Genomic DNA, 72,089 nt, shown 5'->3' with positions numbered 1-72,089 from the left:
TTAAGTGGGGAGTTTGGAGTCTGCTTCTCGTTAGGATAGTCGAGAATGTAACTGGGTTTAAATCTTCAGGTCTACGGACCGAGATCAGGCAGTCTGTCAGCTTAAGATCTCAGAATCAGCTTTGCTCTTCTTTAATAGATCAAATTAATTGGAACTAAGAAACAAATAATTGCTAACAATAAAACTTGTATCGTCGGACGTGGTTCAATCAATCAATCAATCAAAATCTTTATTTCCTCCTAAAAGGAGATATGCATACATATGTACAATTATGTATATCTAATTTCTAAAGCATTTCAAAGAAACATATCAGCAATGTGTAATTACAAATAAGTAATAATAATCATAACTATTACAAATAACGTGTGACCATACATAATCCCAATTAGTGGGCATCGTCATCATACAGCAATACAATATGTTCGTAACAATTTACACACATGACAGACAGTCACTAATAAATTGGAACGATATCAGGAGAAAGTCCTTATTGTCATTATTGTCAAGCAGTGGCGCTAAAGGTGCACCCATCAGTTTCATAGTAAACATGGATTCGTCCAATTGAAGTATTTCTGATACAAACTCAATGCCGAAACACGAAATAGCGCACACATATTTAGTTCGCAATTCAATTGTTGCTGCACATTCGCTGACTAGGTGAACAATTTTGTCCGTGGTTTGGACATTACAGATTTGACCAAGTTGACACAATTGACGGAGCGATAGTTGGTTGTAAAATTCTGAAGCGAGCAAAGTCAGAGTCTGTCATAATTCTGTATCTCCACATTTCAGTCTCGTATCTATACACTAATTGCTTGACAGTTCTTTTCCATACATACTTACTCGGCAATGTTGTCGGATCTACTAAAACATTGTTAATAACAGAATGAAGATCGTATTTACAGAGTGTGTTACAAATATCTGGAATAAAACCATACTTTATGGAAGTGTTACAAGATATGAATGACAAATATCTGCGTATAAAAATATTTCGACATGTACTTTTACAATCAAGGCTTAATATCTTGTGTAAAAACACAAGTTTCCTAATAATCACATCGCAGGTAAGCTTTTGCAGTCCAACCATTGCTTCACACATATCTGATCTTGTCGAAATATGAAAACCCTGTATTTTTTTAACAATGAAATGCTGAAATTTGTCAATAGTATACATGTTATGCGCAGTAAGGTTACACCATAATTCACAACCATAAAGAGCTATAGGCTTGATTATTTTCTTGTAAAGATCGGCGCTTACCAAAGGGTTCACTCCGAAAGGGTGGACACCCTGTGCAGCCATAGAAAAAAATGCATTTTTAGCCTTTTGCAGTCTTTCCTGAATTCTTAACGAAAACTTTAAATTCGAATCCTGTCTAATTCCTAAGTGGTTTACATTGTCTGCTTGATCTATACATATATCTCCATAAAGGATTCCTACAACTGGTATCGTCCTTTTACTTGTAAAGGCCACAACGCTTGATTTGGCTACGCTTATATCCATTTTCCAGTCTTTGCAATAAAAGTACACAATGTCAATTAACTTCTGGAGGTAAAGGGGGGTAACTGCAATCAGTGCTATATCGTCTGCGAATGATGGGTTACCTGCCTTGACTGACATGACACTGCTTCCGTAGTTACTGTTCTCGAGTGTGACGAGTAGTTCATTGATGTATACTAAATAGAAAAAAATTGACAAAACTCCTCCCTGCCGAACTGAGCGTTTAACGTTAATGGCCTTTGATGTACTCCCGTTTGTGCGAACTACGCATTTAAGACTGCTGTATGATTGTATTATTAAGCGCAAGAGTTTTCCACATATTCCCAACTGTCCAAGTTTGTAAAATAGACCACCGTGCCACACCGAATCGAACGCAGCTTTCTGGTCGAGACAAGCGGTGTATGCATTACTGCCACTCTCAATCTGTGTATAAACTGTTTCCTGGAGGTTGAATGCAGTTGTAATGCAGCTAAGTCCTTTCTGGAAGCCTTGTTGCTGTGCCGACGGGAATGGTAAATTAGAGGTGGTCACATGGTTGTTAATTCTTGTCAGCAGTATCCGTTCAAATATTTTACAGGCACACGGAAGTAACGAGACAGGTCTATAGCTGTTAGGGTCGTTTTTAGCTTTACCCTTTCCTTTGTATATGGGAATAATTATGCTCGATTTCCATATATCTGGGACTTTCTCGTTACGTAACACAGAGTTAAAAAGCTTGATAAGCGCATCTCGAATAATCACCCCACCATGTATAATGTGTTCGTTGAGAACATTGTCTATTCCTGGCGATTTCTGTTTCTTAAGAGTATGTATAACGTGGTCTATTTCCTTGATTTCAATGTTTGCTAACAAGTTTGGGTTGTTTAAATTATCATTTGCGGCAAAAATATTTACGCAGTTTAGTGTTTCAATATCGTTTGATGAAAGCGGGTATTCCTGATCAAATACACTTTTTAAGTAATCCTGGAAGCCGTCTACCACTTTATCGTCACTGTACTTGGTGCCATCAATAATTAAATCACTGCAAATATCAGGACGCTTCCCACTTTTACGCTTTAGTGTTTTCCAAAATAACTTGTAGTCAAGTTCAGCGGTTTTGTTAAGCTCATCAAAGTAATTATTTTCGCTCTCATCTTGCTTTTTCCTTTGTATGTTTCGAAAGTTTGCTTTGGCCTGTTTGTACTGTCGGTATGACACATGGTCATTCCCCCTTTGGCGCCCTGCCGCCATCCACATTCTACGCAGGCGCCTCGCGAAGGTATGTGCGACCTTAACCTCCTTGCACCAGTAGGGTTTAGCCCTCTTGTTAAACTTACTGACCGGCAAACGACGCGCAGCACTGTGAAGCGCTTCTGTGATCAGAGTGTTCAAAAAGTTCGGGTCGCATTTTTCACTTGCTGTTTCTAAAACACATTTAAGTTCACATTGTATAGAGTTTTGATAATTTCCAAACTGCTCGCTAGTACACTTGTGCCATGCAATGCATGGCCCCCTAATGTTTAATGTCTGCGTTTTAGGTTTAACATGAAATGTCATGATAAGCGGAAGATGGTCTGACGTAAATATCTCTTCACTTTCAATTATCTTGAATGATTCTATATGATCTCTGAATGTTGGCTCGATAAATATATAATCCAATATAGATCTAGTTGGTACAAATGTATGAGAATTTTTCGGATTACAGGACAGTAAATTGTTTTTCCGGATGAAATGTGTGAGCTTTCGTGATTTCTGACTCCCTTTACCACCATCCTGAAGAAACTGGCCGTTGAAGTCCCCTGCGGCTATAACGCTCCCCATTTTGCCGTAGTGGCATATGAATGATTCTAAATCACTTAATACTGATTGGTAAAAATCTAAGTCGTTACACGCTGGTACGCACAGAATATATATAGAGGCGATGTGTTTAAACACTTAACTTCTATACCTATGATCCTATCTAGAAATATTCTCAATCAACTCTATACAGTTAGCTAATAATTTTTTGTACATAATTGCTACGCCCGATTTGCCACACGTAATCGATCCATATTGGTCTGAACTGTTATCGATAGTAACAAATGAGCTATAGTCTTGATGTATGGACTCGAAAAAGGTCGCAGACCGTTGTAACAACTTATGCTCATTAATCAAGCAAATATCAATGTTATGTTTGGTCAACATTTCAGACAAAGGATATGCTGACGACATGATACCACGACAATTCCAGCTTAACAAACTAAACATCAAAAATAGTAGTATAAAAGTATAGAGTACAGTAATCATTGGTAACATAGTTAGTTCACAATTGTGTTAAATGTTGCAATATTTATAAACACACTAATGTTGCTCAGTATATGTTTCTCCGATCCCTCCACGATGCCCGTGTATTCTTCGTGTAATCGTAGTTGGGGTCATAGTCGCGAAAAGGTCCACCCTCGTCTTCCTGTTCATTGTTTTCACTGCGTCGATCCCAATAACTATGATCCTTTATGTCACAATGGTAGCGATCATCGTATCCGGAATCGCCCCTATAGTCCGTTTCATGTCCATATGCCCGGAACCCTCTATCCTTGTGGTTGGGGCGGTTATGTCGTCTGTCACGGTGACGTGGCGGATTGCGCTGCTCGTCCCACTCTTCCCTCGTCACCCACTTCCGGTACTTGATCCCATTTGGCCAAAACATGACGTCGTTGATGATAGGCTCCAGTTCTTCTGGCACGTTTATTTTAGCTGATGAGCCATTTTTTCCGTAAAACATACGGACGTGAGAAATGTATACGTTGTTAAGTTGAAAGTAGTCGTAAATGTCTTTTTCTACAGTGTGACTATCAATATTTGAGATATAGTAAAAACGTTTCGGCGTCTTCGGACTGCCGTAAAATTAGTGTCCGCTGCATCTTGTCTACTAGTATTTGCATTGTCATTTCTTGGATCTTTTTCTGGAGTGACACTTATTTCCATGGAAAGACTTTCCGGACGTGCGTGCGCAATTCCGGTCGGCGAGCCGTCGTGCGCCATTGGGACGCTCGTCTGCACTTGTCTTTCATCTTCTGCACGTTTTGAAAGCATAGTCTCGCGACGTTTTTCAGTTGACAACATGTTCTTGTTTGGAACCAGCCTTGTCATAGCCGTGTTTCCGGAGACATTTTCTTCCAGAGCTTCCGAGTGGTTGATGTTCTCGGTCATTATAACTTCTGCGTATGACTTCGACTGTGGGCTGTTAATCACTTTGTCCCCATTAGCATCTGGTTTAGAAATTGGGGTGGTTGCGGTAACGCCGCTGTTGTCTAGGAGCCGTTGGTTAACTGTTGCTATTGAGGACCCAAGCCGTTTTACGTCGGTCTGTAGTATGCTCAGTTCAGAGCCTGCGGTAGATTCCGGCATCCTGGATAGAATACTTCTAACCGTTCCGTTCAGTACTCTGTGGTTGACTGCTAGCTGCGCCATATCCGACTGAATTGAAGCTATAAGCAACGAATCCTTCGCCTGCTGTGCAGATATTTTCAATATTTCTGAGTTCATGTTAGAAAGGAGGGCGAATAGATCGGGCTGAGTTAGTATATCTTTTGACGATAAACAGTCGTTGCTTAAAAGTATTGTGTCGTTTGAATTGGCTACGTTTACAAATATGTCTATTATTTCCCTAGTCTGTTCTCCACAAATGAAGGCATTGAGCACATAACAGTCTTGTGCGCTTTTCTTTTCCTTTGTAGCATGAGAAGAGTTCCTACGGTTCACGAGACGAGTGGTCGGGCAATCCGGAAGTACTCGCGCCCGTTCCGCCAGTCTTTTTCTATATTCGTCAAGCCTAGAGTAGTCGATTCTGCAGAGCCGTAGGATCTTCCGTACATAGTTTTCACGCGCCATTCCCGCAAGCTTTTCATCCGTCTCTTGGAAAAACTGTTGCGGGAGAGGGGCCTGTGAAAGCTCCGCATCCGGGTCCTCGAATGATGCGTCCTCGTCGTATATGGTCGAGCACTGGCTCGCAGATCGTTCGCGCTTAATCCTTAAAATGCTTTCATTCACTAACATTTTCGGATCCGTTTCGTCGGGGTCCGACATCTTGAATGTGCACTAATCCCGTTACGTGAAGCTAACTGTATCTTCAATCATTAAATACAGTTAGAGGGCAATCCTGCCCTGCGGCTATTCAGATAACCAAGCGACGTGACCGCTGGGAAGTCAGCCTATTTTCAGCAATTAACTTTACACCCTAGGCAACTGTTCATTCTCCAATGTGTGTTTACATATTTCAAACAAAGAACTTTTTTTCTATTTTCGTAACAGCTTGCAAGTTAAGTTATAGTTTACAAAAATGTATTTTCGACAAGGTGGAAGACACTTATCTCTACAGTTTTATCCAAAATTTAATCACTTATATCCAATATATCCATGAATAAACACTTTTTTTCTATCCCACGGAATTTCGCTCAACTTTAACAACCGGAAGCGGAAATACATCTATACGATTGTACGGCTTAGTGTATAGGAAGCGGTTTAATAGTGAGGGTGCTACACTATCCTTTGATGTATATTTGATGTTTTTGAAATTATTATTTTGTAACCAAATGTTGTCGCTACACAGGTTATACTTGCTTAATAAACTTTTTTAACCAATATTGGCTTTTGGTTTTGACTTTGATACGATATCTATGCAAGGTTGTGACATGGTTTGATCTGTTTGGGATGTTTTAAAATACCTTTTTTTCTTGATACTTTTTCCTTTTCTTTGTACAATATTTTTGTATTTTTTTGCAAAAATATTTTTTTTTATCGAATTATGTGATTTTGCATACGATGCATCACTCATTGATTTAACTGGACTTATTAGTGATTGCGTTTCACAATGTTCGATCTGAGATTAAGACCTCGTTTGTTTTCTGATATGAACTCACGTTGTATGCCAAAAACACACGTGTAAACTATCGTCCTGCATAAGACACCAACATTATAAAAACAGAGCGATTTTTTCATCGGCCATGCTGTGCTGTTGAAAAAAATGAGAAGGAAGTTTAATTTTTTTACACTTTCTCTTTTTTTTTCGTTCTAACATGCCGCTTTAAAATGTAAAAATGGTTGGTGTAAACTACGTGTATTGAAGGGCTTTAAAGTAACAATATTGGATAGTGTAAATTATTATGAAGTGGATTGCAAATTGTAATGGGGTATATATAAGTAAACAATTGAGAATTCGCGTGTAACGGTATAGGGATTTTTTTTAAAGAAGTGTACGTGTGAAAATCCCCAGAAATGACATGTCAATGAATAGGTGGTAGAAGTCAGGTATATTATATATATGTTGATGATGTATTAAAACATGTTGCTCTGTTTGATAAATATTTGGACACAATTTTAGATAGTCGAATTCGTTTGGTAATTTGTCTCTTTGGAGCCGAAGAGGCAGAGTTGAAGTGGGATTGGTCTGAGGATATGTAATTTGTCAAGTGAGCTTGCTCTTTAATCTGGGTAAAGTGGGCAAAGAAAGAAAATTGTTGTGATCATCGATTTCCAACGCACTGGCAACATGCACTATCTACATTATTTTTATAAAACAAGTGCTATTTAAGCGATCCGAGTGCATGCGTAGCCTTACATGGTGCAAACTTGACTTTCGATATCCATCGTAATAATACTGAGGAAAAGTTATGGTTGTTTTGTTCAGATTGTAGATGAAAGTTAGAAAGGATGGGGCTGAGTTTCGTCACGTATGGTAGTTCAGGAAGAGATAGTAGAAGGAAGAAAAGAGCTGAAATATGCATGGGATGTAGCGGATATTTCTCGAGTGACAAAGATGATAGGTGATTGTATCTCGAAACATGGGAGGGCATCATTGAAGACAAGTGTTGCGAAGTCATTACAATAAATAGTATGTTAAATAGGATGAGCTTGTGTTTGCGTCTTCTTTTTTTTAGTCGTTCTAGAAAAAATTCGATACATATATTGTTTAAAGGCACACTACATGTTGCACCGGAAATAAATAAACAGCTTTGTTTTCAATTTTCTAAAACTCTGCTTTTTTCACTGATTCAGAACACATTAGACAGCGATAGATTAAAGATGTTTCATCGTCGACCGTGAACGTATATGGCATACATTCAATATCAAATAAGAGCTATAACGACTTGGATTTTGATATTGTAAGCAAATGCCTTCCCTCACTGTTTCCCTCACTATGTTTAGTTCCATTTCAGATATAAAAGGCACAATTACAATCGTTTTATTTTTTATCAAGAACCAAAGTCACAATTGTTTAATAATTTTAATTGGCATAACATTATGAATCTGTAAAACCATCAGGTTTACCTATTTGTTTGAAGATAATACTACATTTGAATTAATTAAAAACCCAATACCAAAGAAAGCACTCCATAAACATCAGAATATGTCAAAAAAAAATTGTTTTGGCGTATCTAGGTGAATACTACAGATAACAATGGTTAAACGTGAGTTTCATCTTAATTTGTCACATATTCTGTGTTAACTGATAAAATTCGATGGTTGGGGAATACAGGGTTGTTGAATGATATATATAGAGAAAACTTGGTAGTCACAAAACTTTGACTAAATGATGAAAAGTGTTTAATAAGGCATTTAAGACGGTAATCGGTTTAAAGATGTTCATCGATAAAAGTGTCTATTAAATCCAGCGGACTGATCCTTAACAGAAAGGGATGACACTGTAACAAACAAACACTTTACTTTAGACCCTTAGTGTGTTAAACGACAACATTCGATGGTAAAGTTAGATACGTTTATGTCAGTAGCCAATTACAACCAGTAAGTAGTAATTTAAGTAATCTCGGACTCACGAAGGTTCATGTGAGCCTCACTGAATATGATTGTACTGTTCGTGTATAATTCAATAGCTTCATGTTTGGTATTTACTTAAGTCATGCCATAGTCCATGTACATATACTCTTTGAGCCTTCCTGTTTTTTAAAGAGTATTTATTTCAAAAGAGCATTATAAGGATACACACAACTATAGCATAATCGATAAAAAATGGTTTTCTAAGGTTATAATATATGGCAGGTAAACACGAGACATATGCACAAAATAATGATTTCGAAAGAATTGGGAAGGAAGCGTGCTTGCTTTTACTATGTATCGCTTATGCCACTCTGTTAAGCTGCATGTAATAGCATAAATGTTGTAATTATTTTTAGATTTATGTCATCGTTATAATTTGATTGGTAAGGTGAAAGGTGAATTACAAATGCATAAAGTAGTAGGTGATAAAATGCCCTTGAAGTATGAAAGAAGCCAAAAAGAGTATCGCAAAGAGCAGAAAGCGGCGGGGGGGGGGGGTCATAGGTAGGTCAGGTCAGTTGCAGAGTCAAGATTGTTCTAAATTACCTTTAGGAGATCAAAAAGATTTAGTTTGGCAACTGTTGTGCTGAACGTGATTCAATAACGTTGAGTTGGTCGATTCGGTGGCGTTTTCTTTGGATCCGAACAATAGAACATAATGTGACATAGGCCTACTAGCAGACAATTGGTCGAATATGTGATGCTTGTATGCATGACATAGGGGGCAGGGGAAGAAGAAATGGTAGACGTCCTTTAATTACACCACATTGGAAGAATGGAGCTATTGAAAATGTTTTGAAAACAAATAAAGATCACTACAGTGCATCCCCAGCCTTGCATGGGTGGCACTCAATTTGAGTTCACCCTCATAGTAGAAATGATGAACTGATTGTTTATTCCTGTCAAGGTTGAACTTGAAGTGCATTTCATGACGGTATTGTAGTAAGTAGAAATGAAATCCATAACAAATGAGTTTTACAAGAAATATTACGAAGGTTAACAAAATTTTGAAGATTGCAAGAGGTTGTATCTCAAACTCGGGACGGAAAATGTAAAGTGAGATAGGCTGGCGTAATCTTGAAAAAAGGTTGAGTTTATGTTTTTACCTTCTCTCCTTCAGATTTTCAAGTCCTGTTTCAATATCAAGATTTGAAATAAAACAAGTCGTGTTGGACTGGAGATGAATCGCACTGTCTCATGCTGAAACTTCTCTAGGTCGTTTTCGTCAGTTGGCCCAAGATTGTCACAAACCACATCTGCATATTCTTAAATAGGAAGAATAAATGATTTACATATAACTTTTAGCAATTTACAATCAAGGAGGTATTTGAATGATCTCACGAGGTTAGTACGTTGCCAGGCTTTGTTTGTTTTACGGACTGAATATGCTCATGCCATGAACAGTTATTGGAGATTGTGACGCCCAGATGTTTATGAGTAGTAACTTCCAATTATCCATAATGCTAGATGGATGTGCCTGTCTGTTTGGTTTTCGAGATATGTGAAGTGATTTGGTTATTGCTGGGTTAAATGATACAAGCCACCTTTCTGCCCATATATGGATCTTTTTCATGTCAACTTTAGTTGCTGAGCCGCAAAGAAGGGGACATGGACAATATACATGGTAATACCATTTGCAAATAGAAGTATGGGTGAGTTTATTTCACGAACAATATCGTTTATATAGACTAAAACGGGTAAGAGTCTAAGGATTGAACCTTGTGGAACTCCGGCAGATATTGAAACTGTATCTGACATTGTACCAGACGAGACAACGTACAGTTTTCTTTCAATGCGATAATCAGTACGCCATAATAATAGGGAACCGGAAATACCACTTACTTGAAATTTAAATAGAATAGCTTCATGCCATATGCGATCAATTGATTTTAAAATATCGCAAAATACTGCTCTGACTTCTCTACCCTCATCTAAGCATGGCAGAATGATTGTTAAATTGGTACAAGCTGATTACCGATGAACAAAACTTTGGAACAAAGCCTGAATGAAATGGTATTCGGAAGTTGTTATAACATCAGAAGTTGACCATGTTTTTATGCAAAATTTCTAGTACCTTTCTTATAAAAATTAACCGGGATTTTGGACGGTAATTATGGACATCTTGAGAATCTGTCTTCTTAAAAATCGCACGAACATGTGCCAGTTTTCACTCTCTCGCTTAGGTACCTAAACAGAACGAAGAGAGAGTTATTAAGTTCTCGAATGGGCTGTGCAATTTCGGTTGTTATATCCCTTAGAACATAGCTGTTTACAGAGTGAGGTACTGTTATACTCGTTACAAAATAACATTTTAGTCCAGATGTATATGCAAATTGTATCAAATATATAAACATTTCCCCATCTTTTGGTCGTTTTCTCGGATTTTGTGTTTATAAAACAAAAACATGTGCCAATTTGTAATATCTACGGACGTGTTAAATTTTGACCTTTTGTAAATTCGAAATATAATATTTTGTTAAGTGTTTGGATTTGTACATGTTTTATTTCAGCATTTGTGGAGTTTCAGTAAAGGCGTTGCGTACTTATTCGGTAGCATAGTCGTTTCAGAAAGATATTTTTTATTGTATTTATATATTTATGCCCGAAAAGTTTACAATCATTAATATTAAATCTTAAGATAATCGATACCAATATCAGAAAGCGTTTTCATGCAGTCTGATAAACATGGAAAAGTCACAAACATATGGAAAAAAATGTATATTGTGTCGTATCTTAATTAAAAGGGTTGTAGTGTTATTGTACTTTTTATATTTCCCTAAAACACGTCTAAGTTTGACGATCTGTGACAATTTCACGTAAAAAATCCTTTTAATAGAAGTTGCGAATTGCGATATGCGACATTTTACAACGTTCGGAGGAATTCGGCAATTTTTTATAGCACCCCGCTTTGCGCATGCACTTTTGTTATGCGAGGTATTCCGAATACGCTGTATTCGCGGAAATATTGACATTTCGTAAAACGGTTGATTTGTTTGATTCACATGTTGTGAGCATCTTTATTTAATTAATGACGAAGTTGTCGTTGCGGGCTGCAGAAGTAGAACAAGGATAGGTGACAATGTACACAATGTCCCAAGTGTTAGAAAGAAAGCGGACAGAAATACATGGTTGTCGAATGTCAACAGATTGAACTTTTGTGTAAACCACTAAAAATGTTGTGTGTAATAAACATTTCACCGGAAGTGCTACCAGAAAGACGTCCGGATTGAATATAAGGGAAAATCCAATATGATCTTGTACCAGGCTCAGTGCCAACTATTGTACAAAGAGGAGAGGTAAGACATGTATGTTACTTCTTATAGTTATAGTTTTTTTTTAAATATGCGTTGTGTGTTTTAAGTTATAAATATGATTACCTAAATAAAATCCATGTAAAGTTTCATGACATGTACAAAGTAAACAGAACATTGATATGATAAGATTATTGTCACATTCTACTAATTTTATTAAAGAAAATGATGACACTTGTAAATACTTTTTACAACCTTCAAAAAATGCCATGTCTATTCATCGTATGTAGAATTAACATTACACATGTTGATAATTATATATACTAGGATAACTTTGTAACAATTGTTTGCCTGTATGTGTTTATACATAGCACTAGGCTGTGGTAAGTTTTTCGGTTTTTACCATATATGGAATATTAAAATAGTCACGTGGTGTGGGCATGCGCGGTGCTACACTACCGTGATGCTGACTGTAACAAAAATGGCTGCCTAGAAGAAGGAAATGTGTTGCCGGTAACGAGACTTACGCATACTTGGTTGCATGTTTGTATGAAATCATGAGAAGATAAGTGGTGTTAAATGTGTGTAATTTAAATACTTTGTTGAATTGAGTTTAGCGTCGTAGCCAAGGGTGAAAATGGCATCGATCCAATTCCAAAATGATAATTGATGTTTTTCATTTGTTAGTTCTTTTTTGTTTTTACTTTGACTACATACAGGCTAAGGATACAAATCCGTACACTTTTTAAGTGTTTTTTTTCACACTTATCTTTTTAGTTGTAAGTTAAAATTTCGTATGAAACATCTTTGGTTAATGTGACAACAGATTCCCGATCTAATATTTTTTTATGTAAAAAATCGTTCATTTTATGGAAAGAAAATCACCATTAAAATTATGCTATGGAGGGCACATATACTGTATACGTGCATGGTATTACAATTATAAATCATACGTATGCTATTTTGAATAAACACTACTGTAATGCACCAGTCAATTGTAACCACGGCCCCCCTAGGTCCGGGGTGGGTGGGTGGGGTATATACCATGGATAGCTGGGGAAATGGGCCGTGTTTTTACCTTTCAGGTGGCCCCACAGTGCCAGGTGAATTCGGTGGTTTTGTCTTCGCTTTAAATATATCTAGGGTCCCTGGGGGCGGGGGCATTTGGCGGGGATCTTACCATCTGTTCGTGCCCGCAGGGCGGGGATTTTAGCTGGGGTTGGCTGGGCCGAAAGTCAAAGTCCCCGCTATCCCCCAGAAAGGGAGGGGGGCGTGGTTACAATTGACTGGTGCATAAGCCTCACTCAAGTTATTTATTGTTTCAAATGTTTTTTGGAACAATTGCAATTCAAATGTTAAGATTATTTATATTTATAAATATCTTGAAGTTAACATAACCACAAAACCTCAAAAATGCACATGAATCTTCTGAGGTCATTCCCGCGTGTGCTACATTATGATTTTTAAGCGTATTTACATTAAATGGCATTTTTTTTTTTAAAGTACTCAACAAACAAGATGAAATTAATGACCAAGGCAAGCCCTGTATTTCTCAAATAATGCACCAGTCAATTGTAACCTGGGGGTATACCGGGGATAGCCGGGGAAAAGGGCCGTGTTTTTACTTTCCAGGTGACCCCGCAGGGCCAGGTGACCGTGGTGGTTTTGTCATAGGGCCATATTAAGCCGATATTGGGCGTTATATAGAGTCTCTGGGGTGCGGGGGCATTCGGGCGGGGTTTAAACATCAGTTTGTCCCCGCAGGGCGGGGATTTTACCCGGGGTTGGCTGGACCGAAAGTCAGACCGGGGGGGGGGGGGGGCTGGTTACAATTGACTGGTGCATAATAGATCGTGGTAAACAAAGGCCAATGTTTTAGTAGGTGATCAGTATTTGTGCCCTGTTTGGAAATATACCACGTATGGTCAACCAGTAATGTCATAATTATTCTTTAAGCTGCCCTTCTATAACTCCTGTTTGAATTCTTTTCATCTCAGTAAGTTATTGTGGGGCTATTAGAACAGGTTATATGAAAGTTGACGTCACGGTATGTGAATTTCATCACCAACATCAGAATCTTCTATTTAGAAGTTAGAGCCACATTGTTGGTTGCTTGTCATGTAATGGGACAAAATAAAACAATTTATCATGAGGAAATAGTTGTCAAACATTTAAAATGCTCCAAAAAACTGATGTTTACAACCATGTACACAGGAGTTAAAAAATGAAAAAGACATGTTTGTGAATTGTCACAGTAAATAAATACTGCCGGTAGATATCTATAACTGTCTCCGATGCCCAGTTGTAAAGTTGTCCGCCTAAGGAGTTGGAGGTCAGGGTTCAAACTCCCAAGCCACTTCTTACTGAAATACTTTAAAAGTTAATACAAGTACATGTAGCTCCCTTGTCTGGTGCCTGGCAGTGTAGTGCTTGAAAAAGTGGTGTATTCAGTACTGGTTTAGTCTAGGTAAGTTGCACCCTGTGTATCAGTGCTTCACACCTAGCCCGTGAAGGAACTAAGGGGTCTCTTCGTAAAAGAGCTAGGGTATTGCACCTGGACTCTTGTTTCCCACATCTGCCTTTTGCTACATCTTTTTCTATTTTTTTCTATTTTATAAGGTGTTTGTCTAAAGGTGTTAATGTTAAATAAAGCATTCGGGGTTGTTTATCTTCCAAGTCTAATTTCAACATGTAAACATGACGGTATTTTTCATGGTCTCTGCACAATTGCCTCTGAATATGACAATTCTGTCTCATGGAAGTGGCATGCAATGCACCAGTTATTGGTTACCACGCTTTTTCCCCCCATACCTGGGAATTTGTTGTTACAATTGACTGGTGCAATTTAACTTGTGTGATCATCTTTTTCAAAAATTTAATATTGTCACTCTTCAGACAGTTTGAGGGACGAATTTCTCATAGTATACTATACATGACAAACAGAATACTTGAAAAAAATTGTCTGTTTTTCAGCCTGTTTGTGAATTTGTAAAAATTCACAGCCGAAAAATGACAGGCGTGAGCCTTGTATACGAGAAAGGCTAAATACCCTCTAGGGTTATAACATTGAAAAGTCAAAAGTTAGTAATAGTAATCTTTTCTTTTTTTTAAAAAATGTCCACACACACTTCAAACATGAATAATATTGATATCAAGTCATAGGGTACCTATATATTGCTTTTAGTGAAACAATGTTTATACTCCTTTTCACTAGCTAACGACCAAACTAGTTCGTTCAAACAGTAGCAGAAATCCATCAAAACAGACACATATTTAGTAAACAAAAACACTATTTTATACACCTAAATCATACATTTTGGTGTCAGTGGTATTCATTATATGACAGTACTGTTTTATTAACAGCGTTGATACAAATCCAATACCTAAAAGAATTAAGTACTCTTACTGGAGCATGATTTAGATATGAAACTATTAATCTTTTAAAGGGACACCGCATAATACAATTGCACACAATTAAAAATATTGTCTTGAATTTACATACCTTTTATATATTGTTGTGAAAAAAAAATGAATTACAGATCAATACATACCCTGCTGTAAAAGTCAATAAAGTGGTCCAGTGAACTCATGGTTCCAATACTCAATTATGGGAACTATTATTGCTTTGTCTTTGGGTACAATTAGGTTTGGTGTTTCTATACAGTGTCAGCAGGTGCTCTAAAATGGCAGCCAAAGGAATGCTTTTCATCTATATAATTTGCATATATATATAAATATCACAGATTTGGTTAGTATACTGAAAGGCTAGTCATGACAAAGACACAGTGAAGGTCTACTCTGCTGAAAGTCACAGCAAATAGTTGTAGCCCGGAATAATAGCTATTCTGGTTTACCCAACAAAATTAAACCGTTGTAATATATACGCGTTACTTTGGAAACAATAGAGTCATTGGACTGTTACATGCATTTCAATAGCTAGAAATTCACCTTTTATTTGTTCCGGCATGGAAAAACTCAGTTATGTTAATTCCGGGCTATATGTATTGCTACAATGCTTTAAAGTTGAGTTTAAGATATGAAATGATCACAAGACTTGCAATGTCATATCATTCCATGCTTTTTTTTAACTGGGAACCCATTATGTGCTATTTCTAAACAGATAAACTGTGCTGATGTCAGTGATGTGACATAATTGTTGTGTTTATCTTCATTATAAATGATCTGCCTCATGGTAGCTCACAAGGACATTTCTATGCTGTTTTTGGGAAGTTACCGGGTTTTTTTGACCATCTGATGTCTGGACAATTATCGAATAGAATGTGTAACGCTTTGATTTAGAAAAAAATGTGTCGGAGACCGGGTTCAAACCCGCGTGGCCAAATTTGAAACCAAGCATCTTACTTTTCTTTCGTGAGAAAGCCCATTGAAAGCCAATGTTTAAGCCACTTTCACTGATACTCAGTACCTTGATATTTTGTAAATTGACTTAAAGCTGCTGTCTCACAGATTGAACGTTTTGACAACTTTTTTTTATTTTTTGTCTTGGAACGAGCAGTTTTTGGCGTAAATATCAGAAAACCAGTGATAAAAGACTGAAGACAAAAAATCAGGTGGCAGATTTTCATATTTCCCCTCCAAAATTGATGTTTATGCATTTTTTTAAACCGTTTAAGCCATAAAACATTAAATTTGGAATGGAAATATGAAAATCTGCGATCTGACATTTTGCCAACGGTCTTTCAACATTTCGTGTCCGGGCTTTAACTTACTTATGCATTAATGGATTACCATTTTCCTTGGTACAAATGTTGTCCTTATTGAGACGATGTGCAGTGAACTTGATCCGGGTCCATATTTCAAATGCATTGATGGGTACCATATAACTTTTTACAAATGTTGTCATTGAGATGATGTGGAGTGACCTTGACCCAGGTCCAAACTTCAATGTTCAAGGTCACATCTGACATTTAAAGGCCATAGTACACATGCTTGTGTCTGGGGTATAACTTGCAGGAATGGATTACCATATTACCTGGTAGCAATGTGTCCTCATTGGGATGATTTGCAGTGACCTTGACCCGTGTCCATAACTCAATGGTCAAGGTCACATCTAACATTTAAAGGTCCTACACTTAGTACACACAATATGAATAACAAATATCGTTATGTTCAGATATCCGAGAATGTTATTTCAGGTTGTGAGAAAAAAACAAAATATACTTAAAAAACAACAGCAGGGGATATAGCTGTCCTTTGGATTGCCTTGTTGTACATTCAGGCACTGATTTAATTGTGTCTTTGAACAGATCTTGAAATGATGCCCCACCCCAATTTAATATTATAGTTGTAAAATTTTGTTTTGAATTGTTACAGGCCCATTGTCCGCATTTCCAGAATGGTGCAAGCCAAAGTATGTTCAGGATGGAACATCATAGGAAATATCCAGGGATATGCTCACAAAGGCAAGGTTGATTTTTACAGAAGATTACATTTGGAACCAATTATCAATATGAGTTCTTTTCAATGGATTATTTACTAGTTTAGGTACTTACTTTTGTGTTAAGGCAATGACTTATTTGCATCTATGATAACAATAAATATTTGACATGGAAATCCAAAATATTGAAAGCAATTCAATGGTATAGTTTCAAAACTATTTTATCCCATCAAGCCTTAAGTGAAAATGAATGGACACTGCAATTTTGTGAAGAATATGAGTTTCAAAATGACTTTCAAAATACAAACAATTTCTCTATGGTCATATAAATATTATTTATTTTCTCTTAATTGTGCTGAAATTGGCCCGTTTCAAGCCATGTTTCATGAAGTTAGTGATAACAATGATTAATAGACATGTATCATTCCTGTATACAGTGCATCAGAAGGGACAGTACACACCATCTTTCATTCCCACCATTCTTTGTGAAGAGGAATCCAAATGTTCTTTGGCCTGAGTTCTTATGGGTAAGTTAAAGTAAAACCAATTTATCTCACTGATTTCTGAGGTGTATTTTTTATGCCCCCGAGAGTGAAAAAAAATAAAATCGCACTGTCATTACCTGTGTCTAGCTCAACTTCTCGTTTACAGTTATGTTCAAAGCTATCTGAAAGTGAGATTTCTATATTTGATTTGACAAAATCAAAGATGGTTGCTAACTTTATTGAATCACTCCTATGCATTTATATTCCTTGATGAGCATTGTCTCTTGTGAGGATAGTAACTGGCTTACTGCTATCCTAAGAATGCTTATCATTTATGTAAAGTACTTGTATGTTTTTCTCTTAAGTTTGCTTGTAAACTTTGGGAAAAAAATCTGCATGATAAACTAGGCACACTCTTTCTCCCAAATAAGATTTATCACAATTAATACAATTGTTTTTATATACCAAATGTATGAAAAAATGTTTAAATCTATGGTTTTCATGTATAAAGTACCAAGTTTAATTAACAGAAAGGTGCAGAAATCACAGTATTTCAATGAGACCATAGTAGATCACAGTTAATCTTTAGCACTCACCATAAATGCATTATTTAGGAAGAAGATAAAGTTTTATCACTTAGAATTTATTTTTGTTTATACATGCGTTTGTATTGATTTTGAATAACAGTGTTACTTTAAACATTAAAATATATAGTAGTAACAGAATTAATCTCCATAGAATTTGAACTTAAATGGCTTGCATTAATTCAATCTTTATTTTTTTATTTTTTGATGAATTGATCAGATTGTTGGATCAAAGAAGACAAAAATAAAAACCTAAAATTCTGATACAAACAATAATTGCACTCAGATGTAGTGCAAATCAACTTTTATTGACTGACCAACATATTTGCAAAATAGTACTGGTATATTGCCCTCAGTATACGATCAATGTATACAAGAGGATGTTTTCCGATGGGATTTAGATGCATTTGTAAAAACGTGGGAAATACAAGGGATTATGAATGAGATTCATACCACACAAAATTGAAAATGGTTTTACAGTAGGTGAAAATTATAACCTGTCAAAGCTGATAATATATTTGATTATTACTGGTAGCAAAAATGTTACAAGTAAACCACATGTATCTATTTAACAGCTAGAGTAGATGTGTCAAGCTAATTCAAATATTTTGTAATGATGTGTAATGTCCACTTAATTTTATTTTAAACTACTGATACCAACTTTGTTGCATAAAGAAGAAAAGGAAAAAAAAGTTAATGACTGTTCTCAGCTTAAAGTCAAGAAGAGGTACTAGTATATAACTCTGGCTGATCTTTAGGGGATGGGGTATAACTGGAGTTGCTTGAAATATAGCATATATTTCATCATTCTCGTACACTAGTGATAATGCAATGTTTAACCTTGTCTTAGATTTATAATTATCAATCCTCTGATGAAAAAGAAGGTATTTCATTAAACAACAGATTAAGTACTTTGTATTTTTTCACAAGCAACAAGAAAAATCCCACCTGTTGTCTGATTGACAGAGTATTTTTATTCCATACATTTGTTTATTTCAGTAATTGACAATGAGACTCAAACCAATGTGTCGAAATATTGCCAAATTAACTTTGTCTGCTTACAAACTTGAGGATTTCTTATCAAATCCTTAAGTTTCAGGTTGCCTTGTTTATGTGCTTTATATGGATAAATATATATGTTGGAAGAACTTTAAAGATAAACCTAATGTTTATCATAAAACTATGGTATTATATTTGTTCCAAATAGTGAGATAAAACAATGTATAAACCAATGTTTTATCTTTGAATGCATATTCTATCTGACAAGTATTGTTTCTCTGCAGGTGCCTTGAGCCATCCTAGGAGGCATCCCAAGTAACAACATTAAGAACGTATAAATGTTTGAACTGTGCAGACTTCTTGTTGTGAGAATAAAAGGTACACATACATGTAATGACTTGCAAATATTTTTCAATTAGAATTGTGATTATCATTTTTGTCCTTTGAAGAGAACCTTTCATCAAAAGTAATAGAAGAACATTGGATAGTTTACTGTCATAACTGCATATAATAATAACTGAAGTTAATATTAATTCATTCCACCTTCTGCCAAGCGGCTATGATGTGCTAAGCAGACTAAAAAAATTCAGCCTGCAGGCAATGAGATAGAAATGGAGAGAAGGGCAATAGCAGCTTGCACATGTCAAGGATCTGCAGCGCATGAAACCCCTTAAACTGAAGATGATGGTGGGTCCCTGATGCAATGTAAATTATATGGAATGTTTTGTATATAACCAGTTATTCAATCATCATCAGTGCTGTACACAGAGTATTAAGTATATAACATTTCGATTTCTGTATCTTTCTTCTTCTGATTTATATGAACCCGAGCCGATTTCATTGAAGTAGAAGTTACTTATAATTGCAACCTCCTTAAATGTATCGTATATTAGTTTAAAAACAAAAGTTCAGGTCACAGCCTTTTCCCACATGCCTGAAAAATGTGTTGTTTACCAAATGATATGCATTGCGTGATTCTGGGCCTTGCAAAAGAATTACCGGTACTATAAATGAAATAATCATGTTTTTTCTATGTATATAAATTTCTTCCAAACGTCTTTCTTTTAAAGGATTGTCATAGGCACACAGTTTTTTGAATGATTTATGTCCCATTAGTTTTCTCATGTTTTCAATGCAACTACATACTTCAACACTACATAATTTGACTACATTCATTGTAAGAAAGAACACTGGATTAAAAATTCAAAATGTATGAACACTACTTTCTTAATTTATTTTTCATAAAGAACATGAAGAATCTGTGGTAGGAAAACAAGTAGTATTATAAACTTGTTGTAATGTTGATATGATAATTCTGTATGTCATTTCATTCATGTGTTCAATCATTTACTTACAAAAGGATTTTTTTTTTATTCAAAATGCCTTATACATGGCGCCGCTTGTAAACATGTATCTTGAACAAAAATGTGCGATGCAGCTTTTGCATTGATATTGGGTGTGCTCCAAACAAGAACTGAAACAGGAATGTAGGGCATAGTTTTATTTTATTACATGGCATATGTGTTCAGTACATAATCTAGTCAAAATCTGATTACAATTTTTGTAATACAGTTAACTCCACACATAATAACTTCAGAAAGAACAAATATTATGTGCCCAGTTTTCATGATGAATTCTACAAATGTGCAGATTAATGAAATTTGGACAGTCTCTCATATATATGCTTATTTATAGTATTTGTTTTTGCTGTCATGCTTATACTTTAAAAGCAATGACATTATGTTTTTTTTTAAATCATTAATGGGAAAAAAACATAAATATACAAGAATAATTAATTTCAATTAATTTTCTGAATCAGTTCCTGAAGCCTAGAGATGTCAGCACTCGCAGTCAGCCGCTTTATCATCCATTGCTCCATTAACCTCATCCACCTGGTCAACACAATTCAAACATACCAGGTAATGGTAAATTTAGAAATGGGCTGAATTGACCATTTAAACATGTTGCGTCATTTAATTTGAATAACAAACGTTACAGCAATTAAACCCAAAGAATAATATGTTTATTAACTGGATATTTAATTCCTAACAAGTTTAACATGTTAAACAACCATGAGCTTGTGCAATACATTAAATGTTGACTGAACATTACAAATCATAAAATTTAATTATTCAACTAATGGACTGGTATATTGTTTAGTCATTTTGTCTTATGCGATGGTAGTGTGTACGTAGTATGTGCCTCCGTGCATCTGTAAACAATTCCTCGTTAACAGGATGCAGCCTTCAGTTTTGATTGTATCTTGATGAAACTTGTACAGTATCTACATATCCATAAGAGCTCGGTTCCTTTTGAAAACCAGCCAGATCCGCCCATGCATGCCTAGATTATGGGCCTTGATAGTATAAAAAATCAGTGTGTCAGTAAGCAGTTGCTCGTTAACATGATACAGCCTTCAGCTTTGATTGTATCTCGATGAAACTTGAACAGTATCTACATATCCATAAGAGCTTGGTTCCTTTTGAAAACCAGCCAGATCCGCCCATGCATGCCTAGATTATGGGCCTTGATAGTATAAAAATCAGTGTGTCAGTAAACAATTGCTGGTTAACAAGGTACAGTCTTCAGTTTTGATTGTATCTTGATGAAACTTGTACAGTATTTGGATATCCATTAGAGCTTGGTTCCTTTCGAAAAACCTTGAAATGATAAGATTATGGGCCTTGATAGTATGAAAAAAATGAGTATTCAGAATCCATAAGGAGTTGGTTCTTTTCGAAAACAGTGATGTTGACCACACAAACCCAGCCAGTAGAACATAGGCCTCTAGTTTATTATAAGTGCATGTTTGTCTTCATAGCATCATTATATATTTCTTTATTACATGAAGCTAATTTGTATGTGAAGCTTTGATTTTATGCACTCTTTTCAGATACAGACTCAGTTAAAACAGATATGGGTGCAAGTCATGACACTTTTACAGGTAATGTTTATTAAACATTCAGTATTTATATATATACATATCTGTTTTAACTGAGTCTGTATCTGAAAAGAGTGCATAATATATATATATATATATATATATATATATATATATATATATATATATATATATATATATAGCTAGGTATAAGCTTTGCCTATATATGTTAAGTTATTCAATTTGTTTATATACTATACTCTAGGTAAGGAAGACACCCGCTCAAGCATGTCGAGAGAGTGTCGCTTGCGCAGTTTTGCATAACATTGCCATGTTGTTTGGTGAACCTGACGTTGATGACGGCGATGTGGATGAACTTCCACTTATAGCCTATGTTGGTGGTGAAAATGGATTTGCCATCCGTGACCATATTGCGCATATTGCCTACTTTGGATAGGAACATTTCCTATTGGAAGGAAGCATGCAGCTGATGCTATGTTGTTGTTTTGATGTAACAAGTTTATGTTACGTGTTCTATGCATTTCTGTTAACTGATCCACTTACCCTATTTGTCACAAACTAATGGAATTATGTCCATGTCATCCTTCCCCTTAAACTCTGTCTGCAAAGCTTTAAACAGCTTCCTTTTCTTCCTAGACGTTGCGATCTCTTCCATCAAAAGCTCCATCTCCAGTTCAACATTTTTGTTTTGTCCTTCGAACCATTCCAGTTGAGCTGTCTGCACCTTTTCCTGGAGAGGTATTCTGCAAGGATACCATGTTAATTGAAAAAAAAACATTAATTAAAATTTAACATTATTGTATCTAATAACTAAATAAAACAACATTTGCAGTGTTACCCATCTATTGCTTATTCAGCTTGTATTTGAAACCCAGGTTATTGAAGGTAGCATCATCTTCATATCTAGACGAAAACATTCAATGCGATAAATACAATGTTTTTATTCTATTCACGTCTTGTTGCATAAATATACAGCTACATATTTCATTCCAGAGTTCAAATAAGTTAGTTTTCCATTTTAAAGTTAACAATTTGAGGATTGCATTCTATTTGGGAATTCCTTGCCGGTGGACTGGCTTCCTTTGTCTAATTCTATCGTCTGATATGAGAAAACAAATTAAGATATAGAATTAATACACATAGCATATAATTTCTTACGTCCAAATCGAACAGTGCACGTCTCTCTGCTTCTGACTGTAAATATACAAGGCATACGTTGAAGTGTACTATTTAAGAATAGGGTGTGATTACATGTTCTCTCTTTAATGATCAATTATTGATATATAATTCAATTTTAATTGCTAAAAATTAAGGTATTTAATTCATAAATGTATACATTATATCAACATGATAATTTACCATTGAATAAAATAAACATACATCTGATTCTGGTATGACTTGAATAACCACATCACCATTTGGCAGCTCATCGACCTTTAATTCTGAAAATATATGTTATGTTTATTTTTTAAAGTTACATCGATGATAGATGAAATAAAGTTGAATTGAAAGGATAAAATAAAACCTATTGCATTTAATGTGCTGTATCGAAGCAGTTCAATACTAATAACCGTCTCAAAATTTGGATTTTATTTAAACAATGGGTTATGGTGACCTCAAATATCAAGGGAAGGCACTATCATGAAATATAGAAATGCTTGATTAGCATTTTAAATGAATAAATTAATAGATCTAAACAAAATGATATAAATGCTTGCAAAAGATATTCTTAACATGTATCACTTTTATTTGTTTACAACTGTTTGTGATTTAATAATTATTTTATCGTATTAAAAGTTTGTGACATTCGAATTTTAATAACATAAACCGGTTAAACCATTCTACAATCAAGTGGCACATGAATCATGACAGAAGTTTGCAAGCGCTGGAAGAAAAAAATCGCTTTACTGGATAATATTTGAAGCTGCGACACGTAGCATGTATTTGCAAAGGTCTGAACTTATGTCATGGACAATTGACTATGGTAAATTATCATGACATCTTTTCATTATTCAAGGATTTGTCATATTCACACTCCACATGGAAACAAAATAGAGGTAGGAATTCCATTTTCTATTTTTAGAACATGTCAAGTTCATTTGTGAATCTTTTTAGCAGGCGAAAATATTTTCTAAGCATTTGATAGTGTAGAAATTTATCTGTAAATAGACATGATACTTAATGAATTAAGTAGTACTTGATGAATAAATCTATAAATAAACAATGAATTAAAAAGTCTTGTACCCTTCTCTGCTGCAATGGTGGTTTCTAGCCCACAAGAAATCCCACTGAACCCTGGGTCTGCCTTATTGATGTTAATAAGGCGGAACACCTCCTCGGGCGGTTTTTCCGATGGTGGTCCACCCCCTGTTCCCTTCAAATGCTTTCTTTGTTGCATTTCTGTTGATTTGCAACCCGGTTCAAGTTGTGAAATTTGTTTCTCACATTTTTTCCTGTTCTTATCCCAACTCCAGCAAGTGAAATAGCATTACCAATACAGTCCCACATCTTTTGTTTCGCATCTTGTGATACCTTTGCGTTATTTAATTTGTCCTTACTTTTTCATATTCAGTTATGAGAATTTCCCTCTCATATGCAGTAAAGTTGCAACCTCTTTTCTTATTTTTTTTCTGACAATGACAAAGTGTTGTCTGCTTGGGCAGCCATTATGTGTTTTTTTCAATGCATTGTGGGTAATACTTTATGCATTTAAATGCATTGTGGGAAAAAGCAAATGCATTATGGGTCAACCCCATTATACATTTGTCGCTTAAAATTTAGCGATATCTCTAAATTTCCTAGCGATATCGTTAAATAGTTTAACGATTATTAGTTAGCGATAGCGATAACAATAGTCTGAACAATCGGAATTTTAACAATTTGTTAGCAAGCGATAAATAAGAAATGTAGCGATTGTTAGTTTGACGAATCGCTAATTTCTAGCGACTTTCTGAACAATCGGGCCATTTTCTCTCTTTCTTCTAAAATTTACATTTTATCTAAAATATGCACATATTAACATTTCACTTAGCAAGAAACAAAGACTCAACCGCATATTATTAGGGTTACATACTTTGCCAAGTGTGTATATAATGAAGGACTGTCTCGATATCGTACTAAATAAGTCATACATCGGTCCACTCAAACTTTTAATCGCCTCCAGGAATAAAAGTCGCGAATAGCTATTGTTATTTGAGCAACACTCGAACATCAAGTGCTCGAGCTCATGGCTGCATTGTCGATGGCATAAACGGAAATCAATCGGCTGGTCTGGGGGACGCTGGGAACAAAGACATGCTAGCAGCTTCATGAGGGAGAGGCTGTCGGGACGAGCTCTCGCGACGGATCACACTCTTGATAGGCACAGACGCGGATGGATCTGTTTAAACAGATCAAAGTCAGAGCTTGTGTCCATTCTCGCTTTCCATGCATTCACTTCGTTGTTGTAGACAGCTATTTTGCAGACACGTTTCCAGATGTACTTGTTTGAGAATGACGCTTTGACTAGGTTCAATATATAAGGTGAAAGTAATTATAATATAATAATTTATTTATATCAATTGTTGCTACTAAAATGCATTTAAAGATATGATAGTGTTTAATCTACTTTCTGATCGTAAATTGAAGTGCACATTTTTAACACTTAATGGACAATTTAATTATTGCAAGGACAAATTGTTAGACTTGCAAATAACAAGTTATCATATTTTCCAGACAATGGCGTTGTCAAATTCTGAACGACAGCGACCTTTTCGGGCTCAGCGAAATGTTGATCCCGATAAAAGAAAGAAGTACCTACAGAAAGGCCAAGATAGATACCAAAGGGATTGCAACAGTGAAAAGATAAAGCCTATTAAGGAACTATCAGAAAGAGAAAAGCGGACTATTAGAAAGAAATGGAAATCTCAGAAGAGAACAGACAGATCAAGAGAAAAAGAGGTCAAGGATATACTAAACAGCATCCATATCCCCCATCCTCACCGGAACATGAATCTGCTGAAATACACATAAGTAGTAGACAAAAAGAACAGCAAAGGAAGAAACAACGACGAGAGGAATCAAAATCATACAGACAAAGGCAAAAGATGCAACTCGAAATAAGTACCACCTGAAAACTGAAACGTATAAATCAATTGGATATCACTGCCTCAAGAAGAATAAAGTCAAACAACAAAAACTCACTTAAAGAATAAGTGGCAAAGTGCATGCCTTCTACATCAGAAATGACAACTCGCGCTTGAAAGATAAGACAAAAACACTAAAAACGATAAGGAAACAAAAAATAGTTTTGCTATTTGATATTAAAACATTACATAAGAATTTTTCGTCCGAAGCAAAGACAAAAATTAGTTAAAGTGTATTCTGTAGACTCAGACCTTTCTTTGTTGTTTTTCCTCGACATAGTGATCGAAACACATGTATGTGTAGGGTGTAACACTACTAAGCTAATGGCAGTGCCATTAAAGAGAGTAAGTTCTATTAAAAGTGCTGATCTTAATACATGCCTTGGTAAAATAATATGCAGTACGAATGAAAAGGATTGTATGTACGGGGAATGTAAAACTTGCAAAGAAAGATCAATGGATGTAAACAAAGATGTTTTAGGTGATGATGTCCAATGGTTTGAGTGGAATACTAAACGGGAAGTGAGAACAATAAAGAAGGGTAAAGATGGTACCGAAAAGGCCATACACATAACTGAGAAAGAAATGAAAAATGGAAACGTCAATGAATCGGTCGAAGTTTGTGGATCAGTTAAAAAGATGCTCAAAACATATCTTTTGAACTTACAATCAATATCAGTATTTTGCCGAAAAGAAGAATGAAATAGTGGAAGATGAATGCTTATTACATGTAGACTTTTCGGAGAATTATGTGTGTGGATATACTGCAGATGTCCAAAGTATTCATTTCGGAGCTTCAAAAAGGCAAATTAATTTACATACAGGTGTAGCTATTGTGAAAGATCAACCACAATATACGTTTTGTACAGTGATTTACTAGTGCATGGGCGTGAAGCTGTATGGGCATATTTAAAACACATTCTTACAGAGATAAAAACGAAATTTCCCAAAATAGTAAAACTTGAAATTTTAAGTGATGGACCTGTCACTCAATAAAGACAAAAGGGGAATTTCTTTCTCGCTTCAGTCAAAGGAAAAGAATTTGGCTTTGATGACATAAAGTGGTCCTTCTTTGAAGCAGGCCATGGCAAGGGCGTTCCTGATGCAATAGGTGGAGCTGTCAAAAGGCGGGCGGACAATGTCCTCAAATATGGAGGCGACATAATCTCTGCAGCAATTGTTTTTACTACACTTTCAGAGGATTTTAATGTCAAAATGTATCTAGTGAAAGAAGAATGGATCGAAGAAAAAAGGACTCTGCTGATCAATATTGTTTTGAAACCGGTATCGGGCACCTTAAATTTCCATCAAGTCATTTGTGACTTCAAGGAAGGTCAAATAACCTACAAACACCTAAGTTGCCTTTGTAAAATTGACAGTGAGCATATAGGTCATGAATATGTAAAAGCCATTATTATAGATGATGCATGTAAAAAGAAATGTGCTTAATCAAACACTGCAATTGCAAAAGATGGATAAAAGGCAAATATTGACAAAAGGTGTAAGATATATACAAACACTAAGAATTCAAACAGTGAAAGCTCACACAAGAGCAGGAGAAAGCAGAAGAACTGTACAGAAAACAATTCAAAAGTGAAAAATCTGAATATGCACAATACAGCAGATAAAAGTGCAGGTCAACATTAAAACACAAACAACAATGAATAAGAAGTCAACAACCAGAACTTTCTTCTACTCAAAGAAAAAGAAAACTGTGCAACACTGAAAAAGTACGACCAAAGTAAAGAGGACAAGATGTCATTAATTATAAAAATGTCCTGCAAAATTTAAACCTGTGTCAAACATTTGACGAAATAAAACACCATCTGCAAACTATTCCAGAAATAGAAGTATCAGTTAAAGCTGATGAAATTAATGTGTACCAAACCAAACTTGAAGTTGACATTGAATCTGTCGTGGATATTCCAGATGACTTGAAAATGCCAGATTATGTTGAAGACTTATACGCTGTAGAAGTAAACACAAACGGGAACTGTTTGCCCTCATGCGGAAGTGTTTATGCCTTTGGAAATCCAGACAGGCCAGAAGAAATTAGGACCAGAATCATCAAGGAGTTGTTGGAAAAAGAGAGCTACTACTTAAACAATGAAAATCTTGTAAAGGTGTCTGAAAATAATGAGTAATAAGTACAAAGAATTCGTCATTCCAATATGCGTAATACTCTGATTACTGTTTTCCTGAAATGCATCTGACTCAAACTCTTGTACGTGACATTTTTCAAAAGGAATTCATGTCATTGACAGAAAATAAATCTTCCATGGGCATTTGGCAAGTGTTTGTGCTGTCCACCATTCTGAGATCACCTATACGTAGCATTTAATGTTTGTGACCAGCACCTGCCATGTGTGTGACCGATGGCAGCACCGAGTCTGCGATACAGGTAGGTGCACATGCCGTCACCTGCCATGTGTGTGACCGATGGCAGCACCGAGTCTGCGATACAGGTAGGTGCAACATGTCGTCACCTGCCATGTGTGTGACCGATGGCAGCACCGAGTCTGCGATACAGGTAGGTGCAACATGTCGTCACCTGCCATGTGTGTGTGACCGATGGCAGCACCGAGTCTGCGATACAGATAGGTGCAACATGCGTCACCTGCCATGTGTGTGACCGATGACAGCACCGAGTCTGCGATACAGGTAGGTGCAACATGCCGTCACCTGCCATGTGTGTGACTGATGGCAGCAACGAGTCTGCGATACAGGTAGGTGCAACATGCCGTCACCTGCCATGTGTGTGACTGATGGCAGCAACGAGTCTGCGATACAGGTAGGTGCAACATGCCGTCACCTGCCATGTGTGTGACTGATGGCAGCAACGAGTCTGCGATACAGGTAGGTGCAACATGCCGTCACCTGCCATGTGTGTGACCGATGGCAGCACACGAGTCTGCGATACAGGTAGGTGCAACATGCTGTCACCTGCCATGTATGTGACCGATGGCAGCACCGAGTCTGCGATACAGGAAGGTGTTAACTTTATGTTCTGTAGACTCCCAAAAACGTATAAAAATGTATAACACTTTCCTGATGGCTATGTATGTAACCGCGAGTTTTCCCATAACTAATGTTTTTTTAGATTAAACGCATGTCACCTGTGAGGAATGTGACCATTCGCCATAAGACAGTCCGTCTTACAACATTTTGTAACTATCGGATTTCGTTTTGCATTAATTATTCTCCATCTTAAATCCAGAGAAGATTACTTCAAAGCAAGGAAATAGTAACCTAATGAACAGTTCGTCTGCAAGCCCTGTAGTGCTACTGGAACGAGGGAAGGGTTGGTACCTATCGATGTAAGTATAAACTAAAATAACGTCACTTTAGGCATTTATATTATTAGTATAAATTAGTACGTTGTCGACATATCATTTTTTTAAAACAATACGGTAAATCATATTTGGGAGTAAATGTGAATCTTAAACGAATCAAACAGATTTTGAACAGAATATATGTGTTCGTATTCCTTTATTATTTATTTTCAGTCACCAGTACGCTATGTTCTGTGTGTGAAGTTCGTACTGGACTGCAACACTGGAAGTTCTGCATCGACACCTAGTCGCCCCGAATCAACAACTACAGATGGTTCGCAATTCGCCACTGCGGAATCTTTCATTGTTGAGACTTTAACTGAGGTATCTGCTCTAGATGCAACCTACATCGTAGGTCCCAGCCTCAACGACAGTCGCAAGCAGCTATTTGATGTTCCCAGAGACAGACCTGTTGACACAACTTTATGCCATGAAAGGTAAATTTCATGTTAAGACAAACATGTGCGTTGTATAATTTGTATCATAATGAATGGCATTTTTATGCAAAATTAATCTTGTATACTTACATGCCAAATAAAATAACGTAAAAGTAGGTCGATAGGAGAGTCTATGCCGTCCTGCTGCGTCGTTGACGAGGTGGAGTACGAGGTCGTCGACAATGGCTTCAATCTGAAGCGGCAGAAGCTGGTGTCATAGTACTGTGTCAATGTATGTGTATAGGTATTCAACTGATTTCAGCCCGTACTGTGCCACTTCCAGCACCTGGGGCTGAAGGCAATACGAGCGACGAGAGGGAGCCCACAAGCTCATCAGGAAGCTGTTGGCGCTTCCATTCCTACCAGGACAGCACATTGGGCATGCATTTATGAAACTTAAGACCGAGCAGATGCGGGTTCTACCCAGATGACAAACTTACCACATACGTTCAGGACCAGTGAATGGAGAGCCCCCTCTGGAACACCATTGAGTGGTTCGTCTACCGCAGACCATTAAAACCAACAATGACACCGAAGGTAAATACAAGACGATTGTTGTTAACATTTATTCACCCTTTCGCCCATATCACTTTCGGTTTTAGCATTCAATAAAATAAAATAAAGTCCATGTAACTTTATTTTTTGTTCGAACTTGAAATCATTCATTGGCATGTTTTAGTTTAAATTGTATTACGACTATGTAATTTCAGGCTGGCATCGCGGTTTAAACTTTTCCGCCGGTCAGTAGAACTCCACTTCTACGTTTTACTGAGCCTGTTGTTGCGGGAATCGAAGATGGTGAAGCTTACTCATCAACTTATGGCAGCCCTTGGCCTTCAGTGTAGAGACATACAGACATTGACGCCAGATGGATAAGTGGGACTCATATGACTCGCATGAGGTCACGTGCGAGGAGTTATAGAGAAATGTTAGTGCCATTTAGGGCGATAGGTGCTTGATACAGTTTTAGTCAATGGATTTGATATTTAACACATAGCAGTAACCGTTTCAACTAGGGGCCGATTTGTCTGGTAGCCGATCCAACGGGGTTCAGCTCAATAAATGATGGTATATTTTAATGGGCAATGTAAATATAAAAGGAATATATACATTGACTGTTAAGTTCTAGTCTGCTTTAACTGTTAAAAAAAACGAACCGCAATAAGACATCTTTGAAGACGCACTCTTACTCCCAAATAAGATTAACCATAACTTATAATATTGTTTAAGTATTCCAATAAGGATGAAATATTGTCGCAAACAATGGGTTGTTTAAGGATACCGTGTTTTATATGAAAGAAATTGGCATAACACGGTATTTTTAACTTATGAGACAGTAGTTGACCACAGTAAATCTTATAGCATTCACCAATGATTTAATATTTCATGCGTTTTTTTGCTTTTATATATGTTTAGTTGAACAGTTACGAATCTTGTTATCAGTAAATGATATTTTTCAAAAATGCATTATTTAGTTAGAAGTAAAAGGTTTATCAGTTAAATTTGATGTTTGGTATACATGTGTAGGTATTGATTTTGAATAAGAGTGTCTATTTAAATACATTGCGAGAAAGGCGGAACATATGAAAAGAGCCGTTTCGCGGATGTCTCTTGATACGTTCAGATAAACTAAATTTGGATTTTGCTACGATCATCAAATCTCAAAGTGCCATTCTATCGTTTTTACCTTAACCGCCCACCGATAAAAAAATCCAAATATGTTGCAAGTGCTAGGACTTGTATGTACCATTCAATTGTAACCACGGGCCCCCAGATGCGGAGGTATACCGGGGATAGCCCGGGAAATGGGCCGTGTTTTTACCTGTAAAGTGGCCCCACAGTGCCGGGTGAATGCGGTGGTTTTGTCTCTGCGCAAAATATAGCAGGAAATGGGCCTAACCTAAGGTACTTTTGGTGCATTTGGCGGGGATTTTACCATCAGTTCGTCCCCGCAGGACGGGGATTTTAGCCGGGGTGGATTGGACCGAAAGGTCCCCGCTATTCTCCGGGCGTGGGGGCCGCGGTAACAATTGAAAGGTGCGTTACAAGACCTTTTGAATGATGGATTGAACAATCTTGTTTTATTTCGGATCATGCTGAGTAAGGCCACTAACGCGTTCGAATCCAGGCATTGACAGAAAACCTGCGTGGTAATATTTTTTTCCTGTAACAAATTAAGAATTATGCAGATGAAGTATAACATGCTTGCAAAGGACACTTAGACATGTCAAGCCATGGCTCTCCTCTGTTTCTGGGTTCTAACCTGCTCGAAAAGAATCGCTCGCAGTCAGTTCTGCAATTTTCATGAACGAGCAAGAACTCGGCAGATTTAAAACTCACATAAAATAGCATTATAATATGCTTATTTTTTTTCTTAATAACAATAGTGAATCCATGTGTATTTAAACATCTGCAGCCAATTGTATAAAGTTGGTTAGATTTAACCGCTGGTTAAAGTTGTCCTGCGGTTAAAGTTAGGCAGTGTCCATGTGTCTGTAAAATCGTCGAAATAAGTTGGGAATCGAGCTTTTTTATGTCTGGTCCGCCATCTTTGTTTTGGATAAGTCAGTTAACCATACTCCCAGAGCTCGGTTAAATTTTGTCCAAAAGTTAGCCGAATCACGCTCTGGTTAGGATAACTTAATTTCAATTAGGGATGCAAACGAATGGCAAAATTGTTTTTCGATAATTCTTTCGATCGAATATTCGATTACCAAAATGAATATTTCAGAAGTTTTAGTAAACTATAAACATTGGCTACACTTATAGCCGGCACAAGCGACGGACGCTGATTTTTCCAAAAAATATCCTATGAAATCCCCCTTTACAGAAAATAAATCCAACAAAATATTCTGAACAAACAAAATCCAAAATTTATTTCAATTCAAAACCATTCATATTTGTAAACAATGCGATAATCGTAACTTCCCTGTTGAATGTCGTGATGCACCAACGGAAGGTCGTTCTGTAGGACGCGCATAACTATGGAAAATCCAAACCTATTCGGGAATTAGTTCCATAATGATACTAAATAACCCTGAAGTTTGACTCATATAAAACGTGGACGAGAATCCATTGTACAACAATGTCATAAAACGCTATTCTATACAGTTACATTTCAAAGCACGAAAATTATAATGAAAGATGGATAACAGTTTAGAACACATACCTAGCACATGTAATTCATATCATTATGGCGATTTGAGCTTAATTGGTAGCGATGACACCACTTTGGTAGCTGATCCTATATATCCTTTATTTGTATGGTCATTAAAATTTACTGAAAAATAATTGAAACTTGTTTAATGTTACTTGTCTAATAGCCAGTTTTTGTAAAATTACGGGTACTGCTTATAGTCCCTGGCGATGTGTCCCTTATATGACGCGTGTATGTAGTCATCACGTTCACACCTCTGGCATTAGGGATCAATCGTTGTAAAAACAAGACCAGCGATTAAATACAACAACACAGGTGAAGGCAAAAACGGTTTATTTTTTTTATAAAAAAAACATCGAATATTCGAATACCGATTTTGACATTCGAATATCAAACGTTCGATCGAATATTCGAATATCCGTTTGCATCCCTAATTTTAATACAATCGGTTTTCGGATAACTTGACCAAACCAGGGAGATAACCAAAAGATAACCGCTGGTTAGGACTTATCCACTTTTATACAATTGGCTGCTGTACTTATGTCAGATTTGGAAATTATGATAAAATGTGTTCTTCCACTGCTCTTGTAATTTCAGAGTACCGCATTTTTAACAACCGGACATTAGCACAGGCGTCTGAATCATTGTTTGTCACTAAAATGTTGATTAAAACCATTTTAAGTACATAAGATAACAACATATCTGAAGATATTAAGATAAACATACGTACTTCCTTATGTAACGGAAAGTTATACTATGAACGCACATCCACCGCATACAGCGGACCGTTACACTATTATACAAAAGAGGAGACACATTTCCATCATAGTCGTATATTGCACAGGATCAAGCTATTCGAAACTCTTCGATTTTGAAATATATCACCATAAAATACAAAAAATGAAAACAAAACCAACCATGAGTCAAAATTAAATGCTTACCGATTTATCCCTTTTTGAGCTATATCCGGTGTCCGTTCTCCCTCAGTGTTAGGGGCAGCACGGTTCAAGTTGTGCACCCAAGTTACGCCCCTCAAACACCCATACATTGACCCGCCCTTGACAAGGTGGATACAAACTTGGCGAAGCTAAACATTAATAATAGTTATTTATTCAAACCCCCATTTTCGGTATAAAAATAAGTAATTACCTTAATACGACACTGCCATCTTGTTATGTTACGGTGTTACGTTAGGACCATCGTGTTATGTTACGGTGTTCCGTGAGGACCATCGTGTTATGTTACGGTGTAACGTTAGGACCATCGTGTTATGTTACGGTGTTACGTTAGGACCATCGTGTTATGTTACGGTGTTACGTTAGGACCATCGTGTTATGTTACGGTGTTCCGTTAGGACCATCGTGTTATGTTACGGTGTTCCGTTAGGACTATCGTGTTATGTTACGGTGTTACGTTAGGACCATCGTGTTATGTTACGATGTTACGTTAGGACCATCGTGTTATGTTACGGTGTTAAGTTAGGACCATCGTGTTATGTTATGTCTTCGTCACTACACGAAGGCGCAATTTAAGACGTAAAGGGAAAACGGCGAAGACTACTAGCGTTGCTGTGTGTTATTGTTTTCTCTCAAACAGTGTATAGCTACTTTGTTCACTCAATGGTTCAGTAGCACATTGGTGGATGACTAAACGTTAACCACGAACAGTAAAACAATACGAAAAGCAAGAAAATATCCTTTAATTTATCTTTTACTTAAAATTGACTATGTTGTACTTAAAGTCCTTATTCATTTCACAATAACTTGAACACATATCTTTCTTTTTCTGAGATAAAAAAAATCCAGGGAAATTTGCGAAATTATGCACGTTGAAATGATGACCCTAAACATTTATACAGCACTATTTTAGTTTGTAGTTATAAAAGTAAATTTATTCAACGTGACGTAATATACTTTATATCTCTTTGTAACACAACACCCTCACGACGGTGAGAGTGGTCTAGTGGTATAGGTGTCCTCCTCTCACCCAAGAGGTTGTGGGTTCGATCCCCAGCAGGGGTACTTTCTCATAGCCTCTCAAAAAGGACACAGTACTGGTTACTGCCCAGGAAACGGACTCGAGAGTGATTCTATAAGCTATCAGCTTTCGTCACAATCGAGCTAAAAATACATTAGTATAAACCAACACAACATGTTCTATACGTTTATTAAACTTTATTCAACCGAACTGATTTATTTTACAACGATTAAAAAAACAAGTAATTGAAACATTATATTAATCACAGAAACACACATGTCCGGTTTGATTTGTTCCTAAGCCGGGAATCGAACTCCGGGACGCCTTTGTGAGAAGCGAGTGCCAGTCTTATTGTTTATATGAACATGCATTAATATAATGATCAGCCAGGCCAGGCTGAATAATTCTAAAGCACTGTGCATACGAAATTCATATAGGCGAATAGCGAAAACACGAAGGCGAAGGCGCGAAAGTACGAGGTAAGAAGGCGAAGTACGACGTAAGAAGGCGAAGGGGCGAAAGTACGAGGTAAGAAGGCGAAGGCGAAGTACGAGGTAAGAGGCGAAGGGCGAAGTATGAGGTAAGAAGCGAAAGGGTCTGAAGTTGGGACTTTTGTCCGGATCTGGGCACTTTGGGGTAATGTGTGCCGGTGCATGCTTTGTATTGGAAAGGTTAGGTGATTAAACTACACCGTGAATTGCATACTTTTCTATGGTTATAAAGTTTAAGAAAAGCGTTGTAGTTTAAAGCAGTTGGTTAGTTTAAAACTGAAGCTGTGGATCAAACCCGCCATGCATATTCTTCTATGGTTATAAAGTTATATGAACGCAGTTTAGAATAAAGCAGTAAAAGAGGTTTAGATGAAGCTGTTGACTAAACTACGCCGTGAGTTCAATGATTTTTAGGGTAATAAAGTGCTAGTAAAACAGTTCGATAATATAAAGCAGTTCGAAATGAAGCTGTGATCAAACTATGCCATGAATCGTATACTCGTCTATGGTTATAAAGTTCTATGAAAGCAGTTTAGTATGAAGAAGTTGGAGAGTTTATAATAAATGCTGTTGACCAAGCTACGCCGTGAGTTGTATACTTTTCCAGAAAAGCGGTGTAGTGTAAAGTAGTTGCAAGGTGTGTTAAACAATGAAGCCGTCGACTAAACTACGCCGTGAGTTGAATACTTTTCTATGGTCATAAAGTCCTATTTAATCAGTTTAGTATAAAACAATTGCATGGTTTATGAAAAAATTGTGATTAAGCCACGCCGTATTTTCTTATTTTCAATGTCTAAGCAGATTAGTTTAAGGTATAAGGCAGTTGCAAATTCAAATACGTTATCTATATATGAAAGTGTAGTAATATTTAGTCATTTCTTTAATTAAGTGGATTTCCTCAATGAAATCATAGTTCAATTAAAACAAAAGTGTTTTCATTACAAAGGTGTGTATATTCAATTAAATCAATAGAAATGAAGCAGTTAAAATTTAACTTAAGTCATAACACCATATGACCATGCAGGGAAATACTTAAGTCAGAAAAATAAATTAAGATGTATTTAAATTCTAATGCATAAGACTTATAAGATGTTCACTGAAAAAGCAGCTGCATTTTAGAGAAAGTGTTTAAGGTTCCTTTGCTAATGTTAGATTATACTAGCATTTGCTAAAGATAGGTGCTTTATTCTGCAAGCTACATTGCAAACGGTATATGCTCCACGTGATGAAAACTATTTTGCTGACCTTGACATTGTAAGCTGTCCATACGCTGATATAAATCATGATTGAGCTCGTATACTTGATAGAGCGTGTCCTATCACTAATTTCCCCGTATTGGATTGTCTAAAAATTACTGACACCTCGAGTGGGTATCAAAATGTTTAAAGGGCGAGTAGTTTAGGCCTAGGGGTTAAGGGATATGACTCTCTCCCAACAAGTTTTGGGCTCGAGCCCCAACAGGGGGTACTTTCTCATTGCCAGTCAAAATAGAAACATAACTAGCTTATATTAAGGAAACTGAATAGAGTGTGGTTTTATAAGCTTTGGTCAAAATCAGCTGAAAGAATTTAATATTTACTAATGATCTAAACTTAACTAAAACTTTACACTTGAATACTATCTCGCCCCATTAGTTTCCTTTTTTCCTAAACATGGTCATGATTGATCAACTTACAATCCGGGAGGCAGACGGGATTGGAGCTCAACAGACCGGATGTAGTGCACGAGAACTGGAACTCGGAGGGCGTGTAATCCTGGTTACAGGTGAGCGTTGCCATGGAACCAAGCTCCGTGGAGGAGTACATGTAACACCGTTACTTGGAGCCACCAGCACGGGACAGTCTTTTAAATACATGTATGTAAATTACCCTACATTGTATAAACTATAAGGTTCTTAACACAAATTGGATTATGGTAATGGCTGAAGGTTATTTCAAGCAAATGTACAAGTAATTACAGACGTTATTCTCATATCTGTAAAGAAGAGTTTGATGACGGGACTTACGGATGGGTGTGAATGATCCCTGGGAGCTCCATATGCCCGTGCTGAGACACGTGGCCGTACCGGAAGACAGTGTGTACCCGGGGACGCACGTGAGGACCACCAGAGAACCGTACGTTATCGACGTAAACACGTAATCACCATTTGTGGGGACGTGGGGCGGCCCATTTCACGGCATTTTCGCGCCATTTATATCTTAAGCGAAAAAGTTGCATCCGTTAGGCAACGTTGACGCCGGCAAGTCATAGATACGCCGACGGTCGCGTCACGTAGAGAATGGGGATACCTTTACGCCAATACTGTTCCGGACTGCGCCCCAATTTTGGTTCCGGAGATATCGTCGGCATTTACTTTAGGTCGTCGCGGAAAAAATACGGTTTTGCACGAACTTTGCGGCCTTAGAAACCGTTGACCGCAAAACGTCCTAAGCAAACGAAAATTGCGTCACGTAGATATGAGCAAACCCTACACGGGCAAATTGGTCCCAACTTCGGCACGTGCAGGAATGTATAGCAATCTTCGGCACAAGGTACCCCTATTAACCCGACCTTCACTATTTACACTTCACTATTTACCCGACCTCACTATTTACCCGACCTTCCCTATTTACCCGACCTTCACTATTTACCCGACCTTCACTATTTACTCAACCTTCCCTATTTACCCGACCTTCACTATTTACCCGACCTCACTATTTACCCGACCTTCCCTATTTACCCGACCTTCACTACTTACCCGACCTTCACTATTTACTCAACCTTCCCTATTTACCCGACCTTCACTATTTACCCAACCTTCACTATTTACCCGACCTTTACTATTTACCCGACCTTCACTACTTACCCGACCTTCACTATTGTCCCGACCACCACTATTTAACCGACCTTTAGTATTTACCCGACCTTAACTATTTACCCGACCTTACCAATTTACCCGACCTTCATTATTTATCCGACCTTCACTACCTACCCGACCTTCACTATTTACCCGACCTTTACTATTTACCCGACCTTCACTATTTACCCGACCTTCCCTATTTACCCGACCTTCATTATTTACCCGACCTTCACTACCTACCCGACCTTCACTATTTACCCGACCTTCCCTATTTACCCGACCTTCACTATTTACCCGACCTTCACTATTTACCCGACCTTCACTATTTACCCGACCTTCACTATTTACCCGACCTTCACTATTTACCCGACCTTCACTATTTGACCGACCTTCACTATTTACCCGACCTTCACTATTTACCCGACCTTTACTACTTACCCGACCTTCACTATTTACCCGACCTTCCCTATTTACCCGACCTTCCCTATTTACCCGACCTTTACTATTTACCCGACCTTCACTATTTGACCGAACTTCATTATTTACCCGACCTTCACTATTTACCCGACCTTCACTATTTACCCGACCTTCACTATTTACCCGACCTTCACTATTTACCCGACCTTCACTATTTTTTCACCCCGCTTTCTGTATTGTCACTTAAAAATGTGCTTCATGGAACGGGGTTTCAAGATTAGGGAAAGACGTCCGAAGGGATTGGGGTTTTTAAGCTCTCAAGTTTCGTTAATCCAGAACAAATGACACTGTTTTGAAGTGTGACATGCTTTTAAGACACATTTACCTAAAGAGTAATAATAGTTAAGTAAATCAAAATCAACAGCAAACAAAACATAACATATCACAAATCTAACATTACATAACATAACATGGAATCTACAGTTTATTTAGTTAAGTGAGCATGTACAGCTTGTTATCAATTACACATTCATTATAAATTGACATATATGTTTATGACATATTAATCTTTAATAATATAGATAAAGATAAAAATATACAATGCAAAATACTATGTTTCTTTTACATAAAAGTATATAATACAATAAATGTCGCGATAAGGTGGATGAAACCAGCTATGAGATATAACAGTTGTCAAGTAATAAGTAATCAAACAATAAAAAATAAATAAAAATTAAACAGGCTTACTTTCAGTTTCTTCTCATATATATATATATATATATATATATATATATATATATATATATATATATATATATATATATATATATGAGATTCACTCCCAAAGTGTGCAGATCATCCTAAGGAGAACGGACACTTGGGATTTCTTCAAACTGAAAGTAAGCCTGTTTAATTTTTATTTATTTTTTATTGTTTGATTACTTATAAAGGTGGTTGTTTTATTCTGTGTGGTGAATTTGTGTGCGTGTATGTTGTATGGTCAACGTGCCGTAAAACAGGACTAGGATTCAGTAAAGCCCATCTTAAGTGGTTTTATAATATTGAATGGTTATATATAATATTCGGTATTATATAAGAAATATTAACAAACCACTTCGGGCTATATGGCATTAGAAGGACCGGCAAGTCAATCCCCGAATGTGAAGGGATACATTTTCAGTGGCTGACTGGCCGGTCCTTTTACTGTCATATGACCCTAAGTGGTGTGTAATATTTCGTCATTATATGTATAATTATTTATACCTTCAACCATTACGTAGATCATATCTAAATTATGATTAATTACTGCTAAGTCAATGATTAATTATATATGAGAAAAAACCTGCGACGTCTAATAACTAAATTCGCTACAAATTCACTAAACATGTACCTTGCTTTTAAATGTTATAAATATTAAAATGCCTGACAGTCTAACCCCGTTGGCTTGAGCTTTAAGGAACCGGCCAAAATACCTCGAGCCTCGGGAAATTCGAGCGAAACGGGATTCGTAACATTTAATAGAGAAAAAAAATCGGTCGTTTACCTCGAGGTCGAGCCAACGAGGAAATCGAGCCAAGCGAGTTCGAACTATCAGGGCTCGAATGAACTTACATACCATAGCTTAACCTTCAATCTATGCAATTTGTTTTTTCTTTAATTGGAAGCAAATCTTATGCAAATATTTCGGAAAAGTTGCTTTAATTTTACAAGTATTCAGTCTAGCTCTGTTATAAGTATAATCTACGACCTGAAATACTTTAGATGTCGAACATTTCAGTTGTTCACCAACGTTACAGAACCTCTATGTTAAATGCCTATGCTTGTGACGGCCATGTTAACTGCCCAACATATGGGATGGGGATCATCTTGTGAGCGTACATACGACGATAAATCGTACTACCAAGATATTCAGTGTTACACATTAGTTACAACGTTTTGCTTGCAAAAATAAATTAAGCAAAGTTTAAATTAACATATATAACAACTAATTCCAAAAAAAGACATTCCACAGACATTTTGATATGAGGAAATGATCGCACGACAAGATCGGTAACAAGGTGGCTGTAAAATGAGTGTGTGTGATCCTGACGTCGGAGATATGTACATGTTAGACTATTCAAAGCATGCTTCCTTAGTTTAACGACAAATTAACGTTCATAAATATCAGGTTTTTTTTAAAACTTAAAAAAACACCATAAGACGGTGTCGAACTGTGCCTATGCACTCATATTTAGCCGAGACAAAAAGTGTTGTATTCTGTTCTTATCTTAAAAGTTTCTGCCCGCGCCTATTGACTGCTATATGGTTTGGTTTAACCGCGTTGCCTTTGCAGCGTTAAAGATCGCACCAAATCAATGTTAAATACCAAACCGCATCAATGTTAGATACCAAACCGCCAATCGGAAAACCTCGGCTAGTATCAAACAGATATGGCCTCGGAAATAATACGGGTTTAGAAAATAGTCCATCATGGCCGACCAAGGAGATGTTTAAACAATCAGCGATATGTTAGACCAAAGACAGAATGAGGGGCGAACTGTTACCACTTATTTGTATGTAAGTGTTATTTCTATACATGATATATTTTATTAAAATATAAAACTGGTGTAAAAAGTCCCCTAATGACAAACTAAGTGGAAATGTCATTTATTTTTAGTGGGTGGGGTTAAGTCTGCTTCCAATTGACTCTTTCTGAGATAGTAACTGTGATCAGTGGCAAAAATTAAGAACACAAATATGGTTAGTTTCATTTTATTTCTTTGAAATACAAATAAGTCTGAATCTGACTTTACTTAGATTGATAATAGGTTAGACTTTCTTAACTCACTGTATTTACAAACTTATTTTTATAACTAAAGTTTACATTTCTTTAACCAAGGACGTTTGGTTTATATGTACGTGCTAAAACATACCTCTTCTCCAAATATAATCTTTGACTGTCAGTGACATATTTATATTATTTATTCACCAATATTGTAGTGTGAGTGTTGGCAACAATCAGCTCAATGTAATGGCACAATATTGGATGCCTGTTCACTAATATAGCTCTCTAAATAAATTAGATCATCATGCTAGTCGTCGGCATTCACTTAACATTATAAGGTATGGCAAAACCCGCTAAAACTACGGTTTTGGACGCACTTTGCGACCTTAGAAACCGGTGAACGAATAACGTCCCAGCAACACCGAAAATTGCGCTATGTAGGTATTATCAAACCGTAAAAAGGCAAATTGGTCCCAACTTCTGCCCGTGCAGAGATGCTTAGCTATCTTCGACACGAGGTATCCCATTTTACAGAATTTAAGCGCCATTTTGATCGTAAACGAGAAAGTTGCATGCGTTAGGAAACGTCGACGCCTGCACGTCAAAGATGTGCCGACGGTCGCGCCACAAAGAGAACGGAAATACCTTAAATGCAAAACCGGTCCCGACCGCCCCGCATGTATGGTCCGGAGAAATCGTCGGCATTAACTTTACATTATAAGGTATGGATAAAAAGCTGAAAAAAAACGGTTTTGGACGCATTTTGCGGCCCTAGAAACCGGTTACCGAATAACGTCCCAGGCATATCACAAAACGCGCCATGTAGGTATAAGCAAACCCTATACAGCAAAATTGGTCTAAACTTTCGCACGTGCAGAGATGCTTAGCTATCTTCGACACGAGGTACCCCATTTTACGGTATTTTCGCGCCATTTTGATCGTAAACGAGAAAGTTGCACGCGTTAGGAAACGTTGAATCCGGCATGTCTAAAATGCGCCGACGGTCGCGCCACGTAGGGATTGGAGATACCTAAACGGCAATACCGACCGGCCCGCTTGAGTGGTGCCGGAGAAATCGTCGGCATTAATTTTACATTATAAGGTGTGGCAAAAACCGCTGAAAAACTACCGTTTTGGACGCTCTTTGCGGCCTTAGAAACCGGTGACCGAAACACGTCCCAGGCACACCGAAACTTGTGCCACGTAGGTATTTGCAAACCCTACACAGGCAAATTGGTCCCAATACTTATGTGATAAACAACAAAACATGCTCAGTAGAAAAAAACATTTTAATATAAACCTGATTTAACTTCGGCACGTGCATGGGTGCTAAGCTATCTTCGACACGAGGTACCCCATTCTAGGGCATTTTTGCGCCATTTTGATTGTAAGCGCGAAAGTTGCGCGCGCTAGGAAACGTTGACCTGCACACCAGAGATGCGCCGACTGTCGCCACACATAGGGAATGTAGATACGTAAATAGCAATACCGGTGTCGACCGCGCCGCATTTGTGGTTCCGGGGATATCGTCGGTATTAACTTTATATTTTAACCCTAAAAGAACGGATATTTTCCGGTACAAAGCCACGCCCCATTCTCCGCTACTTTCGGGGCGAAAAAAGCAACCTCATTCACTCGGTATTGCTGGGCCACCTGGAAGGTAAAACACGACCCATATCCCCCGCTATCCCCGGTATACCCCCGGACCAGGGGGGGGGGGGTGAGGTGTGGTTACAATTGACTGGTGTATTATTTCACTGTTATTTGTAGAAAATGTTAATATGTGCTGAAATTCATATATTTATTTCTTTGAGGATTTGTTTTGGTACCTCTTTGATTTAGTATTTAATGTGTATGAATATTCCATATTCAGTAAGAACTATGATTTTGCTTAAGTTATTTTTATTTCTCAAAGTCATAATTATTACCGTACATTTGCATGTTCTGACTGGCAGATATTTTACTGTATTTATAAATATAAATAGTTCAGTTAATAGTATAAGGGAGAATACTCAACTATTTTGTCTACATTCACTGCAGTGCAGTACTAGTATTAATTTCATTTAATATTTTTTTAAAAGAATAACTTGAACTTTTCGCATAATTTTGTTTTCTGAATACACATTTAGGTGTTTTAGTTAATTTAAAAGACAGAGTCTTTCAGTTTTAGGAGTTTTCATAATTTCTACATTTCTATAATCTTCTAGTGTTTTTTTAATGTCGGAGTTACTTTAGCCTGCTGTATGTTGTAAGGTGTATTATTTCTCCCCTACTTTCAAATTGCAGTAGTATTTACATTTATACATGTAACATGACAACTGTCAGTCACATGATAACTGTCAAAGTCACATGACTTCATGGTACTATGGGATTATTTTCCTTGTGTATATGTGCCTGTTGTCAACCATGTGGTCAAGCTCTGTCCTTGTCTCTTGTCCAATCAGATGTGCTTTTTATGTAATTGCTAGTTTGTGATTGGATGAAAGTGACCATAGCATCTAAGACTCTTTGGTTTTCTATGTCTGTGCCGGATCCGCTTGATTATCAATCCAGGGGTCCCAGATTCGATTTCTCGTCACACCTCTAATAAATATTAATCGTCTCCGGGAGGGACGTTAAATGGGGGGATCCGTGTGACAGTGCTATACATTGGTGTACGTTACAGAATCAGGGTAGCTCCAACCAATGTTACATTCTGTCTGTGCACTATGCTCCTAAAACCAAAATGTATTTGACAGGTTTTTAAGTAGCGTTGTTGAAATAAACAAAATAATCCAAATCCTGTTTGCTCGTGTGTGGTTGTGAACCAGCCCCCACCACTATCCCCACCCCACGGTCAAGGCATACGAAAGACTTAGCTACATACGTATATTATTTATTGTATTATTTTGCACTCCGAAAAAACAGTTATGGCGTTATAACTCAAACTTTTAAACAAACCAGGTAAAGCAAAACAATGAAATATACCGACAACACCAGGGATCTTTATCAGATAATCATCTCTTTATTAGGCAATAAATAACATGTCATACTGAGATTCGTCATATGATTGTCACCTACTCCGGTATCAGAAAGTGATACCGCGTACCGGGCGATTGGGTTACGGGTTTTAGCACCATCCATCATTTTTGGGCTTGATATGGAGCGTCTGAAGATTTTTATGATTATGTAAATAGAAACATATCAGGATACACTTTTTTTCATAGTGAATATAACATTATCAATGTATAATTGTCTTCGAAGACCCGAAATAACGTATCCCTATTGTCAAAAGTAGAATATTGCATGGAACGGAATGTTTATATTATAAAAAATACACAAGTGCGCGATTTAGGGCTTGTACTTTTGAGCGTTCAGCATAATATAACGTCGTCAAAAGACTCGTTGGCCGCCATTTTAGGTGGACTATGATACTCTTTGAAAAACTTGAACTAAATTACTTTTATTGGCATACCCAGGGCCAGACATACCGATCAGAACTAAAACTACATAAACATTTCCAAAAACATGTTATTTGATTCACAGGAATTGTTTAGTCCGAAATGTGTCCAATTCCTGCTATCATTTGGTTTCAAGAGTCCTAGCCACAGCAATCGTAATGGACATGATATGCAAAATACAACAATTTATTAAAAAACATATTCATAATAATGATTATAAACCAGACTGTCTTTATTGGTAACTCTATTCACTGACACCTGCCAATCCTATCTTTATTAGATATTTTCTTTTGATATCTCATCCTAATGAAACACTAAGCCGAAGTGTTTGGTTACAATATTTGCATTAATGAGCTTTATGTATTGTCAAAATATGGAACACTAGCTGCAATTATTTAGTGCGCTGCATTAACTATTCAGTGAATGGCACGGACTGCTAAACATCGTGAAAAGACTAGACCTTAGTGTCTATAAATATGGACTAGATTGAGCCCAAAACCACTTGAGGCTGTAATATGTGTCAAGTGCTGAAACTGCAATTATCACAAACATCTAGAATTATGTAAACATTGTATTACTGGCTAGCGGTTGTGATAAAAAACATGCAATCCTTACAAAGTTTTGTTTGCAACCATTCTATTATAAATTTATAATGAATATTAACAGGCGCGTAGCTGCCTATACGCGATTACGTGCCTGACTCCACATGATTCTGACAATAAAATAAATAAATCAGTTAAAGTTGCAGTACTATTTTTCAGTACTAATTAAAGCACCTCAGAACCCTTACCCAGAGTGCAGCATGGCTTTCAAAATATTCCCAGGGGGCATGCCCCAAACCTCCCTTACACAATTATGAATCCACATGAAAAGAGGGCTAGCTATGGCCCTGAATTAATGTCCATTGCATTTATGAGCATTTAAGTACAATTAAGGCCATAAGTTGATCATGTTTTCCACAGACGACGCACCGTTCGACAAGTTGATGAGGTGGCCGGTCTAAGTCAGTCTACAAGCACAACGAATTCTTACATCGGACTTGAGTATGTCACACGTGAGCGCTCGATGGGTCCCTAGACTACTCACAGTGGAAGAAAAGATGTTCGAGTCAAAGCATCAAGAACGTTCATTCGAAAAGTTGGAAGAGATCCATCCTACATCGCGCGAATTATAACAACAGACGAGACTTGCGTCTATTACTTTGAACCAGACAGTAAACAGGCATCAATGGTTTGGAAGCAGGCCGACAGTCCACCTCCTATAAAGGCGAAGGCAGTAAAGTCGATGGGAAAGGTGATGTGCATCGTCTTTATAGACATGCAAGGTGTCATATTGGTGCATATGGTCAAGCCCGGACAGACGGTCAACTCAAGCTACTATTCGCAGGTTGGCTAATAATAATTTACTTAAATACTTAAGATAAAATATAACATAAGATATAATAATTCTAATAATAAAAACGTTTATGGTTGAAGTTGATTAAATGTTAAAATGATTAAATGTTTAAAACTCTTATAACACTTATTCATCAAAACTAAGGAAATTGTATTTTGTCTCATTCCAGATGCTACGCCGCGATCTCATGCATGCGCTACGGAAGAAGCGCCCAGACATGGCAGCTCAGATTAAAAACGTAGTATTGCACCATGACAACGCCCCAAGCCATACCACCACGAACACACGATTAGACATCGATGTGTTAGGGTTCCAGTGAGCTATCCATCCACCATATGCCCCCGATCTTGCCACATTGGATTTCGCATATTTTGCAAAGTTGACATTTTTGCGTGGCACGGTTTAATGATAGAACTGAGATCAGCCATGCGATACAAACATTTAATCGCGCATTAGACCGTGAATGGTTCATGAACGTTTATGAGAACTGGGCAAGAAGCCGCCATAAGTGTATCGCACATCAGAGTGAATACTTTGAGAATGCATAATATGTGACATTATTATTACGTCTACCGCCACAATTATGACGTTGGCTCGAGCCGATTATGAGTACATTTTATTATTAAATGTTTTGTATATTTTGTTATTTATTGTTACTTTGTAGTGTTATTTCGTGTGTATTTGCGCAAAATGATGAATAAAACGTCAGAGAACTTTGTTAACAATTGGTTCATTCGTTGTTGTTTTTTAAATAAGGAAAGTCTACGATTTAATGTGACAGCCCCGTAATTTGTTTCAGAATGTGGCTTAAATTTCACTTAAATACCTTTTATAGTTCACAAAACTTGGTAACAAGAATAAATATAAAACCCCTTTTATAAGCAAATCTTAAACCCCAAAAAACACGTAAAACTTTTCATTCGGTAAGTTGAGTAATATGGAAATGAAGTGAATGTTAATACAATATTTTAATGACGCTTTTGCTAGACAGGATAGCATTAACATTAAATCCATCATAACACTTTCGCCTTTGTTGCAAAGAATACCATATTCAAAATATGGGCGCAAGTTATGGTAGAAAATTAATATTATGCAGATTTATTATGATCAACACAGATGAAAAATCTAGGCGTACCATCCTTTCTGCCCGGATTTTGTTTTTTGTAGACAGAAATATGTCATGAAACTTGCTTCAAAATTTAAGGAGCGTAAGTTTTACAAAAGATAACTAAAATGTTTCTTATGACAAACCCGATAAAAACAGGGACTTTGGAAGTAATTTTTTTTCTGTGTACCTTTGTTCGTGATTGCAATAAAAATACCATGTTTAACCAAGAATTACATATTCTTTCAAAAATACCTCATAACATATTTCAACCATGGTATTTTACTATTCTAAATGTCATAATTCAAAAGTATTAATTTTGATCAACTTCAGTAAACAAATGATGACGCGAGACCAATGAAGGTGAGCATATTTGAAAAGTGTATTTTATGTATTTTAGGTTTTCCCATGACGTACTTTTGGTCACTCGCACCTTGTCCTGAGCATAAAGCATAACTTCGGATGTATTTTAGGTTTTCCCGTAGTTTTACGTCTGGATGTATTTTAGGCCCCCCTTGCCCCGAGTGTGGGGGCGATCTGAGGCCAGAGATCACGTTCTTTAGTGACAATATGGCAAAGGAGATTGTTGAGTTTATGCATATAATGTTGAGAGAAAGGTATGGTCTTCTATTAGCGCGGACTTCTCTGCAGGTTTGTAGTTTCATTGTGATGTCTGCATAACTTTAATTATGCCTATTTTGTTTAAATGAAAACCTTTAAACGCAGTGGGGCTCTCGTCAATGGCCGTACAACAAAATATCGTTATATCATGAATTCAATTGAATATTAAGCGAGTGTCAGAAGTAGAATGACAACTTATTTTACTTGCACATAAATAAGCCTTAAGTAATATATCCAGCTAAAATATTCATAGATTTGCCCCCGTCTCTCCGGTCGTCCTTCTGTCAGTGATTCGGTCCGTAATTATCATGCGAACTAAAATATGTCATTAAAAGCTCCAAAACTGACGAATTGTCGAGATGATGAAGTTATGCACGTGCAGTTTTGTTTACAACTGTACATATTAAGGTGAGGGTTATGGCCCTTCACTTGCCAAAAAAATGGCATTTTCGAACTATTTTGTTGCAAATACGCGTGGCCGAATAATTTATTTAAAAATTTATCGCATTACACTCAATCGGACGATATGCTTGTAAATGCGATGGCATCAGAGAGTATTTCGTACAGTTTACAAGCATTGTGTCGCGTCAACTGGCGTCCCTACCTCAAACGTCAAGGTCACTCTTATGGGTAAATCTTCATGGCTTGATTCATATATGCTCTTAGAGAAAGACGTTTGTTCTTCGGCTTTAATTTTGTCGTGTGGTGTTTGTATGTTCGCGTCTCTCGATCAGTGTCCTTCCACTTTTTCTGTTTATGCGCCGTTACTTATGTTAAAGGTGCACTCTTACTCCCAAATAAGATTTACCACAATTAAAACAATTGTTTAAATGTATCAAAAAGGATGAATAAATGTGGAAATCAATGGTTTTTTATGAAGGATACCGAGTTTAATTAAAAAGAAAGGTGCAAAAACACTGTATTTCTACCTTATGCCACGATAGAAGATCACAGTAAATCTTTTATTATTCACCAGTCATTAAATATATTTGCGTTTTCAGCTATTACATACACGCTATCAAATTCACGGCTACAATCGTTTTATCAGAAATTAATATTTTCCATAAATGCATTATCTAGTAAGTAGTTAAATGTTTATCACTCAAAGTTTATGTTGGTAATATGTTGGTAAATGTGTATGTACTGATTTTTAAATAAGAGTGTCACTTTAAGCATGGAGGGATATTACAATATTTTGACACATGTATTTCGTACATACAATGGATAGACTCCTAGTTAAGGTTTTTCATGTAACCACATTTAAGCCAATATCTCAGCAAATGCATCATGTATTGCATTGCAACTTAAGACATGTGTTCGCAACTATCCATCCCATATAATTAATTTAGAAAGATTATAAATAAATATCATGTGTTTCCGGTACGGATAGGAAAATCCGACCTGAGGTTACGCGCGTAAGTCGGTAACGTGGCTTGCCTGCCGAGTTACCGGTCACGCAGCGTGCCCGAGGGTCGGATTTTTTATTCCGTACCGGAAATTCATGATTGATATTTTTTCTTGAATATCTGATATTATCAATTGTGGAAAATATGACGTAGAAAACAAACTTTCGTACAATTACACCAAAAAGCGCGTGCGACGTTGTTTACTGACGTCATAAAGCGCAGTAATTTTAAATGACTAAAAATCGCGTTTTTTACGATTATTTATTTTCAATTTAAATCAAAAGTCTTGCATACATTTTTTTTTATTGCGCTTCATTGAAATGGCAAAATATACTTTCATAAACCATACAATAAAATATATAAATAAGAAGGGGCGCGTTGTTGCGCGTGACTAATCTTACATGGGGGGGGGGGTGTAAAATGGGGTTTTCTGGCACTAGTCACATGCCTGGAAAAACACGGTCGATATGCAAGAAAACTCGATCATGCATACAATGCTAATAATTGCCCTTCATTATTCCACATAGACATTCTGGTTAAGGCTTTGCATGTAAGCACACATAGGTCAATATCTCAGTAAGTACTTGCATGGAGACTTTATACAATAGTACTTAACCATCCAACCAATTTGTATGAGCAAGTAAGATAACTGTATTTTACATACAATGCAAATAATTTTACAGTGATCCATGCATGTTTCACCAAAACATTGCAATCTTGCATCTTTAAAACGACGTAAGTCGAGCGCGCTGTCTCTGTGACAGCTTTTGTGTATGAACCATTTAACTATTAATGATAATACAATTAAACCTCACAAAATTGTAGCACAATGAGTTGGAATGTCGCGTTTAAAGCTTGTGGTCTTTGGAGGTCGATGGTATACCATGGGAATCTAATCAAACTTATATAACTGTAGAGCAACTGGCAAGGTGTGTCACTCGACGCATTTGTACTACTATCTCAAAGATCAAGATCACATTTAAATTTTTGTCAAATCAGAGTTGTACTATTTGTTGTTTGTATGTTGTTAAGGTCTTTATTGTTACATTCAAATGCTTTGACTAAGAGTTGTAATTGAGTTCCTTTTAGATTATGCAATGCTTCTATACTTGGCACTGGGTAAACGCCAAGGACATAGAATATAAAAAAAATAAAAATACAACATGACACAAGGAAGAACAGCACAAAACTCCACAAACAGAACAGTGCATACATACTATATATGTAAAAAAACTTCATTTCATTGCTTTATAGCAGTGCTATGCTATTTGATATTTTTCTGCTTCGTTGCCTAAGAGGTTACAACAAGACCGAATTAGGGGCATCTGTCCAGTTACTGTGACCTCTTTTGTTATTCTATGTCTATTTTGTGTGTGATTTAAATGTTTTAAAATGTCTAAATGTAATTGAATATACGAAGTTAAAGTTGTTTTTCGCAAAAGTATTTATATTCACTTAAGTTAGCAATTATTCGCGAAAATAAAATTTTAAAAGAGCAACACAAACGTACCCTGGTACCCTGGTACACACTCATCAATAACCCGCGTGTATCCTTATATGCATTAACCCTGGAACCCACTCGTCAATTATCCGCGTGTATTCGTATATGCATTAACCCTGGTACCCACTCGTCAATTACCCGCGTGTATCCACATATCCAATAACCCTGGTACCCACTTGCAAACCATCCGCGTGTATCCGTTTATGCATAAACCTTAATACCAACTCGCTAACTACCCGCATGTGTGTGTATATGCACTAACCTGGTACCCACTCGTCAATAAACCGCGTGTATCCGAATATGCATTTACCATAGTAACCACTCACCAAATACCCGCATGAATCCGTATATGCATTAACGCTGGTACCCACTCGTCAATTACACGCGTGTGTCCGTATATTTATTAACCCTGATACCCTCTCGCCATTTACCCGCGTGATTCCGTATATGCATTAACCCTGGTATCCACTCGCCAATAAACTGCGTGTATCGTATGTGCATTTACCCTGAAACCCACTCGTCAATTACCCGCTTGTGTACGCTTATGTCTTAACCTTGGTACCCACTCGTCAATTACCCGCGTGTATCTGTATATGCATTAACCCTAGTACCCACTCGTAAATTACTCACCTGTATCCGTATAGAATTTACGCTGGAACACACTCGCCAATTACCCGTGTGTATCCGTATATGCATGAACCCTGGTACCAACTCGTAAAATTACCGCATGCGTCCGTATATGCATTAACCCAGGTACCCACTCACTAATTACCCCCGTGTATCCGTTTATGCATTAACCCTGGTACCCGCCTGTCAATTTCCCCACTGTATATGTAGATGCATTTACCCTGATACTCACTCGTCAATTACCCGCGTGTATCCGTATATTCAATAACCCCGGTACCCACTTGCCAACCATCCGAGTGTATCTGTATATGCATAAACCTTGGAACCAACTCGTTTACTACCCGCATGTGTCCGTATATGCATTAACCCTGGTACACACTCGTCAATTACCCGCGTGTATCCGTATATGCATTTACCCTTGTACACACTCGTCAATTACCCGCGCGTGTCCGTATATAACAAATATATTATTTACATAAATTACAATAAATAAAGAGAGATCTTCTTATGTAATAATGGTTGAATGTCACTACTGCCACACTGTTACGCTGTTACCAGTCTACCACTTCACTATCTCAATCTCCCGCTAACGTAAACGTCACACAGACGTCACCCGGATGTCGACAACGGCGTCACACAGACACCACATAGACGCATCGACGTCACACAGACGCCGACCACAGGAAATACAGGCGTCACTTAGACGTCAACACTGCCGTCACTCAGATGCCAATCCCAATACACGTCCCGCCTCTCGACGTCCACGATAGGATATATCAACGCCCACCTAGGCGTATCCGTCCTCAGCATCAGCCTGCGTTACCGGTACAAACACGAGGTCCACTGACATCCCGCCTTGTTAGCGTCCGGAAGCCCAACTACGTTGAAAACGTCCTCTGACGTCATGAGCCCCAAAACGTCAATGTAACCGTAACGTGGCAACCATAGCAAACGATGTTCTGCTGTTTACGTATAACCTGACATTCAAAATAACGACATAAGTCATACTATTTACTATATCATTGCTTACCTAAATATATAACAAGCATGATTATACACTTTTACTCTCAACAATTATGCAAAGCAAAACAATAAAATGTCGGTTCATTCCCAGTCAAGGCAAAACTGTGAGAATCTAAACAATTATAGTTTAACACGAATGAAAATAGTTCTCTAGATAATTATATGAGCAAATAATGTTTACAACGCTTACTTGCAATATAAAAACCTGACAATTGCAAAGTACATGTACAAGAGACAATATTTAACTGTATTTACAAACCTAAATTGTAATGCAAGAATGTCTATAAAACAATTATAATGTAATGGCACTTACCCTGGTATCAGGTGTTAATAATACTTAGTATTAATGCACATTCATTCCCCAACAGCTTTTCGGCTGCATAACTGCAGACGTGGCAGTTCCGTCCGTCCACCCAGAGAATGTTACACGTCTATCTTGGTCAAAAACCAACTAACTAGAGAATTACACACCCAAAACATGTACAAATTATGATGACGTAAAAATGGTCAGAGCAGTGAAAATTGGTCAAGTGTTACCGTATCGTGTCGATCCAATACTACCTAATGATTGATTTTAAATCAATGTTTAAACTAATACAAGCAAATTGTATTAAATAATAATACCATAATATAAATGTAAAATGAGATTTGTGACATTCACATTGAAGGGATATTGTCTCGAAAGAAGTTTTTATCTAAAGTATGTGGAGTTTCATTGACATTAACATCCATTCCGGCTTTAAACATTATAATTATGTTTTTGCATTTACATGGGATCACATAATTTATGCACAACGGGTTTCAAAACGTTGAAGTTTTCGCATGTACATGATGGCTTATTTATAAATAAAGTTAAAATTAGTTCAAATTTACTTTATCGAGTGCAACTTTTAAACAAAGTGAGCACACCCAACGTTAATTATAAAACAGCCATCAAACAAGTGATAAAACGGAACCCGATGTCACGATAAAACAAGCGGCGACTATGTCAGAGAGAGATACGTACATGTATGAACAGTTTCATGACAGAACGTAATTTGTTTCAGAATATGGATCAAATTTTACCTAAGCACCTTGCATGATGGGATAACATTAAGATCAAATAACAACCTAACACTAGTTTTGGACCAAAGAATACCATATTAAAGATATGGAAGCCAGTCTGTCAGGCAATAGGTTATTCGAAGCAATTTTATTGTGAGCAGTTTTTGAAATATCACACAGGTGCGTTTATTATGATCAAAACAGATGACATATCTAGCCATACCATCAGCGAAACTGAAACCTCTTTGTCCGCAGTTTTTTTTGTAGACATAAATATGTCATAAAACTTGCACAAAAATTTAATGACCGTCGTAAAGTTTTATACTTGCAGAATATTATTTCACTGTTTGTTTTATTACGGATATCTTGCTTCACTCTGTTTGAAATGCATATTCGTTGTAAAATATAACTATAAAACTGTCATTTGTTTGCAATGCATATCTATAAAAATAAACATAATTTCTTTAATTGGGTATAGATAAAATACAAATTCTCAAAAATTATTATTATTAACATTAATTAATAATTATTCTGAAAACAATACGGATGAGTCCTAATTAATGCAATGTAGGCATTCCTGGTTATCAACAGTTTAAAACTCACAAAAGAACTAACTGTAAGTCTCATTGTTCAACATAGTATAAAAAGAGGGTCAGTTTCCTCAGTATTCATCATCCACCTAATATGGCAAACGCCCTAGTAAATATACGGTTCATTGAGAATAGCAGAGGAGGCCAGGCTCTAGTTCTTAATGGCTACATGTACAACTTGAAAACCAGAAAAAGTGGGATCCACTACGACAATGAAGGTTCACTCACTTCAAATCATGTTGAGAGTTGGCACCATCAAATTGATTTAAACTGCCACCCTAATGTATATACTCTGATAGATATTGTCCAGAAAGAAAAGGCTGCTAACGCGGCCAAGATATTCCAGCACGCCAGTGGTTAATAGCATCGGCCGGGGAAGCGGGTCAACCATGAGCTGGAGCAAAGACTCATCAGGCTGAAGCAGCAGCTGAAAACTGGCCATATGATATAATGACATATGTTGATGCTGCTGCTCATTTAGTAAAACTGAAGTAAATGTGTGTGGATAGGTAGCATAAACGTTTTGTATTATAAGTTAATATATGTTTTGATTTCATATCAGTCGATACATAAATATTTAATATTTGAATATGTGTTTTTTATTTATACTATTTAAAATGTGTTATTGAAGAATACAATTATATCTAAAGTGTGCTGTGTAAGTATATATTCATTATTCAATATCAATTCTAATGGTTTCCATATATTCATTATATTCTTGCATGTTTTATTATATAAACTTTTATGAATTGCAAATAAAAATCAGCTCTATATTTGTGTATTTTATGAAATCTAAGAACAACTTTCTGAAAACCAGACACCCAACTTTTTCAGAAAAGTGTAGCAATTTAACCAATTATAACCTATCAACTCCATTGTTACAACACACAATACATCTCCCCAGCCCCAACCTCAATTTCTATAGAAAAAAATAGCGGTTTGGAAAGTGGGAACACACCATCGTAGCACCGTCTTAAAAATATTTACTCGACTATGGTCGCTGAGCGTAAATGATCGGAAACCGGACCTCATTCCTAATAATTGTTCTAAATAATGCATTTGACAAAATTGATGACACTGTTTTGCTGTAAACAATAAACTTAATTTTCGCCAATGGCATTAGTAGTATCGTTCGAACATCAAAATAACAGAATATGTTCTAAAATGAAATACGTTTGATCAGAAGGTAGGTTGAAAATATTTCTTAGAGCTAGAGCCACCTTCCTGCAATATTTTAGTTGCTCACGATATATTTGTCTGAACCATCCATAATATACATGGTAATATTTCATTATTTATAGACAGAAAAACACCCCAACTGCCTTCACTTAATAGCCTTGATTGATATTCTGCGTTAGCAACACCGTAATTAGATTTCTTAACGATGTTTGTTTCACGTACACATTTCTGAAAACATGCCATTTTCTAGATAGTGGTTTAGTTAAACCAAAATATTGTATTTGCACAATATTTGATATAAATCTGGAAAAATCCTGTTTTTTGACTTGGATTCTCAAGGAATTCAGGAAGTCAGCGCAAATATTCGTTTAACTGTTTTCGCGGGGTCCAGTTTGCCGAGTTGTCCGAAGAACAAAAGTTTTCTTTTGTCTATTATGTAGTTGATAGATAAAATACCGATAGAGCCTAGTGCTATGTCTGATCTACATGCGCGAGAAAATCCTTGAATCGACTAAATACATTGTTTATGGACACGATTAAGGGAGTTTATTTGTGTTACTGGGATACTATTCCAAACCTCGCAGCCGTATGAAGCCTTTGGAAGTACAAACTATACCTCATGGAATATTTAACCATGGCATTTAACTTGTCATCCTTCAAAAGTATAAGATCAACTTCAGTGGACAAATGATGACGCGTGACCATTGAAGGCAATTTTATTTGAAAAGAGTTTATATCTTTTGTATTGCAGGTATATTCAGGTAACAGGTTCGCAGCGGCGGCCAGTGAGCAGTGCAAACCAATGTCACTGTCAACATTGGCCCAACACGGGCAGACAAACTGGCACACCTTTATTTTGAAAGCGCTACTACATGTGTTTCTTTTTCAAGATACCTTTGTTCAACTTTTTGCACAGTTACTATCACATCAAATAGTTGCAAGATATTTTCGTTCCTTTTTGTAATTCAATGTTTTATTCTTTTATTCCATAAAATTAGTAGGATGTATGTTGCTGTGTTTTATCTGCCACCACAATTATCAGATTTAATTTGAAATATGGTAGGTAGATGACCCTATCGATTTATGGGTCAAAGATCAAGATCATGCTGATCGTGACAAGAAAAGTTGTAGGCGCATGTTTTTTTTAGAAGTTACTTTTGAAGGACCTTGTGTAGAGTCTTCAAACCTGGTATGGACATTGGTTATGGTGACCTTTATAAAAAAAAAAATATATGTCACTAGCGAACTAGACAGAAGAGGTAGGGGATTCTCGTGGCGCCAACCACTCAACATTTGGTATCCGGGGTGAGGGGACGCATTTAGAATTGCGCTGATAAGTTATGTCCCCTCTTATTTAAAATCCTTAGGCCGTCCCTGTGTTTAACATAAATATAAGCGAACAACTGTGCAGATGAAAATCGAAATGTTTAGTCCTAATATCTAATACTTCTCTTTATAAATGAAATTCTTAATGTGATGTTCGTGTATAAGCCGTCTAAATTTTAATTGATTAATATCTATTGTAAGCCGTCCTCATGTTAATTTTTCAAGATTGAATTTCTCTGTGTGTCTTGAATCTTCAATCTTTCACTTCTTAAACAGATGCTGAAATCATTGACAATTTTGAAGAAAATTAGTTTATCTTTTGCCGAGATTTCCAATGAATTGATAGTAGCCGTAATCTACTATGTCCTCCCCCAAAAGGGTTGAAAACATTTTGATTCTGTGCATGCCATCTGATGAATGTCAATATTTTTTGTTAACACTTAATACCTCCAAAACTGCTCGAAGGTTTTTGATGAAACACAGGAATGACAAAAAACAGTCTAGTTATGCAATGACATCGGCATGTGCTTCTCAAGTTATGAGCTTTTGATGTTTTACATTATCTTAATGCACTGCACGAAACGTCCCGAACATGAGCTCATGAATATCCGTCTACCCTCCCACAGCGACTGAATATTATGAATAGATGTGCGTAACATAAATCGTTTTCCACTCGCATTCAAACAAAAACTTGCGTTGACGATGTGACATACAAAAGCTAAATCGCATGATCATACACGATACAAAACTTAAAGAAAAAAAGACTGGTGTCCCTTAAAACGTGTGTGTATTTATTTGCATTATTTGACTGTTCAATGCTAATGTCCGTGAAATGGGCATCATGGAAGCGTAATGTTAGTTCCTGACAGGGTGATGTTGGTTTTTTTGCATCGTGAATTTGCTTCCTGGCAGCGAGGGGTGGTTCCTAGCAGCATGATATTCTAGTCTGAGTTTTTCCCCCTAAAACTATCGAAGTCTAGAGTTCCCTGCCCTAACACTATCGGGATTGTATGGAATATCAGTAGGCAGGGAACCAGCCAACGTGATCTTCTTTCATGTCAGTGTGATATATTTGTAAAGTATGCCTTTAAATTACACGAATGCTTGAATATCGGTAATCAGGGAACCAAACATCGTGATGTTCATTCCTGTCAGAGTGAGATGTTTTGTATAGTATGCTTTTAAATGACACGAATGCTGGAATACCAGTAAGCAGGGAATCAGACAACGTGATGTTCGTTCCTGTCAGTATACGACATTTGAAAAGTATACCTTTAAATTACACGAATGCGTGGAAAACACAGTATATAGTACAGTCTTTAATATAGGCACGATTAAGTATGTGGTCAACATGACATACATAGTGAAGCATTGAGCAGCCTTAGAAGGCCTGGCGATCCAGAAGCGATGAAACAGCCACTTCAATGCACAAATTTATTATGACCTAAAACGAATCAGAATAAATAGGGAAGACAAACCGTTGCAAGGAGATATTCATATGGCTTCATTACTACGCACATGCAATACAGTATTCGTAAAACCATATTCGGCAATTGCTATACAAGGCAAATTAAAAGTTAATGATCCGATGATCAGTGACCCCTGATTATGGAAGAAATGAAGGTCAACCAGGTAAGTAAAATTCGGAATAAGCCAGACCAACAAGGAGAACTACAGCGAGTTAGCACTCTAGCGAAGCGTAAACCGAGCGATAAAAATCAAGTGCTTATACAAATGATTCAAATAGTCACAGACAAAGTCGCATAAGAAAAAAATCCCCGCACCATTGCTATTTTAATGGAAGCAATGAAAAATAAAATAAGTGACCGTCAACCTGTATAATTATCTAAATTTAAAAAAAAGAGTCAATAGACTATTAAATGTATGTGTTCTTATTTCTTAAAAGGAAATTGAGTTATTTTTCGTAATACAAAATATACAATGATAAAATATAGGACATCTAGGACGAATAATTTTGCATGTATATTGTAGAAATAATTAAACTTTCTGTAAATAAAATTTAAACATATATATATATATATATATATATATATATATATATATATATATATATATATATATATATATATATATATATATATGATATCAAGTGTCAATCGTTGATGAGTTTGTCATAAAACTGAATCACCTATACATATATATCTAATGAGAGAGAGAGAGAAAGAGAGAGAGAGAGATTTTTTTTTGCGGAGTCATTAAATTTAATTGCTTAACTATTACAGGTCATGATGACTAGCTCCGATAAAACAACCGGACTAGACAGACTAACGAGGACGTAACAATGGCCTACGACGATAAAAACGATGTTATTATTGAGTTATGAGACAGACAGTTTAATGATTCAGAACAAATTGGTATTTTCACCTGTAGACAAGGTTTCGTTTACCAAATCATGGACCTTAAGTTTTGTGTAAGACTTAAACCCCTACGAGCAATTCTTTGATACTTGACAGCAAGATATTGATAAAACGGAGAAGCTTATAATGAAGAATGTTAATAAGTATCGTCCATCGAGTATTTACAAATTTATGGACTTGTATGTAAGAGCTATGGAGGGCTTGAACTCTAAAATACACCAATTGTATATTTCCTATATGGCATTACATAATAGAGTTATGTCTTAAACATTCGTAGGATGAGACGTAAGAGAGCATTATATGATTTCGGAACAAGTAGGTTTTCCGGAATACTTAGAAAATTGCTTGTTTGTTGTCGACTTGGGGGCTTTAACTTGGTTGCGAGCACTATTGCTTCCGCTTCAGAAAATGGAGAACACTGCCGGCATGCAGAGTAACTAAAAGAAACAATTGAATATGTTGCATTATATCCAAGTTAAATAAGCAATTAATGTATTATAAGCATGTTGCTTCAAATATTTAACAAGTTAGCATTGGTGTAGTAAGATATGTAGATGTTGTATATATAATTGTATAATCATGTTATTAATCACTTCTTGATCTATTTGCATATCCAATGGAGAGCTACGTGTATTAAACCTACCAAGACGATTTGTTTGTACAAAAAACAAAAACTGTGTAACACTGTGTGAACTCTGGATGAAAACTACCAATGTGTGTTATGTACATTCCATGTATAAGCTGTCAATGTTAATTCTGCTATTTTGACGAATAATGCCTGTGTCAGTCATCAATTAATGATACGATGTGCAATCAAAGATCGATTTTACTGTTATGTTATTTATTTAATTGAAATTTAATTCTTCTTTTATGTATTCGGCTCGCTTGCAATATATTCCGTATTTTTAAAAATATGAAAGATAACTTGGTTACAGTTTGTCACGTCCGCACACCCGGCAAAACGTTGACTGACAAACGCCGACTCCACCCAAAAATTGATTGACAAGCCAGGCAAATAACCTAGTGGCGCGGCACCGGTTCTTTGATGTCACGTGATGTCTGGTGCGGTACATGCAGACCCAAAATTTAATAAGCACACAAGATATGTTGTTGAATAATTTTGGTTGCAAATCTAGGGGTCGGCCACTTTAGAATGCCCGTATTATGGAAAGCTTCAACATTTTACAGTAAACAATACAGGCTCCGCTTACTTTCTAGAAAAGTCACGTAGGCCAAATATCACTGTATTTTCTCTGTATCGAAGTTCATATCAGGGACGAATTGCAGAATATGGGAAAAAAATTTCAAATTTAAAACGAAGTGCAGCAATCTCATTGGCTTTCAAAGTAGGACAAACTGTAATAGTAAATATTGAACTGATGTATAATATTTATATGATATCTCGAATCCCGACGCACACATTTCAGCAAATTGGAAAAATGATTAACATAACTTAATTATTTGTTTTGAGAAGGGCGTGTAAACATACAAGGGTTTTTGAATGAATTTGCTGAAATTGAAATTTTCTATATTTGCTGATATAAAGGTTCCTCTCATATATATTTCCTGTTTAACATTTCAAATCAGTATATTTCCTGCTTTTTGCCTATATTAAGAAGGAAGGACGTTATAAATTATTTACACAGTGCAAATTTATTGTCCCTGCAGAATGAAATAGTGTCACGACTAACCATAAGGAAATTGTGCTCATTTGGCTGAGCTGTGGTATTAAAATGTTTTGACATATTTCGGTCGGGGCGCAAGATTTGAAGAACCGCTCATCTGTGCGTCACGATGGTTCGAGATACCAGAAATACGGAAAATATATTGATATTGTTTAATATCATAAATATCTTTACTTCAATAATTGTGGACAACATATATCAACAATGATTAAATAATTGTTAAACATATACGGACTTGTTGAGTTATTACATTTATAAAGACTGACTGGAAGGATTTTTCCTATAAAACTGCAATCACGATTGTAAAATACTGGGTTATATTTTGACGCTCAGACGGATGCCTGACAGGAAATACACCGTAATGCGTATGTTAACGCTCTGATGGATGCCCAACATGAAATACACCGTAATGCATATGATAACGTTCTGACGGATGCCCGGCATGAAATACACAGTTATGCATATGATAACGTTCTGACGGATGCCTAACATGAAATACACTGTAATGCATATGCTAACGCTCTGACGGATGCCCAACATAAAATACACCGTCATGCATATGATAACGTTCTGACGGATGCCCAACATGAAATACACCGTAATGCATATGTTAACGCTCTGACGGATGCCCAACATGAAATACACCATAATGCATATGTTAACGTTCTGATGGATGCCTTAAATGAAATACACCGTAATGCGTATGATAACGTTCTGACGGATGCCAGGCATAAAATACACCGTAATGCATATGTTAACGTTCTGATGGATGCTTTACATGAAATACACCGAAATGCATATGTTAACGTTCTGACTGATGCCCGGCATAAAATACATCGTAAAGCATATGTTAACGCTCTGATCGATGCCTAACATGAAATACACTGTAATGCATCTGTTAACGTTCTGATGGATGCCTAACATGAAATACACCGTAATGCATATGCTAACGTTCTGATGGATGCCTTACATGAAATAAACCGATATGCATATGTTAACGTTCTGACTGATGCCCGGCATAAAATACACCGTAATGCATATGTTAACGTTCTGATGAATGCCTTACATAAAATACACCGTATTGCTTAGGTTAAAGTTCTGATGGATGCCTAACATGAAATAAACCGTAATGCGTATGTCAACGTTCTGATGGATGAATGCCATGAAATACACAGTAATAAGTATGTTAACGTTCTGACTGATGCCCGACATGAAATACACCGTAATGCATATGATAACGTTCTGATGGATGACCAAAATGAAATACACCGTAATGCATATGGTAATGTTCTGACTGATGCCCGACATGAAGTACACCGTAATGCATATGGTAAAGTTCTGACTGATGCCCGACATGAAATACAAAGTAATGCTATGATAACGTTCTGACTGATGCCCAACATGAAATAAACCGTTATGCATATGTTGACGTTCTGACAGACGCCCGGCATGAAATACACAGTTATGGATGGATGCCTTACATGAAATACACAGTAATGCATATGATAACGTTCTGACTGATGCCCGACATGAAATACACCGTTTAGCATATTTTAACGTTCTGATGGATGCCTTACATGAAATACACCGTAATGCATATGATAACGTTCTGACGGACGCCCGACATGAAATACACCGTATATGCATTCGTTAACGTTCTGACGGATGCCCGGCATGAAATACACCGGTATGCATATGTTAACGTTCTGATGGATGCCCAACATGAAATACACCGTAATGCGTATGTTAACGTTCTGACTGATGCTTAACATGAAATACACCGTAATGCATATGTTAAGGTTCTGATGGATGCCAAACATGAAATACACAGTAATGCGTATGTTAACGTTCTGATGGATGCCTAACATGAAATACACCGTAATGCATATGATAACCTTCTGACAGATGACCGACATGAAATACACCGTAAAGCATATGATATCGTTCAGACTGATGCCCGACATGAAATACACCGTTATGCATATGTTTACGTTCTGACTGATGCCCGACATGAAATACATCGTTATGCATATGTTAACGTTCTGACTGACGCCCGATATGAAAAACACCGTAATGCATATGTTACCGTCCGGATGGATGCCTTACATGAAATAAACCGTAATTCGTATTTTAACGTTCTGATGGATGCCTAACGTGAAATACACCGTAATGCGTATGATAACGTTCTGACTGATGCCCGATATGAAATACACCGTTATGCATATGATAAAGTTCTGACTGATGCCCGAAATGAAATACACCGTAATGCATATTATAACGTTCTGATGGATGCTTGATATAATTTAAACCGCAATGCATATGTTAACGTTCTGACGGATTTTCGACATGAAATACACCGTAATGCATATGATAACGTTCTGATGGATGCTTGACATAATTTACGCCGTAATGCGTATGTTAACGTTCTGACGGATGCCCGACATGAAATACACCGTAATGCATAATTAACGTTTTGACTGATGCCCGACATGAAATTCACCGTAATGCATATGTTATCGATCTGACGAATGCCTAACATGAACTACAACGTAATGCATATGTTAACGCTCTGACGAATGCCCGACATGAAATACATCGTAATGCATATGTTGACGTTCTGATGGATGCTTGACGTATAATACGCAGGAATGCATATGTTAAAGTTCTGACTGATGCCCGACATGAAATACACCGTCATGCATATGTTAACGTTCTGACTGATGCCCGACGTGAAATACACGGTAATGCATATGTTAACGTTCTGACTGATGCCCGATATATAATAAACCGTAATGTATATGTTAACGTTCTGATAGATGTCTAACATGAAATACACCTTAATGCATATGGTAATGCTCTAACGGATGCCCGTCATGAAATACACCGTAATGCATATGTTAACGTTCTGTTGAATGCCCAACATGAAATACACCGTAATGCATATGTTAACGTTTTGACGGATGCCCGACATGAAATACACCGTAATGCATATGATAACGTTCTGACTGATGCCCGACATGAATTTCGCCGTAATGCATATGTTAACGTTCTGACTGATGCCCGACATGGAATACACCGTTATGGATATGTTAGGTTTTCCGACGAATGTTCGACATCAATTAAAGGAGTCGTGTGTTTAATATTGGAATAATTATAAGCTCCTTGTTTTGGTGTTACAACCATTTTTCTGCACGTGGCAGACGAAATAATCTTCGAGGGATCAAGGAGGCCCGTTATGAAAACAGTGCGGCTCTTTTAATGCAGTTTTTAGCTCATTCGTTGTAAATTTATAGAACTGAAGTAGTGATTACTCGTGCACATCGATGAGGCCCCATCAAGATGGGGCGAAACCATACTAGACCGATTATTGCAAACTTTTATGAATTACAATGATGTAGAAGATATTATTCCAAAATTCCAAAACACTTAAACACTCCCCTGGTTATTGAATTTATCGAGATATGCCAAAGGAAACGGTTGACGCCAGAAAACATCCCGGGTCCAGTGTACGTATCGTTTATACGGCCAAACTCCTCTGTGGTAACCTCGTGATTCAAGATGAGTTTCCTGACTGGTACTCTGTACTAAATCAGTCCATGTTAGTTGACTTCTCGATACTGGACCCACATGGGGAATGTGACATCACGTCAAACAATGCTTTGACGCCAATGGACAGGAAACCTGTTTCTCCCTCCCAAAACCCACCCTACACTGCGTTTGATGTCATGCCAGATAATGTCGTGCGGCAGAGAGTGTATCGTCTGCTGATGCCTCCGGAAATACACCTCAAATTACGCCTGATGTAACCCGTCCGAAGGCACGAGCCAAAAGTCACGAAAAGGACGTGGTTATCGACTTTCCACGGCCACGTGACACTGTTGTTCGATCACTTTTAAAACATAATGAAACACGGGACGCCCCTAAACAAAATGGCACAAAACTCACAACTGTGAAGTCTAAAACCCAACCGGGGAGTAAAGATGGTTCCTATACTCATAGATCAACAGCCAGACGTAAACCGGGTCCATGTCTGACACAGTAAGGAGAAGGTTAACCTTAAACGTCCTTAATGTACAGTGTTTAGTGTCTAAATATTGCAATAAACTGCATTGTCCTGAAATTATTTCCATATTTGATAATAATGACATATTTATACTTACTGAGACATGGTCTTTTGAATCTATTGATTTCAATGTACGTAACTTTCAGCATTTTTGTTTACATAGAGAAAAAAGTAAAAACTCTAAACGTGATTCCGGTGGAATAATTATTTATGTAAAATATACATAATTATGTCAATGATAAAAAAAATGTTTTTCCAAAGTGAAGACAATGTTTTATGGATACGGCTGACGGCAATATTGTCTATCTAGATAAGGATTTATTTATCGGTTTGTGTTATGTTGTACCAGAGAGTAGCGGTAGATTTAATTTACAGTTAGAAACTGTTTTGGGCAGATTGTTAAACTCTGTAGCATTCAATCATAATTTAATACGGATGGTCAGTGTAATACATTATTTTCTGGTGACTTTAAAGCCGTACATCGGATAACTCCGATTGTATTGATTTTGGTCTAAATAATGACCTGTCTATACTACCTGACGATTAAACGGTTGACATATCTCGTCCTAGATTTCCTCAAGATAAAGGTCACATCAATAGTAACGGTACTGCTTTTATAGATTTTTGCTAACAAACAGATATTTTCATAATGAATGGTCGTGGCGAGGACGCGGGGATTGGTAAATTACTTTTGTATGGTCGAGAGGATGTTACTGATGGTCTTTTTAAAACTTCTATTTATCATAATGCTAACAACTCGAATAAAAGACAGCCTGGTAATAATGCTTGGTTTACTGATGAATGCTATCAAAAAATAAACATATTTTTAACATTTTAAAACAAATATCGCAATTGGCCTTCAAGTGGAAATAGATTGTTACTTGTTAAAGCTCGGTCGGAGTACAAATGTACTATACAATCCTGTAAGAAAACATACCTCGCCGACAGAACAAAAACTTTGGAGCAATATAGACATAATAACTTTTCTGGAATATGTTGAAACAGTAAGCGCATGTAAAACATTCATCCGCCCTCACGACGAGTTAAATAATTAAATGCTATTACCACGAGTAAAGGCATTCATCCCCTCTCCTCACAATAAGTCAAGACATTTATCCGCTCTAACGACTAGTCAAGACTTTCATCCGCTTTCATGACGTGTTAAGACATTCATCCGCTCTTAAGCCAATTTAAGGCATTCATCCGCTCTCATGACTAGTCAAGGGATTCATCCCCTCTCACGACGAGTAAGGGCATTAATCCGCTGTCACGACGAGTTAAGGCATTAATCCACTCACACGACTAGTCAAGGGATTCATCCGCTCTCACGAATAGTCAATACATTCATCCGCTCTAACGACTAGTCAAGGCGTTCGTCCGCTCTCATGACTAGTCAAGGCATTCATCCGCTCTCATGACTAGTCAAGGGATTCATCCACTCTCACGACGAGTAAGGGCATTAATCCTCTGTCACGGCTAGTTAAGGTATTAATCCACTCTCACGACTAGTCAAGGGATTCATCCGCTCTCACGACTAGTCAAGGGATTCATCCGCTCTCACGACGAGTAAGGGCATTAATTCGCTGTCACGGCTAGTTAAGGCATTCATCCGCTCTCACGACGAGTAAAGGGATTCATCTGCTCTCACGACTAGTCAAGGCATTCATCCGCTTTCACGACTAGTCAAGGCATTCATCCGCTCTCACGACGAGTCAAGGGATTCATCCGCTCTCACGACGAGTAAGGGCATTCATCCCCTCTCACGACGAGTAAGGGCATTAATCCGCTCTCACGACTAGTCAAGGCATTCATCCCCTCTCACGACGAGTAAGGGCATTAATCCGCTCTCACGACTAGTAAGGGCATTAATCCGCTCTCACGACGAGTAAGGGCATTCATCCCCTCTCACGACGAGTAAGGGCATTAATCCGCTCTCACGACTAGTCAAGGCATTCATCCGCTCTCATGGCGAGTCAAGGCATTTATTCGCTCTCACGACGAGTTAAGGCATTCATCCGCTTTGATGACGAGTCAAGGCATTCATCCGCTCTCGCGACGAGTTAAGGCATCCATCCGCTCTTAATACGAGTCAGTGCATTCATCTGCTCTCACGACGAGTTAGTGCATTCATCTGCTCCCACGACGAGTTAAAGCATTATTCTGCTCTCACGAAGATATTCATTCGCTCTCCTGAAGAGTCAAGAAATTCATACACTCTGACGTCGAGTCAAAGCTTCCATCGTTTTACGTGTTAACTACGTGTTTGTCAAAAATTCTTTTCAAAAGCTTTACGAAGGTATATGTTCACAAATTATTTGTATTCATTCGTTTTCCGGTGATAATAATGTTCGGGACATCATATTGAGGCTATAGTTTACGTGCGGCCTCTGTGGAAATTACCTTGTTATTATTATGTAGAACAGAAACCTTAAAGTTTTATTACACGCAGCTTTAACCTTAAACGACCTTGAGTCAATTTACGTGAATCTTCTTTCTATGACATATTGTCTTCCATGTCATCAGTTTAACATATTGATTTAATAGTGATTGTTAACATTTGGATTTGAAAGTGAAACCTTCCATCAAATGCTCCCATTGGCAGTCATACATCCAACATGCTAAAAAAATCAACTGCTTGTAAACGAAAGTACCGACGCCACACGCGCTTTTTATGTCTCTCGCCAAGCAAGCCGCTTAAAGTCGGCGTATATCGTCAGAAACAAACTTTACATGAACAGGTCGCTGCTGTTGTATCTATCATCAATATCATCGGCATTATTTCCATTATCAACATCATAACTTCATCATCATAAGAAGAAGCTGAAAGAACGCAACGGAAATAAAGAAGACAATCATCATCATCATCATCGTCGTCCTCGTCATCATCATCATCATCATCATCATCATCATCATCATCATCATCATCATCATCATCATCATCATCATCGTTTGATATACTACTGTTAAATAGTAAGTTCTTTCAGGAGTATAAATTGAGAATAGCAGTAATATACATATTAAACCGCAACGTGTAAGTAGCATTATGTACATGGAAAATACAGCATAGTATAGTAATGTGTAGTTTGTAAAAATGTTATTATTTATACAAATATAATTATATATATATTAAATATAAATTATAATATTGATTATATGGATTACTTTTATATAATATATTTCGAATAAACGTAATCCATATAGTGGTCCATATAACATTAGAGCAGGTTTTGAAAATAGAAAAAAGTAACAATATTTATTATAACTGTTTTTGTAATATAAACATAATGTATTAAACATACTTTTTGCGTTACTTAAATATAATATTTCACATTTGTCAAGTAATTGTCTAGTGGCGTTAAAATGACATAACACATACAATGACATAGTCTAATACCATAAAAATACATGATTCTGCAGGCACGTCAGGGGCGTAGCTTGACGAAAATATATGTGTAGGCCAAGTTTCAGGGAGCCCGGGGACATGCTCCCCACCCCCCGAAAATTTTGCTTAGCTAGGTGATTGTAGGTGCGTTTTGGCGTATATTCCGTTGTTGTAAAAACATTAAAAAGAGCAACGAAATCATTATGTTTTGCCTTAAATTAATTTTGTACGTATTTTAGCTAAAGAAAACAGGTCATAGAACTAAAACATTGAACATTTTATTAATTAAAATTCATTCATTATTAATGCATTTTGTTGCCAAAATCAAAGTTAATCATATGTGTATTTGCACAATTAATGCCATATATATATGGTAGTCTAGATAAACTTGCGGCTGTGATGCTCCATCTCACATTCCATTATGTTTTAAATGTGTCAAATGTTTCGTGGCGATTAGGCGCCTTAGCAGCATAAATTGATGGCAGCATGTCGTTCTGCAGAATTTCCAGCTTTGAAGGCAATAAATGGTGTGCACTGTATCTGTCTTTGAAGACATTGTACAAAGGTTAATCTGTAGTAGTCAGATGGTGTTTGCACCTTAAGATTTGCTCCGTTTTGCTGTCGACCAAATCTCCTTGGCATTGATGGTTGAATGTCGAAGCCTGACATATCCGTTGCTTTCATGTACAGTCCATTCTATACATCAGGATCAGCCCTCCAGTCATTGCACACTTTGACAATGACGTTTATTTCTTCAACAGCGTTTAGTAGATCATTGCCTTCCTTCTGTCAGGTTCACGGTAGTACCCAATGTGTTGCGCCACTACAAGTGTGATTATGAATTCAAAGGGCAGTACAGCGGACAAATACTGGCCGGCCTTCTCGTCTCCGTCTTCATTAATAGTTTCAAGTGCGTGGACCACTACGGTGAACGCATTTTGGAACGTTTCGAGTGCGTCCGCACGACTGAACCATCATGTCTCACATAACGAGCGAAGATTAGTGCGCCGGTTTATTTCCTCTTTCGTTGCGACTTCTCTAGAAAGCTCGTCCTGAAACGCTGCTAGTCGATTTGCTGAAAAATTGAACAAGAATCTAATGTCCTGAACCGTGTCCATCATAGTTCGGACACTCGGGTGGAAACAGGTACTGGAGGCATAATTGCCAAGTTCCTTCTAGCAGTTGTTGTTTGGTATTTCTATCTATTGAAGTCAAAGTGAGACTATCGAAATCATGATAGGTAGGACAATGTTCGGCAATATTGGCGCCAGACCGTTTACAATTTCAAATAATAAAGCGCCCGCAAACTTTTACCAAGCCGATTGGAAATGTTTAATGTAAGGCGTCAACGCGTAGACTACTGGTATGCAACTTTCGATAATGTCGCGTGAAAATGTACTTTAGGGCAAAGGAAAACGATATATTTTGAAATACCAGGTTTCCTATATATTAAAGCGCATTTGTCGGAATTTCATCTTTTAGCCCCTCACCCTCCTATGCCTTCAGTTTTAATTGCAGATTTGGCATTTCTATTTTTTCGGTTTTTCTAAAAAATGTGTAGGCCGCGGCCTACACGGCCTATAGGAAGCTACGCCCCTGCACGTGAAGGGGGTTCCATAGTTAAAGTTCAAAACAGGTTAAAAACATCGCTATCAACAGTCTAAATGGAGAGAGCAGCCGCTATCCCAGTCTTGAAGACATCGAGGGAGGAGACGTTGACTATGCTCTCTGGAAGATGATTACATTCAGGAGCGTACCTAGGTCAAAATCTAGGATACGCACAGTCTAGGGGGGTCCGGGGGCATGCCCCCCCCCGGAAAATTTTGAAATCCAACATCGCATTTGGTGCTATCTAGGGGCGTTTTGGCACGTATAAAAGCATACAAATAGATGAATATTTATCTTAAGTAACATTGTTAGTCCCGATATATTTTTATTATTTTTTTCCAAAAATCAATACTTGTATTTGATTTAAATAAACAAAAAGATCTGGGGTGATGGGTGGGGTCTCTATTTAACATCCAATCCGCTGAATAATTGAGATATTACGTTGACCAGAAAGGCTTGCGCACCTGGGAGCAGGATTTTTCAACCCCTTCTCAAAACGAAGACTTTTCAACCCCTATTTTAAAGACTTTTCAATCCCTACCTGTTTGGACTTTTCAACCCTTAAATCAAAGACTTTTCAACTCCTAGTTGAAATATTTTGATAGCCATATTGAAGGCTTTTCAACCCCTATATCAAAGACTTTTCAACCCCTATTATTTTTGTCAGCCAGGTGTTGTCTTTTCATTGTTTTTGCAAGAAACTTAACCAATTGTTATTGAAATACAATTAGAGATTTGTTTGGCTTATTTGTTACACTTTTCTCCAAAGTATTGGATGAAATTTACAAAAGCTTTGCCTTGATTTACTAAGCACTTGATGGTTAGTTTTTTTTTCAAAATAATATTCCGAACATTAACAACGGTACGGTAAAGTAAGATTTTGGTGCCTGGTTACTCCGAACATGCAATTGTTGTATTATTCTGAAGGATATTACATATCACAGCGAATTCACATATATTATGTACAATGTTATTACCATAAGTGTGTTCTTTAAATAACAAATTTGAATAATTGCAAAAGAAAATGAATGCAAAGAATAACTACAACTAATAACTAATAAAAGAACATCTACTTTTTGTGCCTGTAGAATGCCAATAAAAACCTGAACTTGAACATTTATAAAACTTTCATTGCTTTTAAAAAAGGTCAACAGTGGAAAGTATTTTTGTAGTACCAGATTGCTATTTCAGTACAGTTTGATTTTAATTCTTGATAATGTATTATCTAAAAATTCAGAGTTTGCGGGTATAAATAAATAAAATAAATTTTTTGTTTGATTTTAAATCCTCAAAATTATACACAAAATTTTTCAAGCTGGCCATAGTTTGGAATGATGGCCATGATATTAGAACCTTAGTTAACTGCCACTTTCAAGTTACTATAACCTCAATTAAAGGTGTTATGAAGCCCCTTAATCCCTTAGGAATTTATGACAATGTCACACGTGTTGCCCATTAATGAATGTGCAACCTTCATTCCATTCTTTAATTGCATATATGAAAAGAAAATACAATGCTTATAGCATTTTTTTTACATATATACCACTTTATAATAGAATGTCCTTATTTTTTTAAACTGAGAAATAAAAAACGTTCATAAAATCTTATGTTACATTTATGTAATTTGAAAGCATTTGGAACTCAATCTATAATACATTTATAACATCTTTGAACTCAATGTATACTTTTGTATTTCTTAAACATTGTCTGCTAAATCATGATATTTTGAAATATTATGAAGAATTTTATTTAAAGTTCAACTCATTTTATTGTCTTTTTTATTGATGACAAAATGCTTTAAAAAAGTGTTTAAAAAAACTAAAAGAAAAACAAACAAATGCTGTTTCAATTAATTGATGGAGCAGTACCATGCACATAATATATTGTGTGAGGATTTCCTCAGGGAGATAAGGAAGATTTATGGTTAAATGACTAAATAGCTAAATGGACAGTCGAGCATTTTTTTTACTTATTTAAATGTAAATATTTAATGAATTATTGTATTATCATGTGTTTTAAGTATGTATATTTTGTATGTATTACATATTTTTTGTTTGTTATATTTTTAGTCTTAATATATTCTTGATTTTTAAAAGAAATTTCATAATAAACTGTTTACTGTTGTAGTTATTTTCTTAAAAAGGTGAGAAATTAAGGGGTTGAAAAGTCTTCGTTTATTAGGGGTTGAATTTTTTTTTGTTTAAGGTGGGGTTGAAAAGGCTTAGCACTTTTAGGGGTTGAAATGACAAAGGGGGTGAAAAGTCTTTGA

At 36.8% G+C, this 72,089-nt stretch overlaps 2 long non-coding RNA genes across 2 annotated transcripts; both read left to right on the top strand.

Moving 5' to 3' along the window:
- Positions 1-19,605: 19,605 nt before the first annotated feature.
- On the top strand, positions 19,606-21,952 carry LOC128246627 (uncharacterized). The gene is made up of 3 exons (XR_008263300.1): positions 19,606-19,694; positions 20,827-20,926; positions 21,901-21,952. It is a non-coding gene; the product is annotated as an uncharacterized LOC128246627 (long non-coding RNA).
- A 19,183-nt stretch (positions 21,953-41,135) lies between these two features.
- LOC128203732 (uncharacterized) lies at positions 41,136-46,846 on the top strand. The gene is made up of 3 exons (XR_008256032.1): positions 41,136-41,239; positions 45,850-46,273; positions 46,452-46,846. It is a non-coding gene; the product is annotated as an uncharacterized LOC128203732 (long non-coding RNA).
- The last annotated feature ends 25,243 nt before the right edge of the window (positions 46,847-72,089 follow it).

The sequence above is a fragment of the Mya arenaria genome, chromosome 9 (assembly GCF_026914265.1).
Source record: "Mya arenaria isolate MELC-2E11 chromosome 9, ASM2691426v1".
In the NCBI taxonomy this organism is placed as follows: domain Eukaryota; kingdom Metazoa; phylum Mollusca; class Bivalvia; order Myida; family Myidae; genus Mya; species Mya arenaria.
The sequence above is the reverse complement of the archived record's forward strand: the minus strand, read 5'-3'. Positions and strand labels throughout refer to the sequence as shown.